This window comes from Zophobas morio, unplaced genomic scaffold (assembly GCF_036711695.1).
Source record: "Zophobas morio isolate AGI-343-1 ecotype UQ-CSIRO unplaced genomic scaffold, CSIRO_AGI_Zmor_V1 ptg000046l, whole genome shotgun sequence".
NCBI classification, from domain to species: Eukaryota; Metazoa; Arthropoda; class Insecta; order Coleoptera; family Tenebrionidae; genus Zophobas; species Zophobas morio.
In genome coordinates, this window is record NW_026972151.1 from 2,576,895 (window position 1) to 2,637,842 (window position 60,948).

Genomic DNA, 60,948 nt, shown 5'->3' on the forward strand with positions numbered 1-60,948 from the left:
AACTTTGGAAATTTTCACCTCATACAATATTTCTCAATCTCACAGTTTTAATTTCAGTAATCTTCATTTGTTGTATAATTTTAATTGAACGTAAATCTCATGTTCTACAGTTTTAACCTCACATAATATTTCTATTTGTACAAAGTTTATTTCACAGTAGATCTTTTGTTCCATAAAGCCTTGCTAAGTTTGTTTTGTAAATACTTTGTTGATGAATGTTTGTATCATATAAATTGTTTGATGTCCAATTTTTATTTCACATAAGAATTATTTGTTGGTTAAATTTTCACAAGATTGTATGGCGAATTTAAATTGCTCGTTGAAACTTTAATACTTGTTTAGTTGTTGTTAATATCAGAATTATAAGAGATTGAATATTTAAAAATGGAATTGAGGTTAAATAACACAGAAAACGTGGCAGAAGCGAAGTTCGGTTCCTAGTCGGGCTGGCGAGATTGATCGTGTCACCTGTACAAGTCCACAGGTTTGGATAGAATCAGGGGCGGCCGCCGATGTTGTAAAGTTCTAGGCTTCGTGCTAGCCTAGATCCTCTCGCGGGTCGGACGACCATAATGGCCTAGTTCCGCAGGGCACGTTCGTAATGGAGATATGCGTGTGGGGTAGGCTTTGTGATAGATAGAATCACCGTCGTGGGGGGAGAATAGCCCCAGACCGGTAGCCCCAAACTTCGCTTATGCTACAACGCCCCAGGGGTACTTTTGTTGTGCTCCTGTTAACTGCGGTAACTTAAAAAAAAAGATCTGCCGCCACACGCCTGTAATAACTTGTGTATTTGCATCCCGTTACTTAATTCAGTTTTTGCTTTGTTTTATTAAATTTGTGATATTCAAATATTTGCATTGATCCCAAACAGATGTATAGAATTTTCCGTTTGTTCGTTTTTCATATGTGAATGTCTGTCAATTCGAGAGTGTTTTCTTCCATATATTTTAAGGTATTTGAAATGTAATATTTCGGTGAATAAAACCCCAGGGGGTTTTTGGGAATGAAGACCAATGACGCCGTGGCCCTGCGGAACCACCAGAAGGGCACTATGAGTCACTGTCGCTCTTCGTTTCTTTTCCTCCTAAGGAAGGATTTCGACGTCCCTAATTTTGTCTATTATTTCTTGCGCTCTCAACTCACATGCAGTATATGCTCACTTGTATGAAAGAACGCCATTTTTCAAAAACAAAAAAAAAACACAACGTAAGTTCCTATTTGTTAGACGATCACAGCCAAGGCCAAACTTTGAATTTTTAAATTTTTCGCGGGCCTTTCAAACTTTTTCGAGGTCAATTTAAAGGCGGGAAGTTTGAGTTATTACAGTATTTTGGTTATTGTATTTTGTTTTTTTAATTCAGTGTTTCAGGTAGAATGATTTTAATAAAACGTAAGCCCTAATTGCAGTATACTCATACTTTACTCATTATATTCGTATTTTTAAATAAGTAATCTTTATTTCGCTGTTCATTAAGGGCCCCACAGTTTGTAGAAGACAGGCCCGTAGTTTAATTGTTACGCCACTGATCCTACAGGATGTACATTGCAACCAAATTTGTTACAAAATGCAATATGAATAAATATAAAAACCTAAATATTCCACATCATTTGTACGAATCGCTTTGTGTATTCTGATTTTGTTAATAAGAAGAAAAAAAAATAATTTCCCAGCTGCCTCATGTGACCCATGTCACATGATAGCAAAGAATTCTATTTTTTGGAACGCCTTTGTTACTCTACTAAATAAATAATTAACGTTTTCTATGAGCTCCACATATCAAGTTTTTTTTTTAATATATACTTATAACAATAAAGTGTATACTCGGATTTTTGGTATGTATGTGGTTTGGTTTGCCAATGGTGAGTTCATTTTCAAATATTTTAAAGTGGCATGGCATTTAGTAAAAAATTGTTTTAAAACATATCAGTAGTAAGTTCGGGTAATTAGTGCATATTTAATTGCTTTTTCATTAACAGCGCTGCAAATTAGCGAGGTCTTAATTACCAGCACTTTCACTTCCTAATTAGCAGTGCAGCAAATTAGCAAAATATCTTAATTAGCAGCGCTTTATTGATATGCATATATATTTAAATTGTAATTAATTAAATCCGCTATCAAATTAATAAAGCGCGGGTAATTAAGATAATTTGCTAATTTGCAGCGCTGATATAATTAGGAAGTGAAAGGGCTAGTAATTAAGGGTGAAAGCGCGAGTAATTAAGACCTCACTAATCAGCAGCGCTGGTAATTAAAAAGCAATTAAATATGCACTAATTACCCTACCTTACTACTCATGTCACTTTGGTAGTAGTATAAACCAGCGTCGTTATATCCCTCAACACTAAAAATTTTAACAAATTGGCGACGCATTTGGTACTTACTTTTAACGTCCTAACAAAAGTGTGAAAAGAGAAGACTGCGGAATTGTGTTGCTATCTCTAAACTCTCCAAAATATTTATTTGTAAATATTAACAATTTTTATCAACTTTAAAGATCAACAGAAAAAGGTTCTATTAAGTGCGTAGAGACTGTAAAAATAAAGACAAAGTATTCAGTTCTAACGCAGGCCAATATCGGTGAGGTATAGATTAGGAGGATTATCCTTTTTTACTTTTATTGAATGCATTTTTGTATTTATTTCCGTCACACAATTTCGTCTATTAATTGGTAATAACAACCTGTTTTATATCTTCATATTTAACTCATCAATCAAATTGTGTCCCCCTATTTCAAAAGGTCACGAGCCGCCACTTCTAATTTGTACAAAAAAGGTAAGTGAACGGCTTAACTACACGATTACATTGCAGTTTTCCCACTTAAAAACACAGTTTAACATTGATTTTTCCTTTGTATTCCTTTTACATGAAGCTTAAAATAATTATTGTGGTATTATCAGTGGATCCTTAATCTGTGAAGGGAAACTATAACCATAAGAATCAGTACGACGGAGCAATAAAACAACCCGTTGATAAAATAATCTATTTACATTTTACAAGATTCAAGGTAACAACATTAGTTAGCAAACGGACGGATTAAAGGCTATCAAGACCAAAATCGTGTTTTGGTAACTAAATTAATCCTAAAAACTCATACAAATAATTAAAAATTTCTATATAAGTAATTAGCTACATCATTAAAAAAATCTTAAATCACAGAACTGCATCCTTTTTATTACACATAGCCCCATCAGGGAGAGCTTGCAGTATCACTCTGCAAATCGACAGATCACAATAAAAAAAACTGTCACGTTCCGTAACATTTTAAAAGTACACACGAAAATCACGAAAGCAATCCAAAATAAAACGAAAATGTAAACTTGAGTGAAGTTACATAATAAATAATCTGATCTGTGCAAACTAAACTCCACAAAGTTCGCAATTTTTTTCATGATATGCTATCGGAGGAAGAAACCCAAAAGTCTTCTTCTAGGGGGCGCCACTGGCGTATCGACGATTTGCTTCATGGTCACCTCGTGGGACGTGAGCTTGTGCTTAAGTTGCTCATCCAGCAGCTCCTGCATGTCCATCTGGAAAAAAGTCGTTATTAGTTCAAGCTGAAGAGGGTAAACGATAATAAAAAAACTCTTGGGAGCCGTTATTCGTCGTTTTAACATACAAAATGGACTGGACGTATTTACAAATTAATTAGTACCTACAGTATAATTAAATACTAAATACTTAGGTATGTCAACAAATTAACAACTACTGCCATACCCTTCGACCGATGAGCAATAATTTATATAATTTGCTTGTGAGTATTTAAATTACGTCAAGATGTTCATAATTACTGTCAAAACAAGACTCGTAAATTTCAACGGAAATTTCATTTGAGCTAAAATTTAAAAGTTTTCGAGCTCATCGGGCGTAGGAAACATTATAAATCACATCAGAAAGCTCAAAAGTTATTTTTCTGAAGTTTTTGAACTAATTCCTTGAATCTGCAAACGCTAGAACGTGGAAACTATATGCAATCGTCTCCTTTTCGCGGATTTAATGGTTTCTGCATTTCGTAAGTGGGTCAAGACGTTCAGAATTGTAAAAAAAAGTTGAAATATAGCGCACAACTCATAAATAAAAAAAAAAGTTGAAATATGGCGCACAACTCATAAATTTGAACGAAAGAAGAAATTTTAAGATTTTCTGGATATTTTCGGAGCCGATGAGTGCAGGAAACGCTAGAAATTGCAAGAAAAAGCGTCAAAAGTTGCATTTCTGAAAATTTTGAACAAATACCCAGTTTGGGAAAAGAAATGTCATGCCACCACAAGCAATTCCTTTCGAAAGACAATAGCATTACCTATTTGGAAAAACAATGTAAGTTTCACTAAAATTTTTGTTGGACGCAGAATAATAACAGCAGATTTGTTTAAGTAAAATTATTACCGGAGTATTTTATTTAAAAAAATTGTGGCAATGAGATATTATATTATGTAATTCGATTATAAAGAAAAACATCCCCTCATCATTTGAAACTTCTGTAGAAGCTAAAAACTAAGTTTAATAACAAATTGAGTAACACACAAAAAATAGTTCAAAATTATTATCCCGATTACTGGCAATGCGCTGTTATTATCTTTTTTCTATTTATTGTTGCAGTAAATTTAGTGCCATCATTATCGTTTCCCAGAAATCAAACTAACCGTCATTTTTCACAGTACGCCAGATGCAATTTTTTCAAAATGATGATGCAGGATTTTAGAATGAAATAAGTCGTAACAATGTAGGCTTATTGAAAAATGAACCTGAAATAATCAAATTAAGCTTGTTAAAATCGTTTTATTTACACTAAGGAGTTAACTGTGAAGGTAAGGGAGGCGAAAACAAGGAAAGAAAGCAATAGAAAATAATGCAACAGAAGAAGAAGAGAAAAGAAGGTAATAAAACGGAAGGAAAGGGAAGGTAACAGAAAGAAAAGGAAGGGAAGGAGAAAATGATGACAAGGTTTCATAAAGTTTTCTTCGAAGAAATGACTAATGGGTGAATTTTCGATATTACCAAGGGAGTCCAAAAAGGGTGAATACGCAGGTCAAAAAGCAGGAAACCTAAACTGACCCTTAAAGATAATTCTGTTTGAAATTTAGAAAAACTACTAACATCTGGATTGTACAGCATATTTGGTACTGAAAAGAGAATCGGTTCTTGAAGCGGAATAATCAAGAATGTTTTGTTGACAAACGTTATGAAAAATGGAATCACTCCAAAAAAAAAGGGGAGTGTTTGAAAGAAGACGAAGAATAGTCTGGCAGAACTAATTTGTGTTAGAGTTTTAGTGAGAGAAGTGTTGTAATAAAAAGCAATTACTTTTAGGATTATATTGCTTAAACCAACCAAGCGAAGAGGAAGAGAAGCGAATAGGAGGAAAGGGAAAAGGAGCGAGAGGACGAGGGAAAGATGGAAGGGAAAGAAAAAGGGGAGAAGCGTAGAGCAGGAAATACAAGATAAAAAAAAAATAAAAGACGTGGGACTGGAAAATCGAAAGAAGAAGAGGTTGTAAAATCATTCTAAAAGAAAGGAAAGAAGCGGAAAAGGGAGGAAAAACGGAAAGTAAATGAAGCGAGAAAAACGGAAACGGAAGAAACGGAGAAGTGAGGAGAATAGAGAAAAGACAAGGGTGAAGGTAAGCGAAAAAAACTGTTGCTTCTCCGGTGGGAATTGTGGTTCGATTACCGCTTACCGGGCATGTGCCCTTACCATTAGACTACAGAGGAGCTTATCTTTCTCCGCTTACCAACGTGTTATTATGCCGACACAGGAATGTAAAGGACCCGGGGAGGACAGATAAAGGGAAAAGAGAAAATATATTTAGCGTAAAAGGAATGGAAGAAGGAGGGCAAAGCAAGGGATAGTAAGAGAAACGAAGTGAAGAAAAGAAGGGAAAAGGAAAGAAGAGCAGAGGGAGGAAAAAGCGGGAAAAGAAGTGAGATAAAAAGAAGGGTAGACAAAGGAAGACAAAAAGATGGAAAATCAAAAGGAGTTAGGACAGGAGGATAGGGTGGAAGAGCAAAGAACAAAGAAGGGAAGATAAGAGAAGGAAAAGGAAGAAAAGGGAAGTAAAGGGAAGCTACTGGAAGATAAGGGAAGAGAAATGAAGACAAGCGGATAGATAAGGAGGAAAGACAAGAGACGAGAAGGCACGAGATGAACATGCAAGAAAAGAGATGCTAAAGAAAGAAAGTGCGGTGATCGAATTTGAATTAAAATTTCGCCCTGAAAAAAACAGCGGCGCGAAATCGCATTAGAATAATCTGAATTTGAAAAAAAATTCAATCAAGAAAATCGTTAAACATAGGCAACCGTGTGCAAGTTTAGTTCTTTTCTGGTAGTTGGTAGCTCTTCTAGGGGAATTTCTGGGGAAGTATCTAGTAAAAGGGTAGGTAGAAGTTTACTTGTTTGGTCGAGGGTAGGAGATTGTCACTGTTGTTTTTGTTTTTGGTGAGTGAAGCATGCGGTAAGCAAGCTAGGTTAACTTTATTTGGTTTGGTAGTTAAAAAAAAGGAGGAAGCCTTTGGTTAACGAAAATTAATCGTAATAATGACGACGCCACAGTTTCCCCAACACGCGTAGCTAATTCTTGCGTGGTGTAAATTTGTTTTATTGTTTGTAAATTTACAATTCATGTTAGGATTTTAATCGTTAACTGGTTCTAACATAATTTAACAGTCAGGATTTTGTTCAGATACAGTATTTGCTAGAAGATTCCATGAAATTCACTTAGTCAGGACTCATCCTTTGTTTATCAAGTTATAAATAACTTTCTGGGTGCTTATACTTAAGTGTTACATTATAACACTTCTGAATTCCTCACATAAGATTGCTAATAGTTCATTTACGGCAGTTAAATTAACCTAACGTTGTCCCACTCTGGAAAAAGGACCGTGGAGTTGCAGTTATCATCGAGACATATTTTCTCGCGGTGCTGGATGCATTTTGTGTTTATTTATCATGTGATTGTTTGGGATAAGCTGGGGATGATCCACCATATAAACTCTAAAAGCTAATTGTTTTAAGTAACCAACCACTTGGATCATGGCATAATTTAATATGATGTGAATTCTTTGTTTGAATCGTTGATATAGTGTGACGTAATTTAACTTCGCGTAAATTCTTTGTTTAAATCTTTGATAAAGTGTGGCAAATCTTAAACTCATGTAATTTTGTTAGCTTTGCAATTTTTCACCTCATGCAATTTTTCTCTATCTCACAATTTTGCCTTAGTAATTTTCTTTGTTGTTTAATTGAAACTGAACGTAAATTTGCGTGCTCTGCAGTTTCTAACCTCACTTAACTTTTTATCTGCACAAATTTTACTTCACATCAGCTTGTTTTTTTTTTGTTTTATATAAAGCTTTGCTATTTCTTTTTCCATGTAAATATTTTGTTGATTAATGCTTCCATCATTTTCTGATGTATTTTAATTTCCGATAAGAATTCTTTGTTGTTTAAAATTTCACGAGTGTGTATGGCGAATTTAAATGTTGTTTTGTTGAAACCTTAACGCTTGTTCGGTTGTAATTTAATATTAGAGTCATTGAAAGTGAACATGTAAAAATGAGTTGAGGTAAATAACGCAATAACACGTGGCGGAAGCGGAGTACGCGGTTCCTGGTCGAGCTGACGGTCGCGACATCTGCCCAAAAGAAGCAGGTCTTGAATAGAAGTCGGGATGAGATGATAGTGTTGGCTTGTCCCAATAGCCGAGACCCAACCACGAGTTCGCGACCGTAACGGTCTGCTCGTCTAGGCACGTTTCTTCGTGATAGAGGGGTGCTGGGCGGCAGTGCTTGCCGATTGTATAGAATCACCGTCGTGGGTAGGAGAACAGGCCCAACCTGGAGCGCCAAACTCCGGTCGTGCTACAACCCCCTCTATGGGTAATTCTGCTATGCTCTAGAATCAAAATTGATGTTGTTCGGTCGCCATACTCTTATAGCGACCCTTTTGGAGTCATAAGCATTCACGAAGAGGCGTTCTGGTACTCAAGAATTTTTTTATTAAAATTTTGTTCTCTTGTTGACTGTCATAATTTAAATTTGCCGCCACACGTTCGTAATAACTTGTGTATTTGGATCCAGTTACTTTAATTCAGATTTTTCTTTGTTTTTCTTAAATTTGTGATATTCAAATATCAGCATTAATTCAGAACGTTTAATTTGATTTCATTCAAAGTTAGGCAAGTTTTTTTATAGCTGAGCGAGCATTAAGAGGTGTCTTCAACCGGCACAACTTAGTTGCATCTTTTTTTCTTTTTTTTTTGTGAGTGAAGGAATGATTTTGTGTTACCCATATATTTTGTGTTTTCTTTAGCGGTAATAATAGGGTTCCATTTTGTTAGACGATAACAGCCAAGGTAATTTTTTTTATTTTTTTTATTTTTCACGGGCTTACAATTTATTTGTCACATATCAATTTAAGGCAGGATGTTTGGGTTATCACAGAAGATAACAGAGGTGTAGGGAAGAAGATACTTGACGCTTGGAAAAATTTAAAGCAGTATTCGACTGAGGATGACGGATGGAGAAACTTTTAGAACGTTCTGTTCGAACAAATAACTGCAAGTCCAAAAAGGGTGAATACGGAGGTTTAAAAAAGAAATAAAACCGGAAGTGACACTTAAAAATAATACTAAGTATTTGAAACCTAAAAAAAATATTAAGATTTGGACTATTGGTACTGAAGAGAGAATCAAGTTGATAAAAATATATGCAATATTTTACTTTAGAAAAATATTACCGGTATAGTAGAGAACAATTTCATCAAATAAAATGTCAAAGAAAGGTATTAAATTGAGTCCATCGGTGAGTACGAACAAATCACTATAAAGTAGTGAACCTCTATTTGAAAATAAATTGTGAGGAAAATTACAGTGAAGTTAGAAAGCACATACAGTGAAATGAAAAATAAGGGTCGAATAGAAAATCTGACGAAAAAAATGATCGAATATAGACAAAACTAATTATAGAATAACGTGCAGTTTACTAAGTAGTATTTACATAGTACTGCATTATGTATCTAACCAAGGTTAACGAGTGCCCTTAGTTTTTGCGTAATAGGAGTAAAATACAATGAACAACTAGACACTTTTTGACACTGATTTTTAGACGAATTTTAAATTTATTTTGCAACTCTGACTAAAAGCAAATTTCAGTTTTTATGTACAAACATATGTAATACACATCGTAAAACCCAAAACCCTCTAAAAAGAGGCAAGCAAAATCGTAAAATCTCTTACAGTATAATACAAGTGATTATAAAAACTCGCACATCAAGTCGATTTTGAAATCTCGTGAATTTTCATGAATTTTGTCTCATTGCCTGTCAATTATAATCTAACTTTCTTAAGTGTGACAATTTGATTGCAATTAGCACACGTTATATTCACACAATAATCTTACTTATATATGTTACTTTTAGATTATAATACATTGTTTGATGAAATGGGGAAGCGGAAAATTCTTATTAAACATGCAGTAACATAAATTTTTCTATCATACCTGCCACTGATCCAGCTGCTGGCTCAGCTCCACCTTCTGCTGGATCGCTTCTAGCAGCTGGCTGTTCGCCTGCATCAACTCGACTCTCGTCTTCGCCAGTTCAACCTCCGCCTTCGTCTTCCTCTGTATGGCTACATCCCTATCCTCTCTCGCCCTCAGTACCACATCTTCTTGGGCCAAAGAAGAATTCGAGGCGTCGTTCCTCGCTCGATCTCTCTCTTCGATAACAGCCTGAAGTTCTACTTCACAAACTGAAACCTACAACCACCGTTTAGACGCCGCATGGTCCTCAACCCCATACTCACTTTACTACTCAGTTCCATGAGTTTCTCGGATCGCCGCTGCAGTTCGGAATCGCGGTCTTGGATTTCCCTTCGGGCTTGCTCCAGCCGCTCAAGCAGTCTGACGACGTCCGTGTCGAGAACTAAACCGACTAGCTCTTGGGCAACTTCGCTGAGAAGTCCTGCGGAAAATTGGGCATTTTCTTCGAACGATGTCGTAGAACAGTCGGAATGCAAACCGCTGTCATCGTCGTTGTGCGATTTCAGTTGCTGGACCAGGGATCGCAGCTGCCGGTAAACGGACATGCATTCTTGAGAAAGCGTGGGTTCGCTGATATCCATTTCTGCTAAGAGAGATCGTTGTTCACCGGCTGTCGTAATAATACACAAACGGTTAGTTTATGTTAGTAGAACTGGGTTTTGTTAGTAGGTGGTGAACACATTGTTAGAGAGCTAAGACAATATACAATATGGCAGTTATGTTATTGTGTACAATGTACACAATAACATGATGATGTCGCAGACGGAGGTACTCCCAAGGGACTGTCTGCGTCGCTTCTCATTCAAACACATACGTACACTTCATATATATTATTTACACTGAAAAACGGCAGAATTTTCAAGTTCAAACCCACAAACTCATGAATTGTCACATTTTCAAATTGATTTGTTACAAAATCGTAGCTAAGATAGATCATACAAATATAAACTGTTAAAAAAAACACCGGAATTTTGGTACATGACTTTTGAAGTCTCCTGCGTGTTTTTTAGCAAAAATTATTGAAGAATTCAAATATCACTAAATTTGGGATATATACATTTAATCAGGTGTTAGCTGGATTGGTTTAAGTATAGTTTTTGCCATTTATATTGAAACGCCACTGGTTGTTCGTACATTTGGCAACGTTTATATTCAGACAATTTTGTAACTAAAACCCGTGCTCAATCAACCGAAAGCTGTTACCAATTATTGCTAAATTTTAAGCAAAATCAACAGGTGGTGTTTCAACAGAAATAAGAAAGACAATATAATTTCATTATGCTAGTGTAGATGTATTTACATATATACCAAATAAACTTCATTTTAATTTTTTACAAAAAATATATGAATTTGACATTTAAAATCAAGAACCGTAACGCTTTTGACTCTATTTTTGTATACTTTTCTGTAAAATTGGATTTTCCTTCATATTGCCACCTCCGTTCTTGAGGATCAAAATCGAAATTTACCTCGAACCGTTGTTGATCAGAAATATTTTGTCTTGTCTTTGAGTGCATTTGTTAATATTAGTGTGCCGTAAATTGAAACACAACCTGTTTTCAGTTAGAAAGGATATGGCCTGTGGCAAGGAAGTCCAGGACAAATTCACTGACCCAATGTGAGACCAGCGCATTTGTCCAAATATATTTGAGACGCCTATGACACCTATGACTTCTAACAGAATGGAAAGAATGGAAATGGAATAGTCAATAATGTTCTAGTGACAAACATCTTGAAAAATGGAAGGCAGTATTTGAAATAAAGCTAAAGGTGAAGAGTACTCTTGTAGAGGTAGTTTGTTGTATTTTTGTTAGAAAACTTTGTAATAAAAGGAAAGAGGAGAGAAGTCTAGAAGAGGAGAAGGGAAAATGAGAGAACGAAACAGGAGGGAAATGAAAACGAAAGGAGGAAAAAGGGGGAAAGGCTGGAAGCGGAAAGCATTAGCAGTTAAGGAACGAAGAGATAGGGAAGAGGAAGAAAGAGGGAAGGAGGGGGGTTAAGAGTGGGGAAGTTAAGGGAAGAAAAGAAGGATAAGTATAGGGAAAGGAGAAGCCAATGGAGTAAAAGGAAAGAATAGGGAAGGTGATAAATGTGAAGGAAACATAATGAAATAGAATAGAACTCAATGGAACAGAAAAAAGCAAGGTACTGACAGAGAAGCAAGCAAACGAAAGACAATGAATGCAAAGGAAGGGACGGAAAGCAAGCGAAAGTGTGGGAAGAGAAGGCAACAGAGGAACAGTGGGGATGGAAAGAAAAGAAAAATTGCAAGAGAAAGCACACGCAGAAAATGGAATGGAATGGGAAAGGAGGGAAGACGAGATAAGGAAAAGAAAAGGAGGGAATGGAAATGCGGGAAGGGGAAAGGAGAGAAGTGAAGGGAGAGACAAAGAATGGATAAAGAAAGAAAAGCGAAAGAAAAGCAAGCGAGGGAAGGGAACAAGGAAAAAAGGAAAGATGGAAGGAGAGAAAGAGGAAAGGATCTGGAGATAAGGGACGAAGAGGTAGGGAATAGAAGAGAAGCAAATGGAAGAGAAGAAAAGAGAAGCAAAAAGATGAGACAAGGAGGCAAGATAAGAAAACAGAACTAGAGTCAACGAAACAGAAAAAAGCAAAGGGATGAACAGGGAAGCATTCGAAGAATGGAAGTAAAGCAAGTGAAAGGGAGGGAAGCGGAGTTAAGAAAAGAACAGCAGGAAAAGAAAGAGATGAGAAATTGCAACAGAAGACACAGGAAGAAAAGAGAAACGAATCGAAAAAACTAGAGGGAGAAAAGGAAAAGAGGACGGAAAGGAAGGGAAAAGGAAAGAAAAGAAAAGAAGGGGAAAGGAGGAAAGGGGAAAGGAGGAAAGGCGAAAGGAGGAAAGGGGAAAGAAGAGACGGGACAAAGAACTTTTTGGAAGAGGAAGGAATCAGGAGGTAACGGAGGATAGGAGATGAGAAGGCAAGCTACGGAAATGAAACGAAAATCAACGGAACAAATAAAAAACAAAGAGATGGACAAACAAACGAAGGAAAGAAATGGATGGAAGGGAAAGTAAATGAAAGGTGGAAAGAAAAGAGAAAAACAGCGAGCAAAGAAAGAGAATTGAAATTGCAAGAGAAGGCAGCAGAAGAATAATGAAGGGAAGAGAATGGAAGAAGAGGAAGAGAAATGGAGGGAATGGAAAAGGTAGGAAGGGGAAAGGAGAGAAGTGATTGGAGAGGCCAAGAAGGGAAGAAAAAAGAACGACAAAAGAAAGAAAAGCAAAAGAAAATCAAGAGAGGGACGGAAACAGAAAGGGAAGGAAAAGAAGAGGTAAAAAGAGAACCGGGGAGAAGGGAACCGGGCAGAAAGAAAAGAAGGGAAAAGAGAAAGAGGAAAGGTTGGCAGAGAAAAGGATCAGGAGATAAGGGACGAAGAGGTAGGAAATAGAAGAAAATGAAAAAAAGGGAAGCGAAGAGTAGGAAAGATAAGAGAAACAAATGGAGATAAGGGTAGGGAAGAAAGGAAAGGAGAAGAAAAGAAAAGAAGGGGCAATGAGCAAAGAAGGAAAGGAATGGAAAGAAGGGAAAGGATAAAGAACAATTTGGAAGAGGATGGAATCAGGAGGTAACGGGGGAACAGGTAGTGAAGAGGAAGAAAGGGAAAAGGGGAGAAACAAACAGCAGGGAAGATAAGAGAAAAACAGCAGACAAAGAAAGAGAATTGAAATTGCAAAAGAAGGCAACGGAAGAATAATGACGGGAAGAGGAAAGTAGGGACGTGAAGAGAGGAAAACATAGAAGATAAAGAATGAAAAAAAAAGAAAGAAAAGTAAAAAAAAGATAAATGGAACTTAGAAGGCGAACAAGACAGGAGGAAAGAGAAATAAATGGAAAAAGAGAGGGAAGCGAAGAGTATGAAAAACAAGGGAAGATAAGGGAAGACAAGAAAAGTAAATGGATGATAAGGGTAGAGAAAGGAAGATAAATGGATTTAGAGGAAGAAAAGATAAGGGAAGACAGGAGACGAGAAGATAAGATAGGAGAAAGCAAAAGAAGAACATAAAATAAAAAAAATGTAACAGAGGGGAAGAGAAGGAGATAATTGTTACAATATAAGTTGAGAAAAATTCAAAATAACATTCGATTAAAGATGTGGATAGAGCAGGTTTTAGAAGGTTCTCTTCAAATAAAAATCTAGAAATCCTGTAGTATTTTATTTAAAAAGAACATTACCCTGACAGCAGAAGGTAACTCCATCACCAAATGTAATGTCAAAGAAACAGAGTTCTGGGATATTCCATCTGTGGAGCGAATACGAAAAATTCGCTATGAAGTGAAGTCTCTAATTAGAACGAAGTTGCAAATGAGTAGATGGCTGAAAGAATCAGAAGACATGGGAAAAGAAAATGAGAATGAAAGAACAGATAAAAGAGGGATACAGTCAAAAAAAATGAGTCGAATAAAAACAATAATATAAAACTAGACCGAAAGACATAAAGCCAAACTAAAAAGCGAGTCATAGGTTCCCAGGTAAGAAATGTTTTCAAATTTTTGGAGACTTGATTTAAAATCCAGCAAGTGAAATTCTTCAGCGAAAATGAAGATGAAGCTACTATCAACTATCGGCAAAAGTAGATAACTGTCAATTGGTAGAGGTGTAGAAGTAAAGTTCTCAATATTTCAACTGGACATCTGAGGTAAAAAACAAAAATGGATAGTTGGCGTCTGTTTGCGGTATGGAAATGATCATACAACGTGGACAATAAAAAGTAGAAGACACAATAGAAGCGACCAAATAAAAAAAACGGGAGGACGGAAATCAGAGTTGGTTTATGGCTTGGATAAGGAACATCCTTTAAGGCCATAATAAACATTACAAAAAAATTGAAGCGATTCAATTCAAAGTATTTCGTAGCCACATGTTTGCTAATCAGCAGTGTTTTATTACTTACAATTTTTTTATAACAACTACGCTCACGAATAAATATCTGAAGTCGTGTCTAGACCTTACCACGTAACACTTACCCCACCTCAACATCACATGTTATCAACACAATAAATACAAAATTATTAAGCGACTACACTAGAAGCGACTTCTATTACAACAAGGCTTGACTCTGCGTATACCTCGTGGTCTTCATTTACACAACTTAATCATACCTTCTCTCATCACAAGACAATTCAGGCCAAACTAACAACACATCCCCACTCCGCTTACCATTCAGTCTATCCTCTACAGACAGCTTCTCCTGCGGCAACGAATAATCCTTCAACGAGTGCTGGTACCTTAAATCCTGCTCCCGGGCGTGCCTTTCCAAAAGGAGGATCCTATCAGAAGCTTCCTCTAACGCGTTTGCCAAACTATCCCGCTCCGCTGCCGCCAGATGCAGTCTCCTTTCCAACTCCTTGTTCTTTTCCGACACTAAATCTAACTCGTCCCTTAACCCCTCCACACTGTTCATATGCTCGTGCAAGTTCGTTTTGCCTAAAGAACACTCTTCTTTCAAACACTCGATTTGTTGTTGTAACTGTGATTCGACGGTGGCGGCTTCTTTCAGCTGAACGGTTAAACGCGCGTTTTGGGCGTTTAGTTCGGCAACTAAGGTGCTTTTTTCTCGGTCCCATTGTTTTAATATGGATTCTTTCGACGCTAGTTTATTCGATAGTTCGGTTATATCATTTTGTAATTCGAGGATTCGTCCTTCAAATTCTGATTCTTTGTTGGCGAGTTTACGTTTGAGGAGGTGGCGGTCTTGTTCGACGGCCTGGAACAAGACGAGGGGTAGTTTTAAAGGATTTAGCATAATTGTTTTGGAATTGTTTAGCATACTATTGTCGCAAATGTAGGTATCGTATTGTAGGCGATTTGATAAGACAACCGAAACAAAAAATGTAAATAGGTACTCTATCCTTTCGCAAAACATTTGGAATATGTTTAAATATGTTCACCGTTCAGATTCTGCGATGACAAGATCTACGATTTAATAAGATCAAGTTATCTTGGCAATTTATAGTATGTTTGTAAATGATAAACGATTTGTTTCTAGGATAAACTAAAAACTTATGTACTTAATGGCTGTAAAAATGTTAAAGCAATGCTTTAATATTTTTCTTTGATATTTCATAACTAGAAACGGGCTCAAATGATTTTTTCGAGGTTATACGAAAATCTGCCGCCACAAAAGCAAAACAAACAAAGTTGTGAACTTTGTAAACTATACTTTTGTAACATTATATCTTAAGTAATTACTAATCGATAGTGTCTATGTAGGTAAGCGGAGAAAAATGTTGTTACCTCGGTGGGAATTGGAGCCACGCCTCTCGCATTCCGGGCAAGCATCCAGACCACTAGACCACAAGGCGACTTATCTTTTCTCCGCTTACCAACGTGATATTGTGCCGCCAGAGTCTATATAGTTAAAATTATTATTTATTTTTCACTTCCTGGCTATAAGCTAGGGAAGTATTACAACGGGGCAGAAAATTTTGGACGACATTTTTCTGTCATTTTGAAAATTTTGAAACAGTTTATTCCTTATTGTCACTTTGACATTAGAAGTTTAAAAAAATTGTCATCATGCTTGTAGTGTCAAAAAAGATAAAACTAAAAAATATGGTAACAATACTTAAAGAGCATTGTACACTTTATGACAGTGGAGTGACACTGATCGTTGTGCATTATTATTGATGCAACAAGCTGTTATTTGTCATTAATAGATAAAACAAAACCACCAAAAGAAGAATCCATTAAAGCATAACCAACTAAACACTAGAGAAGATGTTCAAAATTCCTGTCTTTTGCATATAACTAACCTCGTAATGTTTCCAAATTTTGATCATTTTTTCTAAAAGTTGTTCATCAGTACTTGCCAAGATAAAACTGAATTTGGCAAATACATACCCTCTACGAAAAGAGACGGTGTGTGGGTGGGGCTAGTAGCTGCTAAGATAAGACTGATTTTGGCAAATGACATACCCTCTAAGAAAAGAAAGGGTGGGTGGGCGGGGCTAGTAACTGCAAAATAAGACTGATTTTGGCAAATGTTGATACCCTGTAAGAGAAGAGAGGGTGGGTGGGCGGGGCTAGTACCTGCTAAGATAAAACTGATAAGAAATTGTTTTACTATTTTTCCCAGTCTCATCAGTTGATTGTTAAGAGGGTAGCATCCGCCATTTTCCAGACACCCGGTATATCCTTAATGGATTCATAGTCATCCACGTGGAATTGCTTTTAAATACATATAGGATGCTGGGGTGTATAAAAATATTACAATAATAACCAATTGAAAAAGTTTATATTTTAACTTTCCATAAAACTCATCAATCAACTTTAAATAAAAAAAAAAACGCGATAGGCTGAAAAGGACGTTTCTTGCCAACAAAATAAACATCTATGTCAAGATACGAAAAAAAAAATCTAATAGGAAAGTGATTTATGTTGTTTAATGCGGAATTTTAATAGATATTATAACCAAGGTGTTCTGCCGTTTTTAATCGAGAATTGATGTATTTAATTTTAAAACCGTATGAAAAAGTAAAATAAACTAAATACTCTAACTGAGGATAATGACAATCTTAGTAATTCAGCAAACAATAATTCAATTAGAAATTTTAGTACTAATTATTTCGCGTAAAAACGATATTCACAAATATAGTAATAATAGTAACAATATAAATAACAATATAATAATAATCTAAACCTTTTACGAAAATTTCTTTTGTAACTTAGTAAAAATTCACGTAAAGTACCATCTGTCCGTTTCAGTTGTATCTCATAAAATTTTATAAAATGTTTTCGCCGGTGGGGTCAGGGGGACAATGTAGAATATATTTAAAGCACATAACTAACGGGATAAAATGTTCTTCAGCACTAGGTAACAGCAATTTGAAGCTCTGTGTTTATTTATGTTTATACATCGAAACAATGTCACGTAGAAATTAGGTTGATTTGAATGAGTTTGTCTTCTCAAGACAGAGGACTAATATTATTAATTAAGCCACAATCGAACAAAATGTTCTGAATATTATAATTCTTATTTTATCATAGTTATATAAAGACGTGCGTATTCTTCACATTTTCGAGAAAATAGGGTGACTTGTTCTTACTTTGATCAATAAAAAATTTGTGATGATAGGATTTAATCATCTACATGATATAGATACAAAATTTGACAACAATTGGAAGCAGCTTCGGAGATTACGAGTTTAATAAAAGTGGATATAGACACCAGACAGACAGACAGATGGAAACTGGAGAGGTCTCATGAAACGTCGAGAAAACATAAAAGTGGCCATTCGTCTGATGAACTTGATTACTAACTATACTTCCTTAGCTTAAGCTCGGGTAGTAAAAATGAATCGCATTCGACGCTACGGTCCTCAACAAGTGTAATTAATGTAAGATCGGTTTATTAATGATTTCTAATCTGAAATTTGTAGTAAAAATTTAACTATTTCATAAAGACCTGTAATTCTTCTTGTTTTTAGTTCAGAGTTTATGTTAAGATTTTTAAATGTTCATGGTTCTAAGACAATTTTACAACGATCATGAAGATGCTCATATAAAATCGTGTATCGGAAATTCAATTATTCAGGTTTGACCTATTTTTTAATGATTTGTCTAAAAGTTCTGGATATTTTTACTTAAGTTATTACATTATTCACACCATATGATTTAAACTAATCTTAAGTCCTGAAAGTCATCAACAGTTAAATTAATGTCATAAATTCGAAATGTGAGGTGGAGTTTATGTTTATTTTAATGTGTTATTTCCTTACATCTGAATTATTTTCTGTCAGCTTGAATTTGAACATTTATTCTCGATTAATATTTTTCACTGTATTTACTTTGTAACTGTGTGTTTATTTCATGTGTGCTTTGTTTTATGTGTTTTATGTTCAATTTGATTGAGTCAATAAGTGCTCATTCACAATGGCAATAAAGCGTAAGGATGTCCTAAGCATTATGCTCATTGTGAACGAATAGAAGCATAGCGCACTAAACATAAATGCTTCTGCATTAATGCTTATGACATCCTTATGTTTTATGTCCATTGTGAATGAGCACTAACTTGAATTAACTTGTAATTATAATACTCACTTTGTTATAGTCAAAATTCGGCACTTCAACTCAAATTTAGAGACCTTGTGTCCTCGTCGTTCTCACGTGAATGTTTATTAGCAACACATGGGTATACTATGTTACCATTAGACAATAAAAATACAATCTTCATGCATTAAATTCAATTAGAAATGTCCGCACAATATAACCTACTTTCAGATTCGCTTTGTAGGAGTTAGAAACGGACTTCAACTTCCATAATGGAATTAGAAGCACATTTTACGGTCTTTTATCCACAGTGAAAAAACCTCTAGATGCACGTGACAAAATATTAGTGTGCAAGACTTGGGAACACTTCAACAGGCGTGAAAATAAGTAAATTTTTTCACTAAACTTACACAAAATTCTTGCAAATGTACAGCTATTCAAATCTGCGGAAGCAGAACCACTGTTGCAGTAAGCTTGGATTTCCTCGATTAGCAAAGTAATAAAGGCGTAACAGAAATTTGCTGGATAAAAAGTTTAAAATTTGTTTGAATTTGCTTTTGTAAGACAAAACTGTTATTTCTATTGGCATTTGGTACAGTACAAAGTAAAGGTCAGTTAAAATTATAGTGTGATTATTGCTTTGACCCTGTAGTTCTACATTCAGTAGCAATAACCAGATGGTCCTAAGATCGTCACAGTATTTGCATCTGTGCATTTCAATTCTTTATTTAAAAAACAGTCTCGTTCAAGACTACACAAAACGTTTTAAGTTATTAGTTAACCATCCCCTTGCGGTTACCTGAATGAAGAACTCTGAGAAAATCAATAACCGCTTAATTTGCGTCAGAACACACTATCAATTTAGTTGCGACTAACAATTAACCATTTCACTACTCCAAAAAAATTACCAAAAAACATTGGCTACAACAATGAAAGGAAGCGGCTGCACTACGGACCAGATACACCCAGGTGCGTGGGTGGGCCCCTTCCGGTCTTTCCAAAGCTACCCTCGATACCGGAAGCCCGACCGAATCGAACTATTTAATTGAAACTTTTGGGAAATTTCGTGTTTCCACGAATTCTTTCTCGCAAGGCCGGTTGAAATTATTGACGCGCTACTAAAAAAATGTAACAATAGTCGCATGAAATTCAACGCATTACTCATACAAGGTCTTTGACTATCTTCGTTTCGGTTGGTTTCCAATTTTTCGTGTCGTTTTTAAGCATGGAGGCGTTTAAATTGGCATAGAGCTACCGGCGAAGGTGTGTTGTCCTTCGCTTTTTGTTTAATTGAGATAAAACGTCGCGTTGGCGACCTTTACCAAGTGGTTTCGTTATTATGTGGTTTGTGGAGCGAAATGGCACGTGCGATGTAGGAGTAGGTGCTTTTGGGGTGGAAAATTGTATGACGTTTGTGGCTATTTATTTGGTTGCGCTGTCATTCATAGTGTTGTTATTGTGATTATTAATTGCTATTGTTTAATATGATGTTTAATAAAATGTCACGTCGAAGTGGGCGCTGTTTTTGCCGCCTTGTTGAAACAGAGATTATAATCGAAATTGAAGTTAATTGACGGGCATTTTTATTGCTTCTCATCACAATACACTGATATTTTACTACGACTATCGAGAAATTAAAAAACAAATAAAAATATTGTTTTTTTTTTTTTTTTTTAAGAAGTTCATTGTAATTTATGTAACTCAAAAGACAGCTTACATTAAATGCTACTTTATGCCGAAAGTGTTCGAATAGTGTGATACTTGTCAGGTGTTTAACAGCATGACCAACGTAAGATTTGATCTAAAGGTTAGGTTAAGTGAGCTGTGTCGAAAACAAATGACTTAAAACTTTTGTTTTCTTTTTAAAACATGCTTTACGTTAATTTATGGTACAAAATAGCTATATAATAAGAAAGAAGAAATTCAGATTTAAATAAAATTATTCATTATTTTTAAGAAGCGGCAAATTTTGGTCACATTATAAACATTTACAGAGACATTATGTTAGAATGTAAAAGAGAAAATGAGTGTTCGTAATTCCACCCTTAAATCAGATTTGTAGTATTTGGTTATGGAGCTTATTAAAAGACAAGTCAATATTTAAGTCGATGTTTATGTTCTAACGTTTTTATCCTTAGCATGGAAGGCGGCACCGCTAAATTGTGTGAATTTCTATGTTCTGATGAATGATGATTCTTAGTTTGGCAGAGCATTTTGCTAGTCGGAATTTCAGAAAATGTTATTGCTAGTGAAAGATATTTTCTTATTAGATCGAATCTTTATTTCAAAATCTTATTAGACTCACAGATCTTTATGTACCGAAACCGAATTCTGTACTCCAAATCCTATCGTTTCTTTTATTCCAAAATTTTAAAAAATCAACACCTGCTAAATTCAGTTAAACAAAAACAGCCTGATTATATACTTTAATTATTCTAAGATTGGTATTGCGAAGTTGTCACAGATTGTCAATTTAAGGTTTAAAACTGGAAAGAAACTTTCAGTGAAAATTAAATGAAACTTAACCTCACATTATTTAACACTAAAATTAATAAACCACGAAAAGTGACACTGGCATCGTTGCCGGTTGCATTTTCCAGAAACTGCAGTGGTGATCGTAAATTAAAAAAAATTGATAACGTTCGTTTTCAGACAATTTTGTAACTAAAAAACGTTCGTAATCAATCGAAAATTGTTACCAATTGCCAAGTTTTAAGCAAAATCAACAACTGGTGTTTCAATAGAAATGGCAAAAACCATACGTACATACAGCACGGGATCTTTTTATACAAAGGTAGGCCATGCAAATCTAGTAATTTGGTTTGCAACCAATTCCGTATCTGCAAAGATCCCTAATAAAAAATGAAATTTATCATACTTATTATTCTTATTAGTTTCAAAGTTGATTTATAAATTTGTCGCTGACGTTGCTGTTTGCCGTTGAAGTTGCCGTTGTAAGATGAATACGCAGCGACGGTATGTATCGTTTATATCCGTTGACGTTGCCGCTGAAAGTTGGCAGGCTGTTGGGGTGACGTTCGGGATGACCAACATTTAACTTTCGCCGTTGACGTTGGGTTTTCAACCAATCAAATTGCGGTAGTGTGCGTGGTGCCAACTTGAAGGAAAATTCCCTGACGTAAGAGGGACATTTTTCTGGTTGACAGACAACGAAAATCAAATTTTGATCCACTAATATTAAGCCATTTAATCACCTGTTCACCGAAACCCTCATATTTTAAATAGTTGCCATAATTTTTTTGCACTGCGGCTTTTTGTCAGTACTTATTTTATAACTACAAGGGCTTATATTTTGCCCTTTTTTTCTTAACATGTGTAGTCTTCTATTCACAACCAGAAAGGTAAAAATGGTAAGTTTTTGCAGGGAAGTATCGATTTTGCAATTAGGCTCCGCCCCTCAGTCTACCAACAAATGAAAAATTCATGACAATTGAACTTGGGATGGATATGGGTGGGGCTTAATTTTTGGTTTGTTTTTTTCTTAATGTACATAGTATTCTTTGAACAACACGATACTCAAAAATATGTTTTTTTATTTCTTGTAGAGAAATAAGGGTTTTGTAATTAAGCTCCACCCCCTTGACTCACGACGAATAAAAAAATCATCACAATTGAGATAGGGCGGGTGGGGGAGGCTTACATTTCGCCTTTTTTTCTTAATATGTGTAGTAATCTTTTCACAACAAGAAACTTAAAACATGTTTAAAATAGTAAATGAGAAATATTGGTTTTTGCAATTACGCTCCACCCCTCGGTCTGACAACGAATGAAAAATTCATCACGATTGAGATCGAGACGGATGGGTGGGGCTTCTCTTTTGGTTTTCTTTTTTAATTAACACATTTAGACCCGAGTTATAGAAAGCCAAATTAAAGTAAATTCGCGATTAACTTTTTTGAGGTTCGTCGCTAAGCAACGTGCAGGTTTTAACCAATCACGAGCTCATATTCCACATTTTAATCCTGTGTTAAATTAATCGAGTATTAAATATTTAATTCGCCTTTCTATAAACCGGCCCTTAGTTTTTCTTGTATAATACGATTACTTCATATTCCACATAGTAATTTCTCGTAGAGAAATAAGGATTTTACAATTAACCTGCGCTCCTCGGCTTACGACAAATAAAAAAAAATCATCAGAATTGAGACAGGGCGGGTGGGCGGGGCTTATATTTTGCCTATTTTTAAATAACAATAGCCATCTTTTCACAACAAGAAACTTAGAACATCGCTAAAATGGTACATCGATTGTGATGGTTTTTTTTCGCCGTAAACCAATGGGGCTTAACTAAAAAATACTTGTTTCTGTACAAGAAATTAAAAACATGTTTTTGAGTATCGTGTTGTTCAAAGAATACTACTTATATTAAGAAAAAAAAATACATTTTGCCTTTTTCTTCTTAACATTTGTAGACTTATTCCGACACCAAGAAACTGAAAACATGTCTAAAGGGGTAAATTTTTGTAGTATCAACTTAAATCCTCCACTTTTCTTCTATAACCCCTTTAAATTCGGCAAAAGTTAAACATCAAAGTTACTGTCAACGGCAACTTCGCAACGGAGTTATAAATCCCACTTAAGTTGTTTAAGTGAGGTTAGAAAATCTGACAAAAACTAAACATTGTTGCCAGTAATTTCATACTTAGTATTTTCCTTTCCAATAAATAAATACGATTTAAAGCACTGACGTAAACAATTATTATTTCAGTATTTAATAAACATAGTCAATATAATTAAACTTAAAATAATATAGTAATAATTAAGTTTTAACTTCAACATTTTTGTTTATATTGTATAATTATTCTTAGCAGTTAACACAAAATAATGAAAAGGAATAAATAAGTGAATGATGTCTACATCGCTTGTGTATGCTTCTTGTGCTTCAGGAGTGTTCTTCCTAGTTCTAGTTGATGCTGCTCAAAATTTGGAATACATAGATCAAACGACAAAAGGCAAATTTTATGTTTTTTCAGCTGTTTGAATAATATCCAAAAGGTAATCGTCCTCAGGTCAAAAATAACCTGTAATAAAGTGTACCCAATTAAAGCCTAAACGACGAATTCTGTATATTTTCATAATGTTGAAAATTTGTTTTTAAATAAAATATGCTCTGCTATGGAATAATGAATTTAAAATGATATAACGTAAAATAAAATGGTCATTTACAGAAAGGTAATACCTGTTCCTTTTAGTTAAACAATTTCTGAAATTAAGAAAAAGCATTCTCTGGGAGGTTACACTTTAGTATTTTATTCCATTTCGATTATTTCACTAGAAAAATCTGAGTAATCATCATCGTCATCTGAGTCTGATTGTAAATAAGATCCAGCTAGTGAAATAATAAAAAGAGGAATGTTTTCATATGAAAAATTTCCCATATATTTTTTCCAGTCTGCTAAAGTAAGTTTTTCACAAAGTCCACAAAAATTTTGCGACATGTTTGGAGTACATTTAGCTTCAAGCCATAAATTCTCCACCCTATCCTTGGATGAAGGTTGAAAATGTATGTGTTTGTTGTGGTAATTCTTACAAAACCCCCATTCCATTTCAATAGGGTTGTATTGACAATGGTATGGGGGTAATTTACGAATTTCATAATGACTCTGTTTCTCAACGTCTACCAAATAACGCTTTTGCATATTTATCTTAAAAGGTTTAATTAATTCCCACAATTGTTTTTTCGAAAATGTTTGTTCAAATTCAATACTATGATTATGATTAAGCAGCCATTCTTGCATTTTACTTTTATTGGTGGCTTGTCCGACTGCACTGATAGTGCATTGTCCATAACCATAACCACCATACATTTTTTGTTCAACTTAGCCAAAGCAGGAAAAAGTTTATTACCCCAGTTTGAACGGTTTTTATACGAAGTGTTAGCTATCATTCGAATCCTATAATCTCAAAGTGCCTAGGTAAAGAAACTTTCGATAAAGTTTGTACGTCAAGTTCGCACCCGTGATAGTAAGACTGATATTTATAGCCCGTTATTAATATTTAACGGTTAATATTTTGTAGCAGTGTCACAGTAGGACACTGCAAAGTCACCACCTGTGAATAATCAGAATCACTGACCACGTATTACGTAACAGAAAGAGCACGTTTTATTGATCGAGGATTTTTCGTCCCTAAATGAAGTACTAATAAATCAAAAATGCCCTACTTTGGATGTTTTCGAAGAAAACAATTCTCTATGACTCCAAGGATTACTCCAACGCACCAGGAGTTCTGGTGCGTTGCGATTGCATTTCCCGGAACGTTGCGTGTCGCAAGTTTTCTATGTAAAATATTTTCAGAACATTCAGAGGATTTGGGAACGGTTCGGCTCAATATGCCAGAAATGTTAAAAAATCAAAAGTAGCTATAGTGAATGGGTCTAATGTCGGCTGTTGACCTTCCGCGGAAATTGTTAGTCATGCTAAAGTGAAATAAAATTACTTTAACAGGATTTTTTGTTAAAAATATGCGCAGACAGCAAGGAACCTCAAATAAGCAGTGATTTATTTATACATATTAAGTAATAGTTTGCTTTTTGTGCAAACAAGTTTATCACTTTTATCCACAATAAAATTCTAATCTAATCAGATTCATTCTTAATTTAAAGTTTTTTTCACTTTTTGCTTATAAATTTCGTTTACTTTGGTAAGATAAGCTGAACAGTGATCATTATACAATTCTTTAATCTAAACCTTTAGCATACGTGTAGTTAATAAAATATTAGTTCATATAATTTATGTTAGTAATTTACAACTTCAAACGTCAGCTTATTGAAGTAAACGATGTTTACATGACTATTTTCAGATTTTAAATTTTACAGAAACACTAACTATCTGGTCTAGCAATGCTTGTTATACGACTAACCTTTAATACCATGATAATGAGCAGCAAAATTAAATTATCACTTTCTAAAATAACAGGGTAGATTCTGAAGACTTGTATAAAAACAGATAAATTGTGTAATTGTTTAGAATGTGTTTGGTACCACTTACAATTACTATCAAATGTCACAGCCTTCAGAGTACTCTATTTTTCTTAAAAAATGTCGCAAAGAACAAACATTTGATTTGCATATCAAAAAGGTAAAAAAATATATATCGTCAGTCACCTCTAATAACCTTGTAGACAAAACGAATCAGTCTCCACGCGAACCCTGACTATTTCCCGAACGCATTGCAAAGTCTGATCGTCTTGTATATATCAAATTGGTTCATTTGCTGCTACATTATACACTTTTAATTGATTTTATTTGCTGAAACTTCCTTTAACTTTTTATTTTATTATTTTTTTTTAGTGTACTGTAATATCAGCTTAAATTATTGTATTGAGCTTAGTGGATTACCTTGCCCCAATATTTCTTTTATATTCATATTTAAATATCCTTTTATTTTCATTTGATTCAGCTATGGATGAAATCTGTGTTAAATACTCAGCAATTGGCGAATTACTCTCTTCATTTTTGGGAGTCTCGGCCTATTTGTAATTCTCGGCTTCGCCTCGAACACTATCTCGTTTTCCACAAATATAGTAAATAACCTTGCCGTAATATTCTTTTCATTATTCATACCACTACTAAATAATTACATTTTCTTTTATATTTATTCATAATTAATTTTTCCTTTATTTTTATTGGTCCCGTTTCACTGCCAACAGCTGCGACACTGATTACTGTTAATATTTTTGTGTCTATTTAGAATGATTTAATTCGTACTGCACTTCCGAGGATGATTATTCTATTTTGTCCTTATTTGAGTACATTATTTATTTTAAACTATAACCAAAATAACTGTCGAACCCTGAAATAACAGGTAGGTATTTAATTGAAAATCACTCGGAGTAACCGCTCGAATTTCAATCGACTTAAATGGTAAGCCTACTCTTCTAACATCCACTTGGCAGAAAAATAACCTTACATTTTAAAACAGTTTCTGTTACACATATTTTCGATAAATTTATTCAGCGAAATTTTGAGATGACGTCATCAATATTTAGGGAGGATAAATAGATACATTTGGATTAAAAATTTACCATACTCATGACAACTTTAAAATGTCTGCAAGATTTCAAAGCATCCGGTTTTGCAGTCCCCGGTTTAATCAATAATATAAATTGACTTATTCATAGTCACCTTGTATAAGCAATTCTAAACATATGAACGCAAGGATAAAGCACAAGTATGAACTCATCATATTTTGTACATTTTAGATAGGATCTGTTCGGCAACATTTTTGGGGGCATGAGCGTATACATTTTGATTAAAAATTTACTGTTATACAATTTTGATTTTTTTTTTTCAAAATCTGGATGTTTCTGGTAAAAACTCAATACGTATTCATAAACTACACGTGTAGGATTATGTTATATTATACGATTTAAAACAAATCATCTACATGACATTCATAATACACATATAAAGTTTGTCAACAATCGGTCCAGTAGTAAAACATGTTCTACTTCTTTTTCCCTTATGCTTATATCCTAACGGAAAGTCACGAAACCTGAAATGTCTTTTAGTAGAAACAGTAGGCGACAGATGGCGTTATTTTATTACATTCATAGAATAACGTTTCTTCTCTATGCAGTTAATTGTTAGAACATAATTCTTGTCCATAAAAGTTTGCGTTGCAACAAAACTAAGAATTTTTAAATACTATAAACCATGTGGTTGGTAAATCATAAAACAACGTTCTTGCGGGAAAACCAACTGCAAGTTCCCCCGGTTTTTTGCTAAAGTGCCCAAGAAACTTATTATGACTAACAATAAAAAAGATGCTATCATGAAGGACATTTATAGTTGTTAATAGCCACAGCGGTCGTTGTATCGCAACGACGCAGAAGATGAAGATAAAAAAGTTTCCCAAAAATTGTGTAAATATCTTAGTAATTGTTCCTTTGTACTTTAATGAAATAAAAATGTGTTGCCTTCTTCACTTTACATAAAGCGGTAACTGAAAGCGAAAAAGTAGCTTTAGCGTCTCTTTTCAACTGTTCTGCGGTAAACAACCCCTGACAGATCACGTTTCAGGCATAAAAAATCACCGGTCTAATTACTTTACAAATTACGAAACATGATCTAATTACTTCCTACTTAGTTGTATTCATGTTCGAGCTCCAATTATTCCCACCGAACCGGAAATCTTACAATTTTGCTGTCCACAACTTGTAGAAACATCAAAACACGAAAAATTTCTTCTCCAGACAAAGAAAAATAAGTAATCATCTGGATATGATACATGTAATTTAATTAAAGCACCTAGTCAGACAACTAATAATTTATTACAAAAGCTCTTTTGTAACTGGAATGGGCATGAGTCAGATGGAAAGGTGGTCTAGCGGATTTTTAATAATGACCTCCGCTAACCTTGGCTTAGAACCATACTCTTTCACTTAATGGCAGCCACTAGAACAAACAATTAACAAAAAAAAAAGAAAAAAAATACGAACAGCCAATTATCATTTCGCTGCAACTTTTCCTCCACTCTTCCTCATCATTAGTGCGGTACCTAATTTGTGATGTTTGTACTATTCCCATCAATTACGACATTCACTTGTATTGATGTAATTAAGAAAATCCCAGAAAGTGACCCCTTTTTTGTCTGTGCTACATGAATCATGCTTACGGAATAGGCGAATTTCAAATAAACTTGTTTGCATGATAATACTGATCTCATGTTAAATATCATTTCACGCCTACTTTATCCGTACGATTTTTCTTTTTTCTCAAGTAGGACAATGATCTTTTTATGCAGTCGAGCTTGAACTTTTTTGCTTGTTTGTTAGGATTTTGGGAGAGGTGGGATGTGCAGATGGACAGGGTTAGCAAAATGGGTAAATATTGACGCTTGATTAAGGCAGATTAATTAGAACAATTAGCCTAATTAGCGCAAACATTTGCGGACAAACACCATAGTTTCTAGGCCGGCTATGCATGCCTTATTATTATTAAAAATGAAAATAATCTAAATTAATAGGAAATTTAAAGAGAAAGATATTTCCCTAGACAGGGTATTTACCTACAATAAAACAGGAATTCATTTCTCATTGCATACTTAAACGCTTAGTTAATTACATTACAACTAGAGTCACTAACAATCCATTGTTAACACTAGTAAGTTAATTATACGGAAATTGTTTATTGAACGTCTTTGTTAATACAAAAGTTTAAACGGTTTGTAATTGCGACTTTAATTAATCACATTATTGACGCTTCATACAAAAATAATGGTTTCCTGGAATACGCCTGAGATGAAAATTTAAACTTAATTTTCTTTTTATTTTTAAAATTCTAACGTGGCTAGCACGTACCTACTCAGCGATTTGTAAATGCGATTTAATTAATTCAATTTAGATAAATCGCGACCTTGTCAATTATTTAAATTTTATTAAAATTATGCGTTAACGTATTCATTCCTACAGTTCGTGAATTTAAATTGGTAATGAAGTGTTTTAAATACTCTCAAAAATAGACATTTGCTGTTGTTTATGGTGCAGATACTCGACTCATTGTGAATTGTGACTGATAACATCGTCAGTCAGTAAGTTAATAAAATTGTTAAAGAGTTTATGGTTCGTGTTTGTGGGTCGTTTTTCAATATCGATTACTAGGTGAAAGACTTTAAATGGGGCTTATAAATAACTTACCAGCACGAAATTAAAAGATCGATTGGAATTTAGCTAAATGTTTGGAGGGAAATTAGAAATTTGTCAGAAATTGAATGTCTGTGCGATTAGTTGTAGTTTAATAAACCACGAGTGCAAAACACGATGAGCTGTCGAAATTGGTCATAAATTAAAATTAATTTTGATTTGATCAGTATTTATGATACCGATTATACAAATTTATGTGTTCCAGTTTCTTTTACTAGATGTTGCGAATGTGACTTCATGTTTCAAAAGTGAATCTTAAAAAAATAGTCTAAAAAATTACTTTTACTAAACCGAATGTTTGGAATCGTTTGAACTTCGTGAAATTTCTTTTTTTTATGTGAACGGTATTTGTTAAGTTATTAATACCACTTATTTTCATTTATTAAAAATGAAAATGCTTAGAACGAACATTTAAATCTAAGCAAATTTGAGTCGTAAAGTGAAAAGTCGTAGAGAATATAGTTAACTAGGTAACTTGGATAAGTACATTTTACATGCAGTAACACACAAAAGCTAATCGTTTAATCGCATGTGATATTAACAAATCTGACAATACGCTAGGGCTGTTGCTGTTGAGCTTGAATGACCAAGTCAGCGACAAGTTAACCTTGCTGATATGCCATACGGCGTGACGTGGAATTCGGCCTTTAGATTTAATAAGGAACTGTAAAAACACCAAGTTTCCTTGTCGGTAGTTACTGTCATATTTTTTATTTATTTTCAACTTTGTGTTGTGGTATCCCGATTTGAAACATTAAATTTCGCGCTGAGGAAAAAACAGCGCTGCGAAATTGCATTTGGAAAATAAAAAAGAATTTCAATAACGTAAGTAATTGGCAAACGGCCACCCTTTGGTTGAAAAGTTTTATTTGTAATTTCAACAAAGCGCAATCGTTTCAACGAAAATGTATCGCATTCGACGCCACAGCTCCCGCTCATCACAACTAGACCACTTAAATAACGTTTTGTAATATGAAATGTTATGAGATCAGCATTTTTTTAACTGTCCATGATTCTAACAGAATTTAACGACAATAGCGCAATTGTTTAGATAAAACCATGTGATGGAAATTCAATTATTCAGGCTTATCTTATTTTAAAAAAGATATACATAACATTCTCGATGTTTTTACTTAAGTTATTACATTATCCACACTTCATAACTTCTCACTAAAGATATAATAATCCATTCCTGCCATTTAAACTAGTCCTAAATATAGACCCATTTTGAGAGAAAGGACGTTGTAAATTATCAACAGTAAAATTAATAAACACGTTTAACAATTTTTTACAGCCTGAATTTCAACCACCTTATGATTTTCATCGTATTAAATTTCCACCTGTTGTGTTTATTTTATATGTACTTAGTTTTATGTGAATTGGGAATTCATTCGGTCCACCATATTATTTTTGTGAACTCATTTTGATTTAACCATGAACTTGAATGAATGCATAATTTGACATAATGTAAATTCTTTCTTGTTTGAAATTCTTGACAGAGTTTTCAATTATAAAATGAAATAAACGCACAGGATCGCGTGGCGAAAGCAGAGTGACGAGTGTGCACCTAAATATGCATAGTTTTTCCCCATTGTCATTATTCATGTGAATGTTTATCTGCAATCTGGGGGATTTTTGCCTCTAGCGAATCTGGCCGTCTAGTTGGCGGTCTCATTTCGTGTGTTTAAATTTATGATGTTCAAATATTTAAATAGATTTGCAACATTTGATTTTAATTTTTACATACTGTAATCAGACGACTGGTTACTTTCATCATTTCTCGACGTTTCATGACCCATAGAGTATGAAAAAACAGGTATCCGTTTCTAAAATACTAACAACAATTTGGCTAATCATCCTCAACAACAATGAAAAGACGTCACCTCTATCATTTATGTTAGTAAATTTTATTCAAATTTTATAAAATAAGATACTCCTGTACTCTTGGTTTATGCATGCATAGTGAGTTTTTACCCTAGACATTCACATAAAAAACTCAAACATGCATAACAACATTTTCCAATTTAACTTTGAAACTGTAAAACCAAATTCTTTGAAATCTTGCAAAGGGTTTGAGATTATCGTAAACATGGTAAATCGTTAATCAAATTTTTTTCGTTCATGCCCCCCAAAAAATGATGACGTCATTTTCCAATTTTGGCGAATACATGTTCCTTAAATTTTATAGAACTATATATTCCTGCATATATAATTGATGAATTCGTGTTTTCTATTTTCATTATTTTTTCATTTATTCGATTTTTCAGTGTCTCGATTTTATTTTTTTGCTTTTTCATATTTAATTTTTTCAGTTTCTCGTTTCTTCAACAGTGCTTGCTAAGATAAGACTGATTTTTTGATTTGCAATTTTTCAATTTTTCAATTATTTTTTGTAAATGTGTACTTGCAACGATAAGACTGATTTTAGCAAATCACATTCCATCTAAGAAGATAGAGGGTGGGTGGGCGGGCCCAGTAAATAGTAAGATAAAACTAATATTGGCAAATCACATACCCTCTAAGAAAAAAGAGGGTGGGTGGGCGGGGTCAATACTTGCCAAGATAAGAATGAATAATATTAAGAGTAGTCACTGGAATGATGGGAGGGTGGGTGGGCGGGGCTACTGTTTGCTTATAAAACACTTTAGAAAAACCTAAACTCAGCTCCGCTCACCTCTGGTCTTCATTTCACTGACTTTGATTTTTTCAATTTTAATATTTTGACATTTTTCGGTTTTTTAGTTTCGTTATTTTTTTCACTTATTCGATTTTTCAGTGTTTCGATTTTATTTTTTTTTTACTTTTTCAAATTTAAGTTTTTCAGTTTCTCATTTCTTCAATTTTTCGGTTTGGAATTTTTCAATTTTTCAACTTTTTTGTATTTTTTCATTTTTAAGATATGTGACTCTTCGAGTTTTGATTTTTAAATTTTTCAGTTTTTCGATTTTCCAATTTTTGATGTTTCAGTTTTCAGATTTTGCAATTTTTCTATTTGCAATTTCCCGGATTTTCAGTTTTGAATTTCTCACTTTGTGAATTTTTCAATTTTTCGTCCCTTCAATTTTTCGATTTGTAATGTTTTAATTTTTAATTTTTTGTTAGTACTTGCCAAGATAAGATTAATTTTTTGATTTGCAATTTTTCAATTTTTATTATTTTTTTTTCTTAATACATACTTGCGAAGATGAGACTGATTTTAGCAAATCACATACCCTCTAAGAAGATAGTGATGAGTGATTTTAGCAAATCACATACCATCTAAGAAGATAGAGGGTAGGTGGGAGGGTCTAAAACATACTAAGATAAAAGTAATTTTGGCAAATCACATACCCTCTAAGAAAAAATAGGGTGGGTGGGTGGGGTTAATACTTACCAAGATAAAATTGAATAATATTAAGAGTAGTCACTGGAATGAAGAGAGGGTGGGTGGGCGGGGCAACCGTTTGCTTATAAAACTCTTTAGAAAAACCGTCAGCTCCGCCCATTTCTTGTCTTCATTTCACTGACTTTGATTTTTTCAATTTTTTTATTGTTTTGCCTTTTCAAATTTAAGTTTTTCAGTTTCTCGTTTCTTCAATTTTTCGAATTGCAATTTTTCATTTTTTTTTGCTTGTTCATTTTTAAAATATGCGACTCTTCGAGTTTTAATTTTTCACTTTTTGGATTTTTCAATTTTCCGTTTCTTCAATTTTTCAATATTTCGATATTTCATTTTTGGGCTTTTTTAGTATTTAGACTTTTGGATTTTTTGAGTTCTCGATTTTTCTATTTCTCGACTTTTTACTTTTTGGATTTTCAATTGTTCGTTGAGGAGACAAAATTAATCAAATTTCATTTTCTTTTAACCGCTAGCGCTTGTAATCCGAACGTGCTATAGTCTAATTCTTTCAATCTACAAACATAAACAATCGAAGTTAAGTATATCTACATTTTCCCCGTTTGATATAAATGTGTTTTATTGTTTCCGCACGTGTATGGACCACACACCCTTGGAATTTGAACCCCCTTGGCTGTAATTTACGCAATTTGTGTTTAGTTTATAGAGGTTACCTTAGAACGAAAATCATAAAATAAAATTTTGTAATTTTTCAAAGAGGATTTGTTGGACCATACTTCAAGGGTGAAGGAAGTTCTGTCGAAATAACCTTAAACCAGTTTTTGAAAGCAGAAGAAGTTTTTGCAGTTGAGAAATAAGTTCCTTCTAGCTTATTTGGTGAACATAATCTAAATTTAGAAGTATGGTTAATAGCAAATCAAATAAAATTATCTATGCCTATTTTTTAATATACGTATTTTAAAAATATGGGTACATTCTTATTACATCATAAATGTACGAGCATGATATAAATTTCAAGTAAAAGTCTTTTTAACATGACGTCAGCAAATTTTTGGGAGGGACGAACAGAATAATTCTGACTAAGAATTTTCACAATAAATTTAAACTTAAGTAAGGAAACCAAAAAAATTAGGATCGGCTAAAATTTCAGAAATATTTTATTTTAAAAACTCAAAATTCCGGCAAAAATTAAAATGCAAGTTAAAACGAATAATATTTTTTTAAATTTCTAATGCACATTATCACACTTGAAAACAAATTGTGATATTACTATTCTACAAACATCATTGTCTTTAGCTTAAAAGGATAACAAACTGCATTGTATGCACGATGCACAAAATTAGCTTTCCTTTTTAAGCTAAAACCAATGACGTTTACAGCACTTAAATCTATTCTCTCATTTATGCATAGACAAAACTATTTTTGTCGTCTTCACCTTATTTTAAAGCTCATCTTAATTTACAGACGGCTTATGTTTTTTTTAGATCCCATAGGAGCGTCATAATTCGAAGGAACTATTGCTGATGAAGTAAACGAATAGAATTAATACCAACTTTTCTTAGCAAAGACGTATCGAAATTGTAATTTAAGTGTCTTCGTCAAAAACTTCAAAAGCTGATAAAAGCACAAAATAACTTAACATTGTTTTACTTAATACTCGTATTACGGTTTTACAACCCAAATTTAAAACGATTTTTATTTGCAAGTAACTTTTGCTTTTAAATCAGACAGAAATCTAGAAAAGGTAATTTTATAACCATGTATGTAATTAGGATCCGTCCTTTAACTCAAAGCAATGGCGTTCACAGAATTTCAATACATATTTCCCTACTTCATTCGTTTTCGTGATATCTTATTGCACACCTATATATAACACACTATGCATAAAACATTAATGACACCTGTCGATATATCAAGTTGACCTAAAATTCGAAAAATCTAAATTTATAAATTTCTGAAATTCAAAAGCAAACTTTTTATATTATTTAATATTTTATGTTTTTTTTCTTTTTGAATGACGTACGAAATACGTTCAGGTTTCAACGCTAACTGGTACCTAATTACAGTAATTAATTTCACTTTTAGTATTCAGTTTCTCTGTAAGTCGAAATTATGTTTATTTAGAGTCACTATTTGTATAAAGCTTGCACTTTAGACTTTACCTTTCCACTTTTTAATTAATTTTTTATTGTACCCTTCTATTTCACTAATTGGTTCTAACTAGATTGTCGTAATCTGAAAACTGTTAGTTGAATAAGAAAGGCTGGTACTTATCTTAAACAAACAGATTAAATGGTAGGACTATGTGGCCAGATGAGAGTATCTATTAGTTTTATTTAAGAGCTGCAGTTTCTCTTTAATTACCCGAAAAATACCATTTTACATATTCACAACTTTTGCATCGATAACTATGCAGACATCACATACTGTATACTAATTCACTAAACGTATGCAAATGTCCCTCTATTATTATTCAAACTCTCAACAGCATAACCGATGTATGTAAATTAGTATTATACAATTAAATGTCTCTCATTAATTTAAATTGCTAATTAATAAACTGTCGCTTGTAAAAATAGAGCACCAAGTTCCAATGGTGAAATGAAATTAAGCTGTAAAGATTTCGTTTTCTTGAAATATAAACGCTCGCTAATCAAATAATGGACGGTTTAAGTCTACAAATCATCATTTTACGGTGATCTGATACATTTAATTTAGCCGACAATGCCGACAAACGAGGTTCAATGTAATCGGTTAATTGTAACCAATTGGCAAAACTGAAAACTAAGGTGAAATCCCGATATCTAAAGGTGGTAAGGTCTTTGCTACACCAAATCATTTTCGTTTAAGTAAAAAATTACTAAAATTTTAATTGCGAAATGTTCCTATTAAACTTACAATTAATTGAAATTATCATCATTAGATTTGATACAATAATTATTTTTGGTCGGATTCTTTGGGAAAAGCAATCTCAGTTCTGAACTATCCTTGAAAATACAAAATAATAAATTTCGTACGTAAAACTGAACAATGTGTCGCTTTTTTTATTCTCCAGGTATATTTTATTTCTGACCTTCTTGAATAAAAACCCGTTCTGCCTTGAACTGTTTGTTCACCCAACACCCGTGAATACCCGTCTAAAGTTAAAATATTTTCTTTCTGACTTACTTTTACAAATGAAAGCAATTACATAACTGGCGTTCAACATTTTTAACTGTAATACTTTTTAGCACAAACATTTTTGTTTTTTTTTATAAATAGATATTGTAATATTCCAGACATCGTCTCTCCTTTGTTCCGAAGTAAAGTCGTGACTCAAACATTAACTCAGTGCTTAAGAGGGTTATTCGATAATAGCTCCTTGTGAAGGCTCATATTAAATTTAATGTTCAGAATCCACTGCTGTTGCATTAGGTTTATAAAAATAATGTTAATTGCACTGGTTTTAAGGTTATTATTATTATTAATATGCGTACTGGTTGTACCAGATTTTTTTGCAGATAATAGCTTGATTACTTTACGGTAGAAACTAATTTTAATGGCAAAAATGTCTCAGGGTTCTTTGTTTCCGGTTGTCAGTCTTTTGGACAATTTGTCAGAGAACTGATTTCTGAAATTGCTGTACTGCGCAATTTTTGGAGACTGTAATCTATTCGTAGATGCACGTAGATGGCAAAACACTAACCAGAATTTGCCTCTTCATCCCCACCAAAAATTGTATGACGACAACTCAAAATCTTGGTAGTCAATTTCGTTTCAAAAATTTATGGAACTTGCTGCTTTAGTTGTCTTTTAGTATTTTTTGTCTTCAGGCACCATACGGTTTATAGTAAAAAAAATTAATCGAAGATTACTTCGCAGGAACTTCCCTCGCCCATAAAGTACAGCTTGTCATCTCCAGAACTTTCGAAAAATTAAAATATTTAATTTTTCGAATTTTATTGTTTTTTATGACAACCATTATAAGCTAAAATAAAAATATGTATATCTTTGAGTAAAGGTAAAGAAACGTGCTAACCGTTTGTTACAAGTCAGTTTTTCTACGAATTGCAATAACTAGATCACAATGCCGACGGTCTAGACTTTTTTATTGCTTTGACTTCCGCTTATTCAATAAAACACTACATTTTATTTTGATTTTCGATGATGTAGTAATTCACATTTGGTTATTTATAACTTCCCTAGATCTAGGGGAGGCTCAGCATCCCCTCCCCCTAACTACAGCCTTGTCTAATGGTTATGAAATTTCTAGAAAATATGAAAGTACCAAATTGCCCGATGGACTCCATTACTATACGTCCTTAGGTTATTCTAGATAAGAAAAACAACTTGAAAGTGTTTATGCTTATACATCGGAAGAATGTCACGTAGAAATTAGTTTCATTTGAATGAGTTCATCCCCTCAAAACAGAGGATCAAAACTATTAAGTAGTAAGCTACAATCAAGAAAATATTCTGAATATCATTATTATAATTCTTATTAAATAAAGACGTTTGTATTTTCACATTTTCAGGAAAATGGGGTGACGCGTTTTTAATTTGATGAATAAAAAATATTAATGCAATAATGAATCACAAGTAAAAACTCACATTTTGGCTAGAATTTATTCGGCAAAATTTTGGGATAACGTCATCAATTTTTTGTGGGGAATAAACAGATTTATTGTGATTAACAATTTACCATGCTTACAATGACTTTAAAACGTCTGCAAGATTTCAAAGCATTCAGTTTTGCAGTTCTTGATTTATTCAATAAAATAAATTGACAGATTTTTTTTGAGTCGCTCTGTATAACCAAATCTAAAAAATATGAATGCAATGATAAATTACAAATATAGACTGATCATATTTTGCACATTTTATATAGGATTTATTCGGCAAAATTTTGAAATGACGCAATAAATCTTTTGAGGTTGATAATCAGATACATTTTGATTAAAAAGTTACCCTGCTTACAACAACTTCAAAACGTCAAGATTTCAAAGTATTCAGTTTTGCAATTCTTGATTCAATCAATAAAATAAATTGACTCAGTCATTAATTTTTTTGAGTCAGCCTGTATACGTAAATCCAAAAATTATGAATGGAATGACAAATCACAAGTACACGCTCATCATATTTTGTACATTTTAGATAGGATTTATTCTATTCAGCAAAATTTTGGGGTGGCGTCATCAATTTTTTAGGGGGGATGAGCAAATACATTTTCATGAAAAATTTACCATGCCTATGATAACTTTAAAACATCTCCAAGATTTCAGAGCATTGGGTTTTGTAGTTCCTGATTAAATCAATAAAATAAATTCACGCATTCATTAATATTTTGTGTCAGCCTGTATATGCAAATCCAGAAAATATGAATGGAATGATAAATCACAAGTACAGACTCATCATGTTTTGTACATTTTAGATAGGATTTATTCGGCAAACTTTTGAGCTGACGTCATAAATTTTTTAAAGGGGATAAGTAAATATGTTTTGATTAAAATTTTATCATGCTTATAACTGTAAACCATCTGCAAGATTTCAAAGCTTTCGGTTTCTCAGATTCAAAATTAGATTGCAAAATGTTGTTTTATAATTTTGATTTTTTTTTCCAAAAATCTGTCAAATTTGAATTATGCAGCATTATGAAGTCAGGAATACCAACCCACAAAATAATGACTCTAAAAAAACCAAATTAGGAAAAAAATAGTTTTAAAACTTCTAAAATATTCTAACATATTTTAGTTTTTTTCAAAGAGAGCAACCTGTATTATGTGACTATATCTGCTTCCGTAATATTTTTGAACACTCGGAAATACGAACCAAAAAAAATTGTCGACGCGTTTCGTCAAGCACGTCGGCATTGTCAATAGTAAGATCCCGAGACAACGGGAAATTGGCGACAATTTTTTTTTAAATTTCCCCCGAGGTTGAGGGGTCTTTTGGCAGACTATTTTTGATAGAGAAAATTTCACCTCTTAGTCGAAATTTTATTCCTAAAACCAAATTTTTAAATAAAATTTAAACGAAAAATCACTCTATATGTTTATTACCATCACTACGTAGTAAACAAGTCAGAAAATTTCAGTTTTTTTATCTATTTTTTTTATTAGTTCATGCAGGGAAATCGCTGCTTTAGAACTTTGCTATCATTGGTCCATGCAGGAAATCTCGATCGATAAGTTCCCGCTTCCCAAAAATGTTCGCCTTGGATTTGCCAAAATTTGAAAAATCTATCAATTCCATTGGCTGAAATTTTGTTCCGGAAATAGTTTAGATCAAACTAAGTAAATGAGTTTAGTTTTGTCTTGATAGTGTGGGATAAAAACGACCCCGTTTTATTATTTCAGGAAGAACAGAGAGTTCAATCGAAAATTCTGAGAAATGACATTAAAATGTTCAAAAATCAAACATTTTGCAATTTTTTTAATAAAAACTGGCAATTGTTTTGGTAAAAAAGGCAAATACAAATGCAAATTAAAACAAATATAGGTAATACCGGTAACAGTGTAACGAACTAAATATTTTTTACGCCTTATAATTTTTGTATGTTCATCTACGACCTACATATTTTTTTAGATTCTTGTAGAGCTTGTTTTTCTGAATTAGTTAATGTATCATACTTTAATCGCCCATACTCCGCCACTGCCTTTGATTCGAACACCTCATGTTACAAAAACACATTCTGTTACTTTGTTTTTATTTGCTCTGCAAGGCACTTCTCCACTCATGATACGAAACGGATTAACAATTGCTCCAAACATATGATTGCTAGACAATTTCGATTTTTTTGCGACAATTTCACGACTCGGCGAAAATCTGAAGAAGATTCATAAACCACAAGTACGGGAATATGTTATTTTATAAAATTCAAATTCTATGTACGATGAAAAATTTGAAGGGGACATCATCAAATTGTTGGTAGGAATGATTAGCTAAATTGTGGTTAGTGTTTTACCGTCTACACGACATTGCTAATATACAATGACATATAAAATTTAACAACAAGCGCTCGTTCCACGAGATTTCTCTTTGTTGACATTGCCAGTTCGAACAAATCTGTTGATTACATTTTTAATGTGAGCCTCTAACGATGTTTCTTGAATTATTAAAACACAGTATTTGGCCAGATATTCTTGCTTACAAGCGATTACAGAATACACCCACTTTTCGTTTACGAAGCACAAACATAACAATGAAAATGTCCTGTTCAACAGAATAAACCATTTTCACAGTCTTTGGCTTCCTAGTACAAAAACATTTTTGAAATCCATGACCAACTACTCTTAGAATCATTTATAAAAGCGCTGTAGAATAAACAACTGCAGTATTTATTCAAATCAGTTCAACCTTTTCGAAACCCTAGAACTTAACACTGATCCCACCTTAAATTATAACGAATTTCAAGCACTGACATCCCGTAATGATTTAACAAAAAAAAGTCTCATTCAAGACCATCCACTCCATAGCCAATTTCCAAACATTCCCCGATTCCTTCCACCTCAAAACCGATGGAGCAACACCATGAATCATTAACATTCGCTCTTGTAATCGTCGTTAAAATCCCCGAAGCGTGGCAAATCCTCAGGCAATAACGTAATGACCATCCACGAAAAAATCACTTTCTCGTTGCTTCATTGCAGCCAACCGACGACAAAAAAAATCAGGAACCAATCCGGTCGTCACTATCTGATAACAATCAATCATGGAAATGGGGCAATGCCACACATAAAGGTCAAGGCGATGAAAAAATTACACCCAAAGGTTACCGCAGCAATCAGAACGCGATGTTCTACTTACTCTTATTTTGGAAGAGCCGTTTTCGTTCCAAACCGTTAAGAGTTACCCACACACACGAACGCAAAATGGGAGTGCTGGGTTTAGTCAATGAGTCATTTTGCATTTATTAACCTTTCGCTTTTATCACGTCGGCCTTGCTGATAATAACTCTTCACCTCTAGCGCTTTTGTTTTTCTCTCTATTTACTCTGGCGTAATTAAGTAAGACTACGTGCTCTTTGCCGCCTAATTGGATAATGGATGGTTATTTATTTATTGTCATGCTTTCGCTTTCCGTGTTGTAAAATTGTTGTGGCTTTTAGCCATTTTTTCGAGTGTTAATTTTTTTGTTTTCCCAGGACTTTCTTTCTTCGCGATTTTCATGATGTGATTGGAATAATGAATGCGTTAATGCGGCGCTAAATCTGTTATGTCACTAATATCGGTAATTACGGAGTGTTTGATGTTGTAATTAATTGTTGGTGGGTTCACTTTTTGCTTTGGTTCGTTTGCAAATATTTTTCCGCATTGATGGACTGCTGTTTTTGTGAAGATAATAAAGCTGTTTCGATTGAGGAATGCAATAATTGCCGTTGCGCAGTTATTAAAAAAATAGTTGAAGGCAACGTTACTAACATTTTTGGTTTTATGGTTTTTTCGGTTTTAATTGCGGTTTTATAACTGAAAATTAGTATAATTATTTTATAGTGGTCATAGTATAAATTGATCACATTATGGGTGAAAATATATAACTAATAACGCATGAACACAAATAATTACGAATGGAATGTAATGATAAACCGTGGAGACGTTTAAGATTTTTTGAATTTTATTTTTACGAGTTTCAATCATAAACATGATATACTTAGTTGCTATTTACTGCAAAAACAGATATACAACTTATATACAAATATATAAGATTAGAATAAAATGAATAAAAAAATAGCAAAGTACATATAATTAAAAAACATACGAGTACAATCTGGAAAAAAATAAAAAAATAGTTGGCAAAACTACACACTACACACCATATTGTAACTCTCAAGGAAGAAAGAACAAAAATAAGAATAGCAACGATACTGCAAACAAAACTCAGGCGGCAACTCTTCGTACAGGTGGCTGCCTGGCTGCAAGTCATAAATTAGTGAAACGACCGGAAGTAGAAAATTTTGCATTTTACACAATGTCGAGATTATATGTATCAACAAACGGTCACTGGAAGACGAAATCGTATTTTTTAAGAACTAATTTAAAAACAAATAAATTTTATTTTCCGTTACATTTAGGCCACAAGGAGTTCCTTAACTTCAAGGATCCAGTATCACAAGCATATCCGTATAAACCGTCTCTGCATAAGTACGGACATTGTAAAATACATTTACAGCACATTATCAATGGGAATAGTGGTATCTGAGCAATATGCGTAGTGTTTAAAATGTTGAGTTTTATACATCGGAAGAATGTCACGTAGAGATTTGCTTGATTTGAATGAGTTTATCGGACAGATGGACGGACAGACGGACGGACAGACAGACGGACAGACGGACGGACAGACGGACGGACAGACAGACGGACAGACAGACAGACGGACAGACAGACAGACGGACAGACAGACGGACAGACGAACAGACAGACGTACAGACAGACGGAAACGGGAAACCTATTTCTTCGTAATGTAGGGGTCACGAAAGGTCGAGAAAATGTAAAAGTAGAGAGTCCGCCTACGAACTAGATTACAATACACATTTTCTTCACTTACGCTCAGGAAGTAAAAATAAAATAAACGAGAATATAAGAAAAAATTACTGTCCAAGAAGTGGAAAATCAACAAAATATAAAAAGAAATAAAAAAAATGGTCTAGGGTTACTTCGACACAACTTCCCTCGCCTCGTAAGTCTAGTTGAACCACTTCAGCTTTCTTTTTAGAAAAATTATAAAACTCAATTTTGCGTATTTATTTTTTCTGATAACCATAAAGGTCAAAATAAATCGTTGTGTGGACTGTTAACGTAGTTACTTGTCTCATTCAGTAAGTTTTTGAGTCATCCTGTATAACCAACTCTGCAAAAATTTTGAGGTAACGCACTATTGGTGTTTCTGAGATTATCTGTCTAATAAAAATTAACATAGACAGACGACAGTCAAACAGCCAACAGCCAGACATATGGAAACGGGACCTAGTGATTAGAGTTCTTTAGTTTACGCTCGGGAAGTAAAAACAGGTGAGTTTTAGTTTTTTTCATTGTGTTTTGTGTGACATACAAGTGGGCATCTGTTAGCGGGTAAAGACTAAAAATAATAATAATAATAATAATAATAAATTAAAAACCAATAAAAAAAATTAGTATCTTTATAAAAGAGATCCGCAAGAAAATTTATCTAGTGTAGATTTACTAGGAGGCATAAAAACATTAATACAATAAATGAAAAAAACAATGTTGGATACGGAAGATATTTTTTTTATTAGGGTATCAGTCATTTATGATTTACTACTATTGTAATATTTATACCAAAAATTATAATTCCATTGTTCTAGAACTTGAACACAAGCCTACGATTCATAGTCATTAAAATTAGAATAATAAATTCGGTGGTTTGAGTGATAAGGATAAGACTGAAAAGTTATAAACCATAATTTTTTAATAACAAAAAATATTAATGTCCAAGTAGATAACAGCAAATTAACAACAAGAACGAATTAAAAACACACATAAGTAAACATAAGCTGATAAGGTGCTGATGTGCAGCAAAAAGATTATATTTCACTGATAGCTCTGCAAGTACCACATCGATATCTTCGTATTTTTGTAGTACTTTGAGATTGTCGTGATAGTTAAACTGATGGCACTGTTTTTACCACATAACCTTAAAACAACATTTCAGAACAGTCATTCTGTAAATTTTGAGATGAATTTTCAAAATGTTCTTGTGCAATTTCGATTTTTTTTCAATCTTTTTGGTGAAAGATACAGACGAATTAAAAAACCACAAAAATGGAAGCAAATTGTTTAAACAAAAATTACACAGGATTTATTTAGCAAAATTTTGAGATGACGTGATCAAATTGTTGGTTTTAAGTTAGAGCTTAACCATCTATGCCATCGGCTTAAAGAACACTCAAAATTCCACAACTAGTAATTTCGAAGATACGTTGTGGTTGTGCCAACAGACAGACATACTACACATGGACATGACAGAATAGCGGAAACGGGAAGTTTACTTTCTGATATATTATTAAATTATTCATTCTTCAAAAAAACTTTGATTGCGTTCGGGAATTAGTGAAAATATGGACTACCAGATACTACACAACGGGCTTCCTAGAAATTTCAAAAATGAATATGGATCCTAAGACTTACAGAATATTAACCGAAATTTATATAAGAAATGTGGTATAAAGTGTTGATGACATAAGAAATTTTTCTAATTTTTTTAGAACTGAATACATACTATGTGAATCCTGAATATGATAATTTGATAATTAATATTTTTGTTTGTGGCTGTTTTTCTTTTGCTCTTGTCTTAACGTCCTATAATTACTTGTATATTTCCACATTTTTCAAAAGTAATATTAACTTACCGTAAAGAAGAAACGCAAACATAATGCCCACTATTCAATTTAAAATTTTTTCCTTAAAAAAATTTCTGTCGTGTACCGTATATCTAAAAAGTTAGCTTTGGTTCTACACTTTTGCAACCTTCTGTAGGGTGTTGATGTTATCTATTTCTCTTATTCTCTAATTTTCCACATCTCCCCGAATCGTTCTTCGACATTAAAAATAGTAATATCTCACATTCCTATAACTGTTTCAGTTTTTTCGATCTAGTTAAAACAAGACTTAATTATGTGTAATTTCTGCAAGGAAACGTTTTTAAAATCCAATTATGAAACAGTTGTAATCGACGAAACGTGTACATATCTACCAAAATCCCAAATTAAACGAACACTCAACTTACATCACCTCTATTATTAAATCGTTAAACAACACACTTTATTGTTTTTAAGAGAATCTTAAATCGTCATGACATAACAACTTTTACTTTTTTCCCCAGCAAATAACTAGTTGAAACATTTCCAGAATCAATTACTGAATAAATTCCTTTCAAGACACTGCAGTTTTTGCAGCAAGCAATTCGTTTTTCTCCAAGCAATTTCCTTCAATCATTGCATTCTTCCTGCGCAATTTTTTCTACACGTTCTATCATTCTCACTTTCTCCCTCTTCCAAGCGCTCAAAATCATGTCAATGTAATCAAAGGATGTGTATCGACACATCCTCCAACCTTGATCTATTATTCAAAGCAATTATTTATTACGAACGCCAATACTAGTAGACTGGTGTTATTTGACAGTTCGGAACCAAAATGGCGACAAAAAACGTGTACCAAATTCAATCGCTTTTAATCCATCTAACCCGAAACTACAGCACCGAGAAAGAGGCGTCTTCATTCTGGAAGTTCTGGGGAAAGAAGAAGAAGGAAAAAAAGGAAGAGAAGCCGGCGCTGGAAAGATGTCGGAAAAGGCGAGGTTAGGTCATACCCATAGCATGACGAAAGAAGCGAAGGATGTCACCACCAGGCCGTCCACTACACACATTCGATCCGCAACGCTTGAACAACAGATCTTGGAAAACCGCTGGTTCATACGTTGCGAATCGACACATAACCACACTCTCACTAATTAAAATGGTTACGCTACCATCGCTCATACCATTGCCCCTTCTAGTGCAACGCCCAGACCCAGACTTGAGCAGCTTCGGAGGCCAGCCCTACCGGACCTGCGGCCCTGCCTACGTCATCCAGAAGGACGTCATACCGGATATGCAGTGTCAACAGGATGAAGAAGACAGAATGCTTAAGAACATAGAGGCAGATTTGAGCAATAAGAACAACGTTCAAGACCCGATGCCTCCTTTTCAGAGCGTGGAGCAGAGGTTGATCGATCTTACGGACAGGAAACTTCATCCGTATTACAAGAGATATATGTCTTTGCCGAAAAGTGACTTCACGGAAACGGAGTCTCCGCAAATGCCCTTCTTACCTTACAAGTGTAAAGTAGGCCCGGTGGCACCAGATGAAATTCCTGATATTTTGCAATTCAATAAGCAGCTGCTAGAGAGGAAGAATATTTTCGCTGATTTTAAGAGAGTGGAGTTGCCGAAGCAGATGGTGGTGAGGATTGTGGAGATGCAGAAGAATAAAAGGCCTACGCTGGAGAAGAAAGAAGAAAAATGTTGAGTGAAGATATACGTTTTTTGTTGCTATTAAATTAATAAATAAAAAAATTATCCTCTTTACTGAAATTATTTGTGTTTAGTAATGAAAAAACTATTATTTATAAGGAGCGCAATGTCAATTGTTACGGTACTATGTAATTCTAACGAGGCGTTACCCAAGTCTGATAACACGACACATGCTTTAATAATTATAGTTCGTTCGAATTTCAGACACAATTTTATTTGCTATTATAAACAATAAAAAAGAAAAAATCCTCTGTGGTGGGACTAGAATTTTCACCAGTTTTTTTTATTTCATTTATATTACTTTCCTAAATTATATTAAAATATAACTGTTATACTGGAGAATATTTGCTACTTTGGTGGATAAAACCATCTCATTTTTGACCTCACATAAGAATAACAGATGCACGAAACAACCAGCTGAATATTCCCATTTTTTATTTTTGATACTTGGTTATCCGGAAGAATATATGCTGTCCATTCTTTCATAAGGTTTTTCGCATCCTTGTTATAAATTCAGAAGCCAATTTTTTTACAATCAAAAGCCATGGAGACTAGAAAAGCAACAACGTTGCAACAATATAGATAGAAAATTTTACTCATAATAATAAAAAAAAAACATCTAAAGTTATTCAAGTAGAACCTACCTCGCCCTGTCAGTATAATCAAACAAATCTAGTGTATAAGAGAATTTATAAAATATGATTTTCCAAATTTAATTTTTTAAGATAACTCATATAATTTAAAATAACAATAAGAGTGGATTTTTAAACTACAACCAAAGAAGTATACTATGAGTTTGTCTGACGTAACTTTTTCTTAATAAAATTTTGTGATCACGCTATCAAATTTTTAATCAACAATAGTACTTTATTCCAGAATTTCAAAACAATGATAAGCTGTTTATATTTAATCCATAAAATAAATTGGTTCTTCTATTAATTTTTTGAGCCAACCTTCAAGAAAATTGTAGAAGTCGTGACTGGTGTTTCACCAGGGGCGACTAATGCCAGGGGCACAATGGGCACGTGCCCCCCCCCCCCTCGAAAATTACAACATCCTCAAACACACTGGATATAGCAAAATAGTCATTTTCAGTATTTAAAAAAATATCCGAAATTTGTGTCATAATTATTAAAATTAATTTTTTTAGCTCGCTTCACTTGTATGAAAGTTACATCTAAAGATGTTGCGTCTTGACGGATACCAAATCATTGCTGATTTAGATGTTTTGTTTACACCGTTGCCATGGAAACCGTGCGTCTAGTCGCGGTATTGGGCTGGAATCGGGTCCTGTTCCGACAGTAACCACCAGCAGTAACTCAATTGCGGGTTTTAATTTTCATTCTGCGCGAGTGAAATTGTTTGATTTTAAATAAAAATAATGAACTCGGTTGACTATTCAATAAAAAATCGTCCTCTGTGCGGCGGCGGTAAAAGGTAAAATTAAGAACGGATTAATAAACAGCAAGTCTGCAAGCATATTGCTTCATAAAATTTAAATAGGATTAACATCGCAAAATTTTTAGATGACGTAACCTCATTGTTGGTTGGGGTGATCAGACAAATTTTGATTGGTGTTTTACCATCATGATATTCCTAAAATTATGCTACAATTTGACACACTCAGGTCAGTAGTATGGAGAATATTTATCGCATAAAATCGCCAACAGACAACATAGGACAGAAAAACGATAGATAGACGAGGTTGCGTTTGGGAAATAAAGAGAAGCTTATCTCAAAATTTCCAGATGATAGTATTGTTGTAATGGACAAAGTGCAAGATTTAAGGTGAAGACCTGCAACTGCGTGCATACCATTGCCCGTTCAACTCAAAATTAATGTGGACAGAATAAAAAATTTAAAATTAAATTTTAAATTTTAGCAATCCTCAACTGTCAAAGGCAAAAAATGGGATGCAAATGAAGAATATGTTGAAAAAACCTCAGCAATATATAAACCGTTGGGCAATTGGCTTAAACCATTAGAAATATTTTTTTTAGATTGAATATCACCAATAATAAACGAGTTCTACACTTAACATTAAGACAGCTGGAGTTAGAACTGCTGAAGATTAACCAAGAGCATTGCATATGAATTCAGTCTTTCAAAAATAATTTAACGAGTATGTATAACACAGTTTCAAAGTCGTCAGTGACATGTTTTTTTTTTTGTAAGAAAACAGCGTGACAAAATATTATCTGTTATTAAGAACCTTGACCAGCGTTAAATTATCAGAATCACATATATGTATAAAGAAAATCTTCATGTAAACACAGAACTTGTATTTTGTTTATATACTTGTACAAATGCAAAGAAATATCTTTCTTCACTGCCTCGACTTTGAGTTAAAAAAAATGGTCTTCTTACTTCCCAGGCGTAAAATAAGGAATTATCCCAATAGGCTCCATCGAGCGACTTTAGCTAGTTTAGTTGTTTACTCGACATTTCATGAACACTAGAGTACGAAAAAATAGGTCTCCCGCTTCCATCTATCTGTCTGTTGTCTGTCGTTTGTGTCGATTTTTATTAGACAGAACCGATTGTTGCTAACTAAAATTTGTCAAATCACCCCCACCAACAATTTTGTGACATCTGCTCAATATTTTCCGCAGTAAAGGGTATCTAAATTTGATGCCATAATAATACTCCTGTACTTGTGGTTTAAGAATCCACCTCGATTTTGTTTATTATTATAATTTTTATTGTTTAATTCTTCCTCTACATACATAATACGAAGTTTGACAAGCTGATTTTGTGGAGTAGTTAGTCAAGCGCCCGTTTTTAAATGAAAGGCTCGGTTTGAACTCGATTTCTGGCATTTTCAATTCTTTTTTATTCACGGTTCACCCATTTTTCGAAAATGTAAGAATACAGTAATGTCGCGCTCGTCTACATTCAATAACAATAAAATAATAATTATCATAATTTTGCTCCATTGTAGCTTAATTAATCTCTGTTTTGAAGAAACAATTCAATCAAATTTCATATTTTCTTTTAAGATTTTGATCTGTCGTCGCTGATGCTGGTTATCCGTACGTCTTATTTATGTCAATTTATAGCATGCTTCTTTATCTGTGTTTTAAGAGTCCAGAGATATTTTTATTTTAACTTAACTATAGTAGTTATCATAAAAAAATTAAATTCGCAAAATTAAATTTTATAATTTTTCGACGAATTTGTTCGATTGTATTTCACCTTAGACGAATTTTTAATGTATTGAAATTGCAATAATCAGTTTATTGGAACAACAATTTCGAAAAGAATATCTTTTATTGACCAAATTAACGTGATACATGATTTATTTTGTATTCGCATTGTAAAGATTGACCACCTGTTGATTCAAGATGCTAACGTAACACGGTTCCATGGACTGCAATTAACGTAAGACGCATTAAAAACAAAAGTAAATATAGTGCATTAAGAAGATAATAAAAATTCCTTCCGGTTCATTTGAAAAAGTCATCAAGTTGGCGTTGTTTTTTTGATAGAAGAAACGCCTATGTGTTTTATTATTCAATACTTGACATTTGACATTTCCGCGTTGTCGGCTGTCATCAATTGAATTTTAGGTTTTTTTTAAGACATATACTACAATGTTGACAAAATATCAAGGACAACTGGATCACTTTCCAATTAAACACCCTATATATTTATATCCAAATTTGACAAAAAGGCTAAGTCACAAAATGATGTGCTCTCCTTATAAAAACCTTTTACGGCGTCATATCGTCGCCACAAACAAATACAACGGGTGTTCAATTGAAAAACTCATCAAAATCAAAAAACGCATGTGTTTCTTAGTCCATATATGTATAGTCTAAGTGATATTTGACAAAGTTGTTGAAAAGAGTTAATTGTATTAACGAAAAAGTGCGACTAACTTAATTGTCAATTTTGTTAAAGGTTTATTGTAGACATGCTTCATAATGTTTACAAAAATCAACGCCATCTTGATGACTTTTTTCAACTGAACACCCGATACGTATTCACATGAATAAAAATGAACCTTCTAATTTAGCCAGAGTGCTGCTTTTACTTTTGTCGTTGTACATATAAATTTGCATATTATTTTGTCATCTCTTTGTATATTTTCTCTTTTTCAAACCGATCAAATTATTCAGCTGAAGTATGAGACAGCATTTTCAGTAGTTTACAGCGATGTGTTGATGGAACAATGAGTTATAAACACCTCGCAAAAGTAATAGATATTTCATGGTTGAACGCAATTCTTATTGAAGACAAGTTTTTTTTAATAAACCGAATTGCCCGTTTTTTCGGTCTACGTGGTAGTAGAAAGACTTTATCATTATTACATTCACTGTTTATCTGGTAGTACAGTTATATACAGTGGAAGGCGGTGTTTCGTGGTTGTGTAAATAATCTAGATATTTCAAAACTGGACGGTATACTTAGCTAAGAACCTGTATACCAAAAACGTCTTGTTTGCTTTCATGTGAGCGGCAAAACTATCGTGGAAACAGTGTGAAATTATATTTTTTATATGATCTAATGAACCAAGAGTAGAGTGACAGCCTTCGGACATAAAGCAACGAAAAGGAAATAACAAGAACAATGTTATACGGATTATTCATGCTGAAAAATACTCCAGGTCAGTTGAGGAAATCTTTAACAAGGTGAAATTTGCTTCAGATCAAGGTGTAAAAAGCTATCCTTTTCATTTTTCTTTTTTTTTAGGAAACTTTTAATTCACTAAACACTCCTTTTTTAATATGTTAATAAAATTTTCCTTAAAGTGTACCTATTATTTTTATGTAAGGAAAACCTCTGTTTTAACACCACCCGGTTTTAACATATTAAAATAAACTTCGTGAACTGAGGTAAAAAAAAAAATGCGCACCCATTGTTTAACGACTCTTCAACAAAATTAATTATTTTAATTACATTTAATGGTGTCACATTAACAATCAGATATGCAGTTATACATTTCACCGTTCTACGACTTTCGCACGGGAAGATAAAAGTAGTCCACAAACAAACCTACGACGAACACGAAAGACAAAAAACCGAAAAAACGCAGATGAAATCTGCACGTGCAAACTTCCTTCCCACGTTATCAGTCATTTAAACCCACCCAAGTGCAACCGCTGCAGATTCACCGGAACCGGAAAAGTCGATTTTATAACCGCGCCATTGTAATGCCTCTTGTAAGTGTGTCGAAGTATTTCGTAAGTTTTCGGTGTGCTGAACAATGCTTTTCTTTTATGATTTATAATACAAAAATGGTTGCGTGTTTAAGTGCAATCAAGACGGCACATCTGCAAGGGGGGCGGATTTAGGTTGCTTTTATCGACCACGCAGAGATTTCTTCGAATGTGAGCGACCGCCATCGCCATCTTGTTTCGGCTGTCAATTTTGACGTTTCGCTCCAGCGGTTGGCGCCGAAATCGAACGCACTTTTGGTTTCTTCGAGATCTTGCTCTTGTTTGGAGCGATGATGTCGAAAATGTGGAGCGAGGCAGGTGTTCGCACGTGACAGTAGAATTGTTACGTATTTATAGCGTCATGGAGGAAATTGTGGGTTAATGTATCACTACTTGAATAGCTTCACCCACGCTCGCCAATCGGACCGAATAATTGAAAAATTCTTGACCACAAACAATTAAAGTCGTTTCATGAGTATTTTCTTATTTATGGAGGTTGTACAATGACATGTTAAGTTTGTTAATATTCGATTTCCACTTTTCTTATTTGTTGCGTATTATTTCTTATTGTCTTGGTTTCATAATTGCAAGTGTATGAATGATTTCGTTCGTTTAGTGTCGTCTTAGGAAATGCTCTATTGTTTGTTTGAAGCTTATCAATATTTTCTCTACGTGTTAAGCAATTGCGTCGAACGCAGCCGTATAGAGATCACAGATGACGATGGTGTAAGTGTAAACTCTGTTAAGAAAACTATTTTTTTTTTATAAAACTGAAATTGTTATCGATTAAGAATTTGTAATAGGCGTCAGTGCAAAGATAAACAATAAACTGAAACAACAATCACTGGTAGTTTCATTAATAATAATCAGTTCAAACCGGACTAATGCGGGTAACATTCAAGTCGCTCATGGGTTCTGGTCCTCGCTACATATAATAACTAAGCTTGAATTAACGCTATGTATTATTGGTTTTTTCGCTAAATTATTATTTTCTGTAAAACTTAGTTTGTAATGCTGTAATCGTTACGTTTTATATCTAATGTGTGGTCTCAACGCCGCTCAATATGCGTGAAATTGAGCGAAAATTAACCTTTTATTTGTATCGCAGAGTTTGCCACCTGAAGGTTAATGGCTCCGACGCGAGGTTCAGGAGCATTGCACTGGCGGTTTGTTTTTTGACCCAATAGGATCCCGTCCACAATAATCATATAATAACAAATTACAAAATCATCATAGATGAGCTAATTACATCAAAAATTGTTGTTTAGTAATGTAGAATCGAGTAATTCCAGTAAATCATTGAATTCGCAGTGTTTAAAGTAATCCAGAAAAATATAAATTATATTAGGTATTAACACTCCAGTGCTGTGTCTCAAATACACAGGCCGAATCACTATGCGAGTATTTCTCGATATCTGGTTAATTATTGAAAATGAAAAAGTTATTTTATTTTAAAAAGGTAAAATGTAAGACTAACCAACCGGCCTATCTCAATTGTGATGATTTTTTTCATTTGCTCTGGCCCAAGGGCACTCAGCTTAACTGCAATGTAGTTATTTCTTTCCAAGAAATGAAAAACATGTTTTTGAGCATCGTGTTGTTCAAAGAATATTATGTATCTTAAAAAAAAAAGACAAAATATAAACCCCGCCCACCCACCCCATCTCAATTATGATGGTTTTTTTTATTTTCAGAAACTTAAAACACGTTTCAAATGATAAATTTTTGTTAGGAAATATGGATTTTGCAATTAGGCTCCGCTCCTAGGTCTCCCAACGAATGAAAACTTCATTACTATTTAGATCAGGACAGTTATGTGTGGGGATTAATCTTTGGCTTTAATTTTTTCTTAATATATGCACATAGTATCCTTTGAATAACACGATACTCAAAAAAAGTCTTACATGGTTATTTTTTGTAGAAAGAGAAATAAATAAGAATTTTGCATTTAAATTCCATTTGACTCTCGACAATTATAAAAAAATCATCACAATTGAGATAGGGCGGGTGGGCGGGGTTTCTATTGTGCCTTTTTTCTTAATATACGTAGTTGTCTTTTCAGAACAAGAAACTTAAAACGTGTTTAAAATGGTAAATTCTTGTAGACAAAAAATATCGATCTTGCACTTAAGCCTCGCCCCTCGATCTGCCAATGAATGAAAAATTCATCACAATTGAGAATTGAGATCGGGGCGGGTATGGGTGGGGCCTAATCTTTCGATTTATTTTTTTCTTAATATACATAGTATTCTTTAAACAACACGATACTCAAAAACATGTTTTTAATTTCTCGTAGAGGAATAAGGATTTTGCAATTAAGCTCACGACGATAAAAAAAAATCATCACAATTGATACAGGACGGGTGGGCGGGGCTACATTTTGCCTTTTTTTCTTAGTGTAGACTGATTTAGATAAGACGAAACTTAAAACATGTCTAAAATGGTAAATTTTTTTAGAAATCAACTTAAATCCTCCACTTTTCTTCTACAACCCCTTTAAATACGTCAAAAGTTTAACATCAAAGTTACAATCAACGGCAACTTGGCAACAGAGTTTATAAATGACAATTTTCAGCTCTGAAAGGAACGTAAGGATTGTATTTCTAAAAGTTTCTGAGAAAATGGAATGAGCCGTTGCTGATTTAATCAATAAAATAAATTGACTCAGTTATTAATTTTTTGAGATACACCACATAAGCAAATCTAAAAAATATTAACGCAGTGATAAATCACAAGTATAGACTCATGATATTTTGCACATTTGAGGTAGGATTTATTCTGTGACGTCATCAATTTTTTGGGGGGGATAAGCAAATACATTATGATGAAAAATATACAATGCTTAAGATAACGTTAAAACATCTGCAAGTTATTAGATTATCGACACTTCATAACTTCTCACTCGACATTTTAAAATAGTTCGTTAATGGCATTTAATAGTTATTAAGACAACTAGTGTTTTATAGACAGTTTAAAAATCAAGATCGTAGTTAAAATCCGAGCGACCGAAGGGAGCGAGGATTTTATAGAGCGAGATTTTTAAACTATAAAACAAGTGTTGGCTTCAAGATTTTTTCAAACACTAACAGTAATTCATCAACTCCTTTTTGATCAATTCATTACTACAAATTTTGACAAATCATTTCTGAAGCTTCATAGTATCATAGTAAGATTGCTGTGTATTGTAACTATGACAAGTAAACAAATTTTGAAAAAAACAATTTTCATCGTCAAAATGTGCGAAAACGTTCCGGAAGAAATTGCGAAAAAGGGAAAAGAATTGCGAAGCAATTTGTTACCCTTAGAGTCAAAAAATGCATACGAGAAAGTATATGTTTCGTTCCAAGACTGGAAAAATAAAAACCGCATCAAGGAAGTAACCGAAGATGTTATCTTGGCTTTTTTGGACATGAGAGTGAGTACATATTTAGTAAAATTCATAAAACTAAATTATTTAACAATTACAGTCGCAAAAGTTGTCACCTTGTTCTTTATGGCCAGAATATTCAATGTTAAAGGTCACTCTAAAGGCAAAAGAAAACATAGATATTGAAAAATTTGGTGCTGTTATTTCGTATATAAAAAATTAAATGTTGGTTATCGTGGCAAAAAATCCAATGTTCTGACACGAGAAGAAATCAAAACTTTCTTGCAAGAAGCTGATGACGGAGAATATTTATTCGAGAAGGTAAGAATTACTTAATAAGAAGTATTTTTTATACATATGAAATCGTGTAGGTTGCTTTAATCTTTGGAATTGCCGGAGCTTGCAGAAAGGCCGAATTGTGTGCTATGAGATTTGACGATATACAAGATTGTGGTAATGTTCTGAATATTGTTATACCTGACAGTAAAACCCACAAAGAAAGAAGATTCAGTGTAGTTAATGAAGGCTTTGGTGTTAATACCATTGATTTGTATCGACATTATGTTGCTTTACGACCCACAAATTCACCATTGAGGTTTTTTTTACACTATTATAAAAGTAAGTGTACTCGCCAAAATGTAGGAATTAACACCTTTGGAAAAATTCCCAGAAAAATTGCAACTTTCCTCAAACTGGAAAATCCAGCTAAATACACAGGTCATTCTTTTCGCCGCAGTTCGGCAACTCTCCTGGTTAACGCAGGTATTGGAATGATTACCTTTATTCTTCAAAGTAACTTTATATTCAATGCAGGCGGAGACATTACTTCGTTGAAGAGGCATGGCGGGTGGGAATCGACCAAGGTGGCAGAATCTTACATACAAGAATCTTTTGGAGAAAGAGTGAAAATTGCTCAAAAAGTTTTTGGAGACGAAAAGCTGGCACCGAATGAATTAGTTGACAATGAAATCGTTATGGACAAGCCCACGAACCTAAGTTACAGTGAAGCGTGTGACAGTTCCAGTTCTAGCTCTAGTACTAGCAAGAACACCGCTCAAAATGTTTATTTTAATAATTGTACTTTTAACTTTGGTGATAATTATTGTAAAGATTCGAAATAAAAAACTTGAAATATGCGAAATCGTATTTTAAGAAGCTATACGATACGTTGCCATTGACAGCGTACTTTAAGAGAACAACGTTATTTTAAATCAAAGTTAACATACGAGTTCTTATGAACCATAGAAACAGTATAAGATGTTAGTGTTTGAAAAATTAATCTTAAACGCACACTTTCACCCTCCTGAATCAGGCTGTCTAGTTGGCGGCGTTCTAGGCAGGGCGGCTGAGGGTAAGCCTCAGGAATGCGCGTGTTGCGGCTATTTCACGAGTAGACGCCCTTCGCGCCGCTGTCGTTATGGTGTTCCCGTACCTAGTTTCTTTTTCACTTAGCTTTGTATTGTTGTTCGATTTGTAAGATTTAATTTCACTTTTAAAAGCTGGAGGAGATAGAATTTTGATTTAGGGGTCCTTTTCCAACCTTGGGGTTCACCACTTTGCATTTGAAAGCATTTCGCTAAATAAAAACACAAAAAAAGGAGCATGAAGAACAATGAAAATCTGGGACTGTGAATCTGCAGTAACTGAAAAAGCCAAGAAACAGACACAAATTTTTAACAGGTGAGAAACCATTACTTTATCACCATGCACTGCTATCACCGACAGTTAAAGCGGTCATTATTTTTTTTATTTTACTTAGATAACAAAATATGCATTACAATTCTACGTCATGCCCTAGGAAATGTTCATAATTTCACTGCACGTTAATAAGCATCTTAACAGTACTATGTCATTGAGTAAAAGTGACTCGTAACATTAAGTACAATTTACATTCCTTCAAAGATGGTAGCGCATTTAAATTCCTGACACTCTCGCAGTGTAAGTACCTTACTTGCAGACTGTAAAACAACTCGTTTTTATTCAAACTCGGTAACTTAACATTTCCTGATTGATGCATCAAAGGCAAATTTAAATATTCTGGGCATGTACAACTTTTTCCACTTTTTTTTATCCAACAACACAGGTAACGGTTCAAGTGTTTATTCATTGGTTTATTACGTAGGACATGATTATCTGAAAACTAAGAAATATTGAAAATTTTTAAGAAAAATTCTTAAATTACATATTGTGTATTGTGTCATCGAATGGTTTTTAGAAATCTACAGTTATTTATTAGGCACGCTAGGCGTCAGTTTGACAAGGTAGGGGAGATGAAAGCAACGTTAATCTCAACAATGAATTTTATCTACATATATAAACTGATTTTATCTATAGTTTACACAAGGATATAAAATTTCTGCGAGATTCTTCACTAACTGAAAAAATGGCATTTGAGTCACATTGTTAAGTCTTAGTTGAAGCACAAAATCATGCCATTCTCCATAATTAAATAATCATCAGTGGCAATTATATTTTGCTCCTAGAAGTCATTCTCACAGTTAAATTTTATTCTATCAAATTTGTAGGCGTACCTATTTTAGTGGTAAATAAATTTACAGCAGTATTGTTTCATCACAAACGAAAGAATGTTTTTATTGTCATTAAATTATTCATTAGAGATATCTAATTTATTTATGTAATAAAAACATTAACATTTGAATAAGAAAAAATATATTTATAAAATATTTAAGTTCCTTACAGTTTCTAGGTTGATAAGGAAGTCATAAAAATGCGTTCATAAAAATATGACTAAAATTGTCTTTAAATACGTGTTTAGTTAAGCGAAATAACCAAATTATAGCCCCACTTTAAAAACTTTTACAAGCCATTCAGCATTCTGAATAATAAATAGAATGGCATTGTTCAAATACTCTTCCTTTTCTTAGGCGAAACTGAAAAATTGTACTTCCTATAGAATGACGGGCAGTAACCACAAACACTACCTTTGTGTCAATTCTTGAAAAGAAATTATCAACAATAGGTGCACTTCCTGTCTACACTGAATTTCTTGAACGGTTTACTCACACACAGTACTAATGACGTCCACTTATCCGTTTTTATGTGTCTGTTACCATTTCCTTCAGACTATAATTATTAAGAACCAACTACCAAGATATTACAAAAACATACCGATTATCAGTTTTCTTAAGTTTCACCTTAATTTAAAATCAAAAAATATTGCTGCATTACAATTAACATATTGAAAGCAGGAACCGCATGCAGTGAAATCAGAGACACTTAAAAAATCAAAAACTTACTGCAATAGTTAATGATTCTTGCAACTAGTTATTTACACAATTAAGAAATTTCTTCTGCATTAAAATTGCATTAAAATCCAATAATAAAAAGCATCTGCGGCTTTAATTTATTACTAATTAGTAGGAGAAGTCGAAGAAACTGATTTTGAAATTGAGATCTTGCTTTGCTACCCACACAGAACTGAAAAAATTTCAACGTGTTAAATACAGATTATTATTAACGGATCTGAAACCGGTTCGAACACAAATTAAACTGATAATAACGTAACATTTTCATTGTTAAAAGCGATTTAAATTGTCGCATTGTGTAACTGCACGATTAGCTAACACCTTAATGTAGAAGTTTCTAATTAGAAGAGAAGTGTACATGCCCCAAGGTCCATTATCAAAAGGCGAGCTTATTGCACTTCCTGTTCTGACATAATTAGTGCGCTCGCCCCACCCAATTACGATCTTCAAGTTCGTCTTTTAATTTCTTATCTAAAGGTTACGGCACTGAATTCTTATTTTTTAAATATACATTTACATATGTTGCAATGTCGCCACGGAGGTCACATTTTGCAACAAGTCGACACATAATAAGCCAACGGGCGTGCAGGAAAAATGTCAAACAGTATCGTAAACCCACTTTCGCGAAATTCCCAAAAGCGACATGCTAATGCGCTAATGAATCCTCCCACAATACCAAAAATAGTGAAGTGACTCAACCGGTAATGCAAACAACAAGAAAATGATTACGTCAATCACAGCTGAGGAAAACAGTGAAAATAACGACACACATGATGAACGATGCAAAAAAAACAAAGAAAATTTCTTTTCGTTGCGGATTTCTGAGCTGACGTGACATTTGCATTTCTCTCGGCTGAATTTCGGCCCGCTTCACACTCGACAAGGTCGCAGAGAGGATATCGCACATTTTTAATTGGCTATTATGACGTCACGACACTGAACCTAACCTCAATTTCTTCTATCAATTGGTTTTCTCTCAGGATCAAGCTTTACGCTAATTGAGGAATTCAAGGTTTATTGTTCTTCGAACAATATGTTCCCTATTAATTTAATTAATTGGATAAGCTTTCGCTGTTTATGATTTAAAGTGTAGAATTGATGTAGAGCACAAAATGGAAGTTAGGACGTAAGGGAAAACAATGTCGGAAACTTTAATGAGCAATTAGTTTTTGCACTTTCTAGAAACCTAGCACAATCGTGACCAATTTACCAATAATTAGTGGCAGAATAAGAGAAAGATTAACTAAAAGTGGTGCAGATGGCGGCGGAGGAAAGCGAATTACTGCAGAATATTTCGAAATGCTATGTGTTGATCGGGATTGACGTCAAGTATTACGTCATCAGTGCTAGCGGACGTCACACTGCATGGGTTGCTGCAATTTAATGAGGTAATCAAATGAACAATAAACTTTTTTTACGTATTAGTTATTTGTCCTTTGCGATTATGCATTTTGTGACCGTATTTTCAATTTATTTATAAACAAACTAACACAAACTCACTCAAACTAAAAAAAACAACGCAATTATATGCATGTTAACAGTAATTTAGCGTTGGTTTTAATATATTTTTACTAGAATACAAAAAAAAGTAAAAATGTCCCACTCGAACAAGACAAATAGTGTCACAATTCACAAAATGTCTTAATTCTTAGATGAATAGACTTTTTATTTTTAAACTCCTGAAGAAGTTTTATGACGTCACCATAAACAAATTATTAATAAATTAAATGATTTTCCCCATTTTTCTTTGGAAGAAGTCACCCTAATAAGAAAACAAAAAATGTGGCATGAAATTTAATTTTATTATATTTATCGTAATTAACAATAAATCGTAATAAAATACCATCAAATTTTTGGTCAGGCAAATTAACTTTGATTTATCGGCAGAATTTTTATTCCATTACGTTGCCAACATCAGAATTTATTTATTTATATCCACCAAATAATTGATGACGTCATTTCCAAAATGTCTGTATCAATCTTTGAAAAAGAACATAACTGGTATAACACTTCAGTCAGTCCGCATTAACTTATAGTAACTTCATTATAAATTCCACACTAAATGAACAATGCTAATAAAATAAATTTGATGATTTCTCTACAAATTTGAAGGTGACATTAAGTCATCAAAGAAGCAACGCCTCAAGCAACATATTGAATGGTAGACGATACAAAACTCAACTTCTCCGTGAATTACGGGGAATGTACCTCTTACTCGCCGTGGCTTTGTAAACAATGAAGAATGATTCAGACAAGTTAACATTTCCACAACAAAACTTAGATTTATGCAAACACAGAGGAGGAATGAGTCAGACAATGACATTTCTTTACTGAACAAAAAAGGGTTCTCAGACGACCACGAAATTGGCACACGATCTAACCCTCGGGGGGCAATTGCACCCTTCCAGATTGTTACCTGCGACAGGTGGTCAATTGCCTCACCCCTACCAACCAAGAGTTCAACATTCCTCCGACAATACCTATTCATACAAACATGCAAATGAAAGCCACGCCAACTTGTTCACTTGTTGAAACCAAAATGTCTTTTGTCTTTCAGCATCATTTATCAAGTGTGTCGTGATGCAGGTTTACCTCAAATGTTTCTATTTTGAAGTCATAACATGAGTCATTTTTAACATAACTTTCAACTTATTAGGAGTAGACAACCGTTGCTGAGTCACTTATCTTTTTAGCCGTGATCATAAATCCGGGTCCCATGATGGTATCGATTCGTAGTGTTAGCAACCGATAAACAATACGTTAACTAGGCCGCCATATTGCCGTCGTGCCGTTTCCTCTTCCGCAACACATCTGACACTTCCCTTATCTTAATTAATTAAACGAAAATTACGAAAGGCAAGAATTCGGCCCAGTTCTTCGTAAAAAGTCTCGATTGTTTGCGCAACAGTTCCGCAACCCATTACCCACTTGATATTATTACGGCAAAGTTAATCGCCTGGAACAAACAAAAATTTGTCGCCTTTCACTCACCTCCAACTTCTTTGAGTAGTCTTCGATGACCGCTTCGTGCTGCTTCTTCAGTTCTTCGTTCTTCTCCAGAAGGGCCTTGCCCAGCTCTGCGGCCAGCAACAGGTCGTTCTCCTTCTGCTGGAGCTGAGTCCACACATCCTCGGACTGGGTATGGTTGGGGTTGATGGCACTACGGTTTTCCATTTCTACGATGTAATCTTCTAGGGATTTCAGCATAGCTGACATTACGGAATCGTCCTGCCATGAATCATCCTACAAGGACACGTGTAAGGCACCATTTTCGCTGCTGTCTTTGCTGGTTTCCTATTCGAGCATCTGGAAATCAAGAAAAGGGTGAAGAATGCGGAGTTGGCACATCGGTTTGAGAAATAGGTTGCGTGCCATTGTTTGAGTAAATGAATCCGAGTCAAACGACGATTAAATTTCGTCATTAATTTTTTCATTCATAGCGGCGGAGGATGTGGGAAATCGAGGCTTTAATATTTATGGTGGACGAAAGCGGGTTTTGCCAATACCGGATTTTGGATTTCGGCGCGAACAGTTGACATTTGAAGTGGTATTTTCGGTGAAATTTTTAAAATGTGTTAATATTAAACGTTAT

The 60,948-nt window shown here is 33.8% G+C and overlaps 2 protein-coding genes and 1 long non-coding RNA gene across 5 annotated transcripts; 2 read left to right on the plus strand and 1 right to left on the minus strand.

Moving 5' to 3' along the window:
• Positions 1-2,970: 2,970 nt before the first annotated feature.
• LOC135141967 (bicaudal D-related protein homolog) lies at positions 2,971-60,572 on the minus strand. 3 transcript variants are annotated; one of them, XM_064073592.1, is made up of 5 exons: positions 60,348-60,572; positions 14,723-15,269; positions 9,801-10,120; positions 9,496-9,753; positions 2,971-3,531 (listed from the first exon to the last, which is right to left on the minus strand). In XM_064073592.1, the coding sequence occupies exons 1-5, from the start codon at positions 60,570-60,572 to the stop codon at positions 3,400-3,402; spliced, it is 1,482 nt and encodes a 493-aa protein (XP_063929662.1). In that variant the 3' UTR covers positions 2,971-3,399. The 3 variants fall into 3 exon arrangements, with proteins under 3 accessions (XP_063929662.1, XP_063929661.1, XP_063929660.1); XM_064073591.1 differs by having other exon boundaries at positions 9,801-10,123; XM_064073590.1 differs by having other exon boundaries at positions 9,801-10,147.
• LOC135141968 (uncharacterized) lies at positions 44,665-45,621 on the plus strand. Its single transcript, XM_064073594.1, has 2 exons — positions 44,665-44,846; positions 45,045-45,621. The coding sequence occupies exons 1-2, from the start codon at positions 44,684-44,686 to the stop codon at positions 45,554-45,556; spliced, it is 675 nt and encodes a 224-aa protein (XP_063929664.1). The 5' UTR covers positions 44,665-44,683; the 3' UTR covers positions 45,557-45,621.
• LOC135141970 (uncharacterized) lies at positions 53,896-54,642 on the plus strand. The gene is made up of 3 exons (XR_010282446.1): positions 53,896-54,138; positions 54,191-54,411; positions 54,462-54,642. It is a non-coding gene; the product is annotated as an uncharacterized LOC135141970 (long non-coding RNA).
• Positions 60,573-60,948: the final 376 nt, after the last annotated feature.

Bases quoted from the DNA above. Each gene is read 5' to 3' on its own strand.
- LOC135141968 (XM_064073594.1), top strand. From the start codon at position 44,684: ATGGCGACAAAAAACGTGTACCAAATTCAATCGCTTTTAATCCATCTA. The intron at 44,847-45,044 runs GTTAGGTCATAC...TGCCCCTTCTAG, and splicing joins AAGATGTCGGAAAAGGCGAG to TGCAACGCCCAGACCCAGAC.
- LOC135141967 (XM_064073590.1), bottom strand. From the start codon at position 60,572: ATGTCAGCTATGCTGAAATCCCTAGAAGATTACATCGTAGAAATGGAA. The intron at 15,270-60,347 runs GTGAGTGAAAGG...GTCTTGTTCCAG, and splicing joins ACTACTCAAAGAAGTTGGAG to GCCGTCGAACAAGACCGCCA. The intron at 3,532-9,495 runs GTATGATAGAAA...ACTTTTTTCCAG, and splicing joins AGCAGCTGGATCAGTGGCAG to ATGGACATGCAGGAGCTGCT.